At 35.4% G+C, this 55,500-nt stretch overlaps 4 protein-coding genes and 1 long non-coding RNA gene across 9 annotated transcripts in view; all 5 read left to right on the top strand.

Moving 5' to 3' along the window:
• The window catches only part of LOC129279018 (polyubiquitin-like), a 4,283-nt gene extending 2,420 nt beyond the window's left edge, over window positions 1-1,863 (top strand). Inside the window, exon 5 of the mRNA XM_064111271.1 lies at window positions 348-1,863. Within this exon, the coding sequence (XP_063967341.1) occupies window positions 348-590 (243 nt within the window). The 3' untranslated portion in view covers window positions 591-1,863. The remainder of the gene's footprint in view (window positions 1-347) is intronic.
• A 2,154-nt stretch (window positions 1,864-4,017) lies between these two features.
• On the top strand, window positions 4,018-6,844 carry LOC135156998 (uncharacterized). Its single transcript, XR_010296077.1, has 3 exons — window positions 4,018-4,176; window positions 4,737-4,805; window positions 5,219-6,844. It is a non-coding gene; the product is annotated as an uncharacterized LOC135156998 (long non-coding RNA).
• Window positions 6,845-7,923: 1,079 nt separating this feature from the next.
• Window positions 7,924-11,268, top strand: LOC129279195 (N66 matrix protein-like). Its single transcript, XM_054915299.2, has 3 exons — window positions 7,924-8,250; window positions 8,544-9,536; window positions 10,129-11,268. The coding sequence occupies exons 2-3, from the start codon at window positions 9,192-9,194 to the stop codon at window positions 10,360-10,362; spliced, it is 579 nt and encodes a 192-aa protein (XP_054771274.1). The 5' UTR covers window positions 7,924-8,250; window positions 8,544-9,191; the 3' UTR covers window positions 10,363-11,268.
• A 15,145-nt stretch (window positions 11,269-26,413) lies between these two features.
• On the top strand, window positions 26,414-34,944 carry LOC129279616 (uncharacterized). The gene is made up of 2 exons (XM_054915716.2): window positions 26,414-26,951; window positions 32,642-34,944. Exons 1-2 carry the CDS (start codon window positions 26,823-26,825, stop codon window positions 34,256-34,258), a joined length of 1,746 nt encoding a protein of 581 aa, XP_054771691.2. The 5' UTR covers window positions 26,414-26,822; the 3' UTR covers window positions 34,259-34,944.
• A 5,029-nt stretch (window positions 34,945-39,973) lies between these two features.
• LOC129279194 (uncharacterized) lies at window positions 39,974-53,859 on the top strand. 5 transcript variants are annotated; one of them, XM_064111256.1, is made up of 4 exons: window positions 39,974-41,326; window positions 47,281-47,410; window positions 49,724-49,828; window positions 50,877-53,859. In XM_064111256.1, exon 4 carries the CDS (start codon window positions 50,997-50,999, stop codon window positions 51,885-51,887), a length of 891 nt encoding a protein of 296 aa, XP_063967326.1. In that variant the 5' UTR covers window positions 39,974-41,326; window positions 47,281-47,410; window positions 49,724-49,828; window positions 50,877-50,996; the 3' UTR covers window positions 51,888-53,859. The 5 variants fall into 5 exon arrangements, with proteins under 5 accessions (XP_063967326.1, XP_063967327.1, XP_063967328.1 ...); XM_064111257.1 differs by lacking the exon at window positions 49,724-49,828 and having other exon boundaries at window positions 39,984-41,326; XM_064111258.1 differs by lacking the exon at window positions 47,281-47,410 and having other exon boundaries at window positions 40,905-41,326.
• The last annotated feature ends 1,641 nt before the right edge of the window (window positions 53,860-55,500 follow it).

Below are 55,500 nucleotides of genomic sequence, written 5' to 3' on the forward strand. Positions count from 1 at the left end.
CATGTATCGTAGGAATGAAGACATACAACACAGCGAAAATGATTTGTTATCTTCAATGACAAAATAATGATGCATATCCAGAGTAGAAGTAGGACCAATGGGGAAGAATTAACAAACTAACGTTTCAGCTAAACTTTCTCTTTTTAGCACATATTATTTGAGAGTACGTAATGCATTCCAACTTCAACTAACATATTTATTGCTATAAATTATATTTAATTTTTAACGCAAGCACGTATTTGGTGTCGTTACGAGAACAATGGCAAGATAAATATATGTACAGTATAATTTCTTTATTTTTTCTTTTATTTAAATTCACTTTTGTTTGTGTGTGTGCTTTTTTGCAGATACAGATTTTTGTTAAAACGTTGACGGGAGAAACTCTTATATTCGATGTGAAAACAAATGATTTGGTTGAGAGTTTAAAAGACAAGATCAAAGATAAGGAAAAGATAGATCCTGCCCAGCAACGTCTAATCTTTGCCGGCAAGCAGCTGGAAGATGACCGTAGGTTGTATGAATACGACATAAAGGATTATTCCACTCTAAATTTGGTCTTGAGGCTCCATGGTGGTGCCGTTAAGTTGTGAAAAGGGGAGGAAGATCAAGAAGAAGATAAATTAAGTTGAGGTTCAAATAAAAATGAAAGTTGGGGAAAATGACAAGATAAGTGTTTCCGCGGGCCGAACTTTGACCCTCAGTGTATACTGTGAAATACAAATACCTAACCGACTTCAAATAAGACATCGGTTGATCTGCATAACTCTCATTCTATTCCAGGAAGCTTTAATTACCAATGCTTTTTGTTTTAGGAAACAGACATAATATTTAAGACAAATTGCAGTCATTTGCATAAGCATGATAATGCTACTGCGTCTTGCTTTTCAAATATATCATCTATCAATTGTCCTCCTATGGCAGCTCATGCACTCCATTATCGTACCAAGCTACTAAATACTCCATATTGGGTAAGAAAAGGAACAATTCAATTGGGATAATTATAACATTCTCACTTTGCCCACAGTTCCATCTTTTCAGAACTTAATGGTATGAGAGCCATCAGGTAAATTTTATCTGTTTATGAATTTGTAAAGTAGAAATGATACTAATATTTACTAATATTTTTAATGAGAATCGGTCTGTAATTAAAAGAGGTTAGGAATAATCTACAATATCAACTAAGTGCCAGAGGTATCCACGTGAAAAGTTTGATCAAGAAATGCGTTAAATTAAATTTGTACCCTCTTGGTCATTATTGCTGTTCTAACCCCAAACTTGAATCCACTAAACAGTCCAAAAAAAATTCAAAGCAAATATTTCCATTGTTTCATAAAAACACTGTTATTTGTTACCATTGTTCTGTATCTCTAAGTATACTCTGTCAAATTCTCCTCCATATTAATGTTCTAATGTTATTGATACGACTTTAAATGTCTTTAAAATATTATCAAGCGAAAAGTTATTGTAATGTATTCATTTTCATCGGATGTTTTAGGCAAAATATTTGAATTAAATGAATTTCATCAAATAATAGAATGAGATTCTGCGAATGCTATCAAAATATTTTAAGATTCATTAGTTTAAATGGAATGTTTTATACGGATTAATTGAAAATGCTAATTAACTTGATAGCTGTATATTAAAAAAATATATTTTCGTTGTTTTAATGAGAGTTTACTATGTGAACACAATTTAGACAATGAAATAATCTTGTTATTTATTTGATTTCAATTGAAGGTGGTTAAACCTTAATTCATAGGCCAATACGTCAGCCTTTTTCGTATGTACATGTACATGAATTTGAATTAGTAAAACTTGCAGCCAGACATGAATTATATGTGGATTGATGACTCATTGCATTCTAAAAAAAAAAAAGATATCACAAAAGAAAGAAAAATTAAGGGTATGATAAATCAAAGAAAGTAATAATATACTACGAGTAAGGAAAATAATTATTGAGCAATAATGTCTAAATTAGCCATTTTACCAATGTTATCTCTACTAAGGGAACCTATTTCATTTCGAAACATCTAGAACAAACGGTAGTACCCATGTTTAGAGATACTATTGTGTATACAGCATAAATGTCGAGTCCCGCACCACAGCTTGCCTATACATTTGTACGTACAATCACCGTGTTCCCGCCATTGTAGATATCTCTAATGTATAATGGTTGATGTGTAGGTGTGTTCAACGAGTCCATTCATAAAGCACTGAGCATTAAATGTATGTCAGATATTGTTTGCATGGAAAGGTTATAATTAGAACTTGGAACCACTCAGTAATACTTCATTTGCATATCGCCTAAAGAGTGGAGAATATATCAACCTGTTATTACTGATTTGAAAGGCCCATTTTTGGCCATCAACTAACACCAGAAATAACTCTCAAATATTCATAATCTTGTAAAGTAGTTACAAGATACTGATTGTTTAATATCAAGAAATTGATTCTTTTTTTATTAATTTATTAATAACTAGTCCTTTTTTAGAAGAAATGGGTCGAAATGATTTTAATGGTCACATTAATGGCGACTTCAAAAACGACAATAATGCAGATGTTGATGATAGCAATCATAACATGAGGAAATTGGCCAAAAAATAATTTCGATGATGATGCTGACGATGGTCGTTGCCGAATGCAATTCATCAATGATGGTTTACTCTGAATGTTTTAAGAAAAATATCCTGAATATTCTAAGCGAACCTGCATACTGCAGTGCTCCAGTCAAACAAATCAAACCGACTGGACATTTGTGTTTTCGTAAAAAATATTAGTGAACAGTGATGCATGTCTAAAATAACAGTTGCAACTGGGCCACCCAATTAGTTTTTCGTAACTGATGCGTTTTGAGCTTGGTAATTTTGAAATAAATTTATTCGAAAAAATGTAGATGATACTTGATTAATACCCATTGTTATAATAATTTTTCATGTTGTGTTTGCAGAAAAGGGAGTAGTCTCACCATCGAAAACAGGTCAATGTCAGCATAGTTGTACTGTTAATATAACGATCATGATCTCGAGCTCCCATTTTAAGTTTTGTACAAATGTTTTGGGTGACGAATCTGATGTACGAAAAAGTGAAAGAATATAATACAAACAAAATTTGAGAACGAGTCAGTATTTGCGTTCTGTCATATATGAGCTGTTATTCGAGAAATGATAGTTTTTGAGCAATGATGATTGTGGTAACTTTGGTGGTGTTATTTCTTTGCTTTAATTATTAATGATGATGAGGAGGAGGAGGAAGAGGAGGAGGGGGTGATGATGATGATGTTGATGAGGATTATGAGGATAATGATGATGATGATGATGATGATGATGATGATGATGATGATGATGACCGGTAGGAAGTAATTCCTTAAAAAGCTGTGTGCGCTATGAACGCCTAGCTTAGCCGGGTAATATAGGAGCGCCTTGAGCACCTAACAAGGTGGATATGTGCGCAATATAAATACCCTATATTATTATTATGATGACGATGATGATGATGATGATGAGGATATTAATGATGATGATGATACTGTTGATGATGAAGAAGAAGATGGCGGTAGTGTTTGCCGCAGTGATGGTGATGACGGTGACGATGGGGATGATGAAGATATTGACGATTTGTTAGAATGTTCCCGAAAGCGAGGGTGACAAAATGTCGGTGCAATGAATTACCAATCATAATGCTTGTGACCATGGTAACTATTACATAATTCAAAAATGCTCTGAATGCAATTCTACAGTAATAGACACCACTATCATTATAGGTCATCGTTATTTTTATCAATTCCAGATTAAATACCATCTTATATTAAAGAATTCCCACGAAATTTTCATTGGTGCCGACCTCCATTTCAATAGATTACATTGAGGTGTGAGGTATATCTCCGCAAATATTCATTTTATATTTTTTAACTAATCATTGCAACTGTGAACACCATAAATAAATCGTTAATCATGGTCGGAATTGTACGTCGAACAATCGAAAAAGGGTTGGAGTGAATTTGTGTTGAATTTTTTTATTGACTCGACAACATTGGTATTCCCCGATCATAGACCATATTTTCAATGTATGAGCATGATGTCACTGTGAGGTTGATACCAGAGTGAAAAGGAGTGATACTGGAGTCTCTGAGAGAACATATCACGATACATTGTCGATCAACCAAAAACTAGATATAAGGTAAGTGGATTATGTGGAAATTTCGTATAATAACTTTATATTTGATGGGAAATACTGGGTATGAATTTACATCGAGTAACCATCTTTGCCATTGGGAGATATAAAAAAAATGGGGGCTGGGATTATGGCTGCACTCGGCATATATGAAATGAATGCAAACCACCCGGTTACATGACATTTGCTCTGGAGACAATTGCTCCGCTGTAATTTTCACACACTAATGGAATGACCAACTTCAACCCTGGATTTACCCTATCCTAAACCTAAAATTAAAACCCTAACCCTATATCGTAGACGAAATAAAGCCCGGAGCGATTGTCGCCGGAGCAAATGTCGTATCAAGCAAAAGTTACATTATCGTCTACATAAATACAAACTTTCACATGGTCGCTTTGAATTATTGGATGACGAAACCCATAACCATAGCCACGCAACTGCAAGAATGTCGTCATTTAAGGGTATAATCTTATGTTTCCTTCTCTTTCTCTTTCTCTCTATCTCTCTCTCTCTCCTCCTGTGTGTGTGTCTCTCTCTCTCTCTTTCTCTCTATCTCTCTTTAGATGACTCACCAACAGAGTGGACCCCCTCCCCCAGGTGGCATTGGAAACGAACCTTCAAGGCATGCTCAAGTACGTAAATGTTGCTATAATTCATTCCATATTTTGCGAAAATGAATAATCACATACAAAAAAGGATATTTGCACTGTTTGGACTAAGATCAACTGGCATTTAGAGGCACTAACACTTGTTGTCTCTTTATTTCATCTGTATGTTCATTACGATCAAGATCTTGTCGGCCGGGAAAGGTTGTGTATCATAATAAAATGTATTTTTTAAAGAAAATAATTGATATTTCTCATACTGTTAAGCACCAACTTTTACAATGATTTGTGATATGGAATCAGGATTTTTTTTATTGTTATTTATGCTGATATGTAGGGGAATGTACCTTACGTCACTGGGCAAACAAACTTTTTCCCTTTATATCAAAGATTTGAATAATATTTTTAAATTTCATTATTATGTGTCCGATTCTCCACAGGTTCAGATAATAGTAAAAAAGACTAATGGTATTAGTATGCCCATGGAGGTAGTCTTGAATTGGAGTGAAGACCTGTTGGTTGAAGAAATTGGTGCCCGTATCAACATGGCTAGAAGCCAATTTTACGTCACATTCGGCAGCAAACAGTTGGGCGGTCCCAGGGAAATATTCGACACTGGCATAAGGCACGGAAGCGAAGTAAGGGTTAATGGCCGACTTCGTGGGGGCGACAAAGCAAAATATTTTCCTTCAATCTAATGATTGTGACCTCCTGCATGTGATTGCTTAGTATGTGTTCCACGCAAAAGGAAACTGTTCGATGTGTATGATGTATTCAATTTCTAAAGATCCATAATTTCATGCTAAAAGTAGAATTTCACACTCTCAACACACATACAAATATTGTAGCAGTCCATTCATATACTGCATGTTGCCTATTATCACATTGCAGTAATTGATTTTTCTTGCACGCTGTCAAAAACTTAGTAATAAAAATAAATGCCCGCCAAGTTGAAGCCAGTGTAACAATTTCGAAATTCCTTTTGAAGCACATAGAGACAACTTAATATGCGCCTAATGCAGTACAAGTTCTATAGTACTATCATTTATGTCTTACACATATGTGTCCTAATTTTGTATTGAAATCACTACTCATTTTATTGAATATTACATTTTTAACTGAAAATAGTCTATTTAAATGAATTGATGAGTAAATCTGTGATTAAGTGAATTGATAAATCGTATTCATAAAAAAGTATCTACCTTATTTGTGGATTAAAATATATTTATACATCGATATACCGTACGTGTATATTATGTAGATCGGTCATATAATATTTGTTATTTAGCTTGTACATAATTTTTTTCATTATAATAGAGCAAGTTCATTTGGGTTACATATCTATGACTCAATAGCAAGGGAATGTTTGTTAAAGACTAGTAATACTGTCGACATAGTAGTATCGTAATAACCCTTTTAAATTACATTTTCCTGAACTTAAAAGAATGCCCTGAAAGCTGGAAATCTATATTAAGATCAATATGGGATTAATCCTAAAAGAAATTCACTTTTTTAACTCATCACTATACAACTTTTGATCTGTAATATTTATGTTACCTTGTTTAAATGTATACGCCCATAATAGGTTATAAAATTAAAAGCATTCAACATGAAAATTGATATAGGAAATCTTCATTTTAATATCTTTTTGTGATAGAAGATCAGTGCAAGTTATTCTGACACATCACCTTCTTTATCATTACAAATTTTATGTTCTCCTTTTCTCGCTTAAATAACCAGCATTACATTGACTATTTTTAATCAGAATTAAAATTCTAGTAATAAAGTAATTTTTCGATTATGCTCATGACGAAAACAATGTTTCACAAGTAAGACTCTAGTCGTATTCGAAACTTTTCTCGTAATAAAAAAGAAGTAATAGTCTAACCCTCATGGAATTGAATGCATTTGAATTAATCTTTATTGATATAATTATATGCAATAGACGTTATTTTCTATGTTTTGAAACAATTTTAACCCAAATGATATGAAGTCAAGCTGTTTTTCTTTTAATCATTTGACTTTGCTTGAATAAGTATAATTAAATTCACAAAATGATAAAGCTTCAGCTGATATTCTTTCTTTCATATTTTGATATAAAATTTAGTATTTTTTATTCTATCGTCTTTAATGCCATTGCTAAAATGAGAAAAGAAATTAATACAAAAAAGTGAGAGAGAGAGCGCGCGCGTTATTGGATGTGTGTGTGCGTGTGAGTGAGTGTACGTGGGGTGTGTATATGCGGTTACATGTGGGTGTGTATTTGCGTATGGACTGGTTAGTGCTTTGTTGCATGTGCTTTATGAAGAATGAATAGGAAGGGAAAGAGAGGAAGGACAGGGTGATGAAAAGATCCAAAAGGATTGAAAAAGGAGAGGGAATGAGAAGAGAAGAGAAGAGAAGAGAAGAGAAGAGAAGAGAAGAGAAGAGAAGAAACGGGAATAGGAAGATAAACTGGATATAGAAGACTAGAAATATAAATAAAGAGAGAGAGAGACAGACAGACAGAGATAGAAAAGAGAAAGAAGGGGATAGAGACAAAGATGGGTGTAATGAGAATTTCGTATTAACAGAAGTCGGAAGATTGAAAGGTAGGGGTCTAATACTAACACTACAATTGGACTTGATGGTGACGATGGTGAAATGACAAAAACTACGACCACGTCACAGATGCACATAATGACTACGGTGACGATGACGATGATGATGTTGACGTTGAATTATGAATATTGAATTTGTGATGAAAATAGTTATATGAAGTTGATTACGGTGGCAATGACGACAAAAAAGACGGATGATAACGAAAAGAAAAAGGTAAACGAGACAGAGAAAGTGAAGAGTGAAGAACTAAAGGTTGGGACATTTTAATGCTAATGAAAGGTACAGAGGCAACATTTCTGCAAAAGAATTATATTACTGCTGTAATTTTGGTATAAAGATTTGGGAAATATTATATAATGCGTAAAATCCGGTATTTATTCTAACTGGGTAACAAGTAATCTGTAACTTCAAAAAATTTTGAAGAGATAAAGGGTCATTTTAGAATAGTTTTGAATAATATTAACAGACATCATCAGAGAAAAAGTCCCCGAAAATTGAAATTGATAAAATTATCATCAAGATTTTTCGAAAAGGTAAATGAATTGTTGCGATCGGGTGTAAGTGTGTCTGCGTGTATGACTCTGAGGGCTTGTGTGGTGGATTGATCATGTTTTTTTTTTCTAGAATTCGAGGAAAGCTATACTGGGTATAGAAAATGGACAGTGGGAAGCCCCCATACAAGACTAGTGGTCGAAGTTTGCCAAGCATGAGTAACCTAATACTAAACAGTACTTCAGTGAGTTAGTTGTGCATTTCATCCTATATTCTGAAATGCTCCCCGTCCCACCCCTCTCGTGATAAGCAGGAAAATACCATGGATGAGTCGACACCAACCCCGGGTCCAAGATACAATGAACCCCTCCGTAAAAGGGTAAGTTTAACCTTCACAATAAAAATGTTCGATTTAATTCTATTGTGGTCAATCTCAAAATTGATTGCTTTGTCGAGAACTGGTTGAAAATATTCAGATTGTTGTCATTGATTCCCCATTTTATCAAATGTTGTTAATATGAAAATTTAACATCCTTCACTGATGACATGACTAACAAGAATGTGCCAGTTGCAAATAAGAGAACGTATGTCTAAGATAAGATACGTCGATTTATTTTGCATGTAGATATTTCTCTGATTTTAAATCCATTTGTACAATGTTTTCTATAACAGATTAAATCATTGCCTGGCGTGTGCGGAATCATCTACTTCTTTATTTTCCTTGCGTTGTTCATCGGTTTTCTGTACTATACTGGAGTGATATGTTTTTCTTTTTCAAAGACTATGCGAATTAATCAATGCTGAACTAGCATATACGAACACTTTTGATCGAATTAGATTTCAGGGTAGGTAATAGGATGTCTGGTCTGATTTTAACATTATCTAGAATATCCCCTCTCCCTAAAATACCATCCACGACGACGAACATGGGACCCCTGTGAAAACCAACTAGAAAAAATAATAATAATAAAAATTGAAAAATCCTTAACAGACATCATCAGAGAAAAAATCCCTAAAAATCTAAATTGATCCAAATTACCACCATGGATTGTTCGAGAAGTAAACGTTTCACTAACGTATCAGTCTCATCAGCGATGGGAATCCCCCGACTAAAAATTATCATCACCACTGCCCTATAAAGGCTCGACACCGACTCCGTCCTCATCAGATTTTCCTTCACACAAGCAAGCAAACTTTTGAATGGTTGAAACCTTCGATATTTCAGGAATTGAGCAGATTTACAGTCGGAATACCTGAAGCCAAAAGCAGCAAATTGGTTGTGACTTTTCCAATTCTGAATTCAACAACGTCAAACAAATTATGAGTACATACGGACCCACAGGCAACGAAGGCAGCAGAGATGATGGTGGATATGGAGAACAGACCTACGGCGTTCAAGAAAATGAGCCTTCTAGGCATGGGCCAGGGAACGAAGGCAGCAGAGGTAATGGCGGATATGGAGGAGAGACCCACGGCGTTCAAGAAAATGAGCCTTCTAGGCATGGGACAGGGAACGAAGGCAGCAGAGGTAATGGCGGATATGGAGAAGGAAACTACGGCGTTCGAGAAAATCAGCCTTCCAGGCATCGCCCAGGGAACGGAAGTAATAACGGGTATGGAGTAGGGACCCACGGCGTCCGAGGAAATCAGCCTTCCATGCATGGGGTAAGTTCAGATCAACTTATATGTTCTATTTTTCTTTTGGTCAAAATGTATAGGTGGATAACAATACCATAGAATTCATGTATATATGTATATTTGGAACAAAAATGTTAAGAATGGAATCAGCACTGGATGATGATAATGTTCATGAATAGAAATATAGGAAGAATATGGCAGTATATCAAAACAAGGAGTTTTTCGAAATTACAATTTAGTTTCCCTACTCTTAGATAAAGCTATCCACTTAACCGGATTATTACAAAACTTTCTCTGATATTCTCCGATATATCTTATTTGGTAAAGGCATAGCAAATCAAACCCAAATCAATCTGTGAGTAGCATTTTTTTAAAGAATAATTTCACAATACTGTCCTGTAAATGTGTTTTACAACTTATGATAATCTAGCTTTGACCTTTAATTTGGGTATTTAATTTGGGATACAGTTACAAAATATGATGTAATAAAAGAGAAATATAACAATGTCTTACCTTATATCATGATATTATTCCAAATTTTTTCAAAGATACAAGAAAGTTTAAATGCATAGAGAAACGCAACAACTCATCATTTTTCTCAATTTTATCATGTTTCCAGGGTGACATCAATCTTTTTGTACAGGCCACTAGAAATCCAATTCCAATGAAAGCCAACTCAAACTGGACTCTCAATGAACTACACCAGCAAGCCGCCTTAACTTGCAGAATGGACAGTAGCCAATGCTACTCAACTTGCGTTGGTATACAACTATCCGGATCGCAACGAGTTTACCACACAAGCATTCAAGAAGGTTCAACTATCAGCGTGAATGCACGTCTACGTGGAGGCTAAAGATGAGGTGATACATGAAACTGTTTGACGTAACTTCTAAAGATGATATTGACAGATTAAGATTTGAAAAGGCGTATGCCAGAAGACAAGAATTTGAAAAGAAGCAATGAGATTTATACGACTAATGTCTGCACGGATGCAGCAAGGAATCATCAGTGAAAGTTGTTGAGAATAGTTATAGCAACGGAAATGAATCAGCGAACATATGAGATGGATGACATCACAGGGGAGGTGACTGTATATGAAATATGTTAGACTGCAAAGCTGTAAATCTGATTCGAAATTTTAAAAGAAATGCAAGCACGTCCTGCCAAATGATATTGGGTTCAGCGCTGAGTACCACAAACCCCAAACTTTTTGAACGAGCTTAACATAAAGTGCAAATTTGTTTTAAGGCGTAATCACCCAGTCAAATCGTTCTAAGTTGATTTCAGTAACAAAGCCACTTTAGAATAATTCGCTGTGTAGTCATGTGTTTTTGTTTCACAAGCTATGGATTAGATAATTAATGTGTCAACTAAACATATACGTCAAATATTTGTTTACAAAATGAATATGATTGTTCCATCAGTAATGTGGAAGTAGTAATTATAGCTTTAGAGTTTAAATTAAAAAATGTATTTTTTCTATTCGTATTTTATCACTTTCACAGTTCGAATCTCAACAATTTTGCATTATTCAATTTTGTCTGGTTTAATCAAATTAAACTTCATGTCATAACAAATTGGCTGTTTCATTTAAATCATCAATTTCATTATTGTGTAGTTGTAGAATTTAAATTTTGTATTTTCCAGCAAAATTATTGGAAGAAATGTTATGTGAATGTTTGTATTCATCTCTGATTGACTAAAAAGTATAACCTTGAAGTCAGATAGATTAAATGCTAAATTAACAATGATATAAACTATATCCCATTGTTTTTATATTAAAATTGCTTTGAATATGTTGGTCATGCTATGATGATATTAATAGAAGAGCAAGGGAGAGGGAGGGTGTGTTTGTGTGAGAGGATAGTGTGTGTGAGGGTGTGTGTGTGTGTGGGTGTGTGTATGTTTGTATATGTGAAAAAGAGGGAGAGAGCTAAAGAGAGACGGGAGAGAGAAAGAAAGTATATGTAAGAGGGGGAGAGAGAGACACCGAGTATTTAGTGAGATAGAGGGTTTGAATATAATTTATTACAAATAATGCAACTAAGATGCATACATATATGAGAATTGAAAGGGAAGGCGAAGAGAAGTAATTCAAAAGCAGAAGACAAATCAAGATGTCATTCTCAAAGAATCGTATTCTAAAAATTTATGAAATAGTGCGAAAGAAAATTTATGTAAGGGTGCAAAAATCTGAGAGAAAGATTGTATATTTGACACAAAAAATGTACAAAGATATATGAAAATAAATATTGGATGGATAGCATGAAAAAGAGTTTTACTGACAACGATAGAGGAACAGAAAATAAGAAAGCAAAGAGAGAGAGAGAGGGGGAAGAGAGAGTGTGAGAAAAAGAGAGAGGGGGATTTAACGTTGATGACGAAACTATATAGGGCTATAACACGCTGAAAATTGTAAACACTATTGACCTCTGAACCATCGGTATTTGCGGAATAAGACGATAATTCTTATTGGCTGTTAGAATATCACATATCGTCTGATGAAACAAGACATTCGATTGAACTGAATACCCGAATGATTTGCATTATTTTTAAATGCAAATAGCTTGCCTCTTGAATATGGGGAGTGGTTAATTTCAATAGGTAATGAATATTCATTGTAAAGGGAGTAGCAACCGTGCTCTACACAAGAGCACAAAGAGATTTGTGAATATAGATTTGTAAAAAAGGAAAAAGTTATACATCTGTATCCATTTTGATCTGTACTTTGAATTCACGGGTATATTTTACATGTACATAATACTATTAGGGGCCAAATGTGAAGGTCTTTCCCGTTCTTATTTATTCATTTCATAGAACTATGTATACATGTCATAATGCAAGATACATGTATGAACTACTTGTGCTGGCGCACTCTCTTCGAATCCATTGTGTGCGTAACTGACACAACAGCACTACACAAGTCTAAACGCGAGAGGGCGGTAGACTATTACTTAATGTGACAAATGTTGAATCTATTTGTTATTTTTTGGCTGTTCCATCAGAAATGAGTACCGATAGTTTTAAAACATTATAGAAAAGGGATTTGAACTAAAATATGACATTTCCCTGGGATGTGTGTACGTACATGATCATTATTACGAAGATCATTGATTTTAGCACCCCTCGAAATAGGGGTATGTTTGACTCCATATAACAAGCGTTTTTGCCCGTGACGATGCACAAATTTAATATTTTCCATCTATTTCGGACTATAATCTTTAATATAAGTTGAAGTTTGGGCCAATTCAGTGATTCAAACTTGTCTTACAATGGGGGTGACGATTGCATGTCAAGAAGACCGTAGAAGAAGCAGATCGCGTGAATGTGACTAAACACAACCCAACACAAGGTGGCGCTATGACACATAAGCCGACTAGTGCGTCATTACTTGCTCTGTTATGGCACTTGCAGTGCAGGAGAGCGGTGAAGCAAGGTATATGATGAGAATTATCTATTACATTCTTGTAAATGTATAGAATTTGTTTATTTTTTGGGGGGAGGGGGTTCTAAATTCCGCGGTCGTTCTTTAACCACCTTTTTTTATTTCAGTCTCTCTTTTGTCTTCCTTATTCTTATTTTGCTCTTTAGTTTATCTCTTTCTTATATTCTTTGTTTTTTCTTCAATCATATTCTCTTATGTTATTCTTTGTTTTTCCTTATTTTATCTTCTCTTATGTTATTCTTTGTTTTTCCTTCTATCATATTCTCTTATGTTATTCTTTGTTTTTCCTTATTTTATCTTCTCTTATGTTATTCTTTGTTTTTCCTTCTTTCATATTCTCTAATTTTATTATTTATTTTTCCTTCTTTCATCTTATCTTATTTTATTATTTGTTTTTTCCTTCTATTATCTTCTCTTATGTTATTCTTTGTTTTTTCCTTCTTTCATCTTATCTTATTTTATTATTTGTTTTTTCCTTTTATCATCTTATCTTATAATATTCTTTGTTTTTTCTTCTTATCATCTTCTCTTATGTTAGTTTTTGTTTTTCATTCTTTCATATTCTCTTATGTTATTTTTTGTTTTTCCTTATTTTATCTTCTCTTATGGTATTCTTTGTTTTTCCTTATTTAATCTTCTCTTATGTTATTCTTTGTTTTTCCTTCGATCATCTTCTCTTATGTTATTCTTTTTTTTCCTTTATTTATTTTCTCTTATGTTATTCTTTGTTTTTCCTTCTTTCATCTTCTCTTATGTTATTATTTGTTTTTCCTTCTATCATCTTCTCTTATGTTATTTTTTGTTTTTCCTTCTATCATCTTCTTTTATGTTATTCTTTGTTTTTCCTTCTATCATCTTCTCTTATGTTATTCTTTGTTTTTCCTTCGATCATCTTCTCTTATGTTATTTTTTGTTTTTCCTTCTTTTATCTTCTTTTATGGTATTCTTTGTTTTTCCTTCGATCATCTTCTATTATGTTATTCTTTGTTTTTCCTTATTTTATCTTCTCTTATGTTATTCTTTGTTTTTCCTTCGATCATCTTCTCTTATGTTATTCTTTGTTTTTTTCCTTTTTTCATCTTCTCTTATGTTATTCTTTGTTTTTCTTTCGATCATCTTCTCTTATGTTATTCTTTGTTTTTCCTTTATTTATCTTCTCTTATGTTATTCTTTGTTTTTCCTTCTTTCATCTTCTCTTATGTTATTATTTGTTTTTCCTTCTATCATCTTCTCTTATGTTATTTTTTGTTTTTCCTTCTATCATCTTCTTTTATGTTATTCTTTGTTTTTCCTTCTATCATCTTCTCTTATGTTATTCTTTGTTTTTCCTTCGATCATCTTCTCTTATGTTATTTTTTTGTTTTTCCTTCTTTTATCTTCTCTTATGTTATTCTTTGTTTTTCCTTCGATCATCTTCTATTATGTTATTCTTTGTTTTTCTTTATTTTATATTCTCTTATGTTATTCTTTGTTTTTCCTTCGATCATCTTCTCTTATGTTATTCTTTGTTTTTTCCTTTTTTCATCTTCTCTTATGTTATTCTTTGTTTTTCCTTCGATCATCTTCTCTTATGTTATTCTTTGTTTTTCCTTTATTTATTTTCTCTTATGTTATTCTTTGTTTTTCCTTCTTTCATCTTCTCTTATGTTATTATTTGTTTTTCCTTCTATCATCTTCTCTTATGTTATTCTTTGTTTTTCCTTCTATCATCTTCTCTTATGTTATTCTTTGTTTTTCCTTTTATCATCTTCTCTTATGTTATTCTTTGTTTTTCATTCTTTCATATTCTCTTATGTTATTTTTTGTGTTTCCTTATTTTATCTTCTCTAATGGTATTCTTTGTTTTTCCTTATTTTATCTTCTCTTATGTTATTCTTTGTTTTTCCCTTCGATCATCTTCTCTTATGTTATTCTTTTTTTTCCTTTATTTATTTTCTCTTATGTTATTCTTTGTTTTTCCTTCTTTCATCTTCTCTTATGTTATTATTTGTTTTTCCGTCTATCATCTTCTCTTATGTTATTTTTTGTTTTTCCTTCTATCATCTTCTTTTATGTTATTCTTTGTTTTTCCTTCTATCATCTTCTCTTATGTTATTCTTTGTTTTTCCTTCGATCATCTTCTCTTATGTTATTTTTTGTTTTTCCTTCTTTTATCTTCTTTTATGGTATTCTTTGTTTTTCCTTCGATCATCTTCTATTATGTTATTCTTTGTTTTTCCTTATTTTATCTTCTCTTATGTTATTCTTTGTTTTTCCTTCGATCATCTTCTCTTATGTTATTCTTTGTTTTTTCCTTTTTTCATCTTCTCTTATGTTATTCTTTGTTTTTCCTTCGATCATCTTCTCTTATGTTATTCTTTGTTTTTCCTTTATTTATCTTCTCTTATGTTATTCTTTATTTTTCCTTCTTTCATCTTCTCTTATGTTATTCTTTGTTTTTCCTTTATTTATTTTCTCTTATGTTATTCTTTGTTTTTCCTTCTTTCATCTTCTCTTATGGTATTATTTGTTTTTCCTTCTATCATCTTCTCTTATGTTATTCTTTGTTTTTCCTTCTATCATCTTCTCTTATGTTATTCTTTGTTTTTCCTTTTATCATCTTCTCTTATGTTATTCTTTGTTTTTCCTTCGATCATCTTCTCTTATGTTATTCTTTGTTTTGCCTTCTTTTATCTTCTCTTATGTTATTCTTTGTTTTTCCTTCGATCATCTTTTCTTATGTTATTCTTTGTTCTTCCTTCGATCATCTTCTCTTATGTTGTTTTTTGTTTTTCCTTTATTTATCTTCTCTTATGTTATTCTTTGTTTTTCCTTCTATCATCTTCTCTTATGTTATTCTTTATTTTTCCTTCTATCATCTTCTCTTATGTTATTCTTTATTTTTTCTTCGTATCATCTTCTCTTATGTTATTCTTTGTTTTTCCTTCTTTCATCTTCTCTTATGTTATTATTTGTTTTTCCTTCTATCATCTTCTCTTATGTTATTTTTTGTTTTTCCTTCTATCATCTTCTTTTATGTTATTCTTTGTTTTTCCTTCTATCATCTTCTCTTATGTTATTCTTTGTTTTTCCTTCGATCATCTTCTCTTATGTTATTTTTTGTTTTTCCTTCTTTTATCTTCTCTTATGTTATTCTTTGTTTTTCCTTCGATCATCTTCTATTATGTTATTCTTTGTTTTTCCTTATTTTATCTTCTTTTATGTTATTCTTTGTTTTTCCTTCGATCATCTTCTCTTATGTTATTCTTTGTTTTTTCCTTTTTTCATCTTCTCTTATGTTATTCTTTGTTTTTCCTTCGATCATCTTCTCTTATGTTATTCTTTGTTTTTCCTTTATTTATTTTCTATTATGTTATTCTTTGTTTTTCCTTCTTTCATCTTCTCTTATGTTATTATTTGTTTTTCCTTCTATCATCTTCTCTTATGTTATTCTTTGTTTTTCCTTCTATCATCTTCTTTTATGTTATTCTTTGTTTTTCCTTTTATCATCTTCTCTTATGTTATTCTTTGTTTTTCATTCTTTCATATTCTCTTATGTTATTTTTTGTTTTTCCTTATTTTATCTTCTCTTATGTTATTCTTTGTTTTTCCTTCGATCATCTTCTCTTATGTTATTCTTTTTTTTCCTTTATTTATTTTCTCTTATGTTATTCTTTGTTTTTCCTTCTTTCATCTTCTCTTATGTTATTCTTTGTTTTTCCTTCTATCATCTTCTCTTATGTTATTCTTTGTTTTTCCTTCGATCATCTTCTCTTATGTTATTTTTTGTTTTTCCTTCTTTTATCTTCTTTTATGGTATTCTTTGTTTTTCCTTCGATCATCTTCTATTATGTTATTCTTTGTTTTTCCTTATTTTATCTTCTCTTATGTTATTCTTTGTTTTTCCTTCGATCATCTTCTCTTATGTTATTCTTTGTTTTTTCCTTTTTTCATCTTCTCTCATGTTATTCTTTGTTTTTCCTTCGATCATCTTCTCTTATGTTATTTTTTGTTTTTCCTTTATTTATCTTCTCTTATGTTATTCTTTGTTTTTCCTTCTTTCATCTTCTCTTATGTTATTATTTGTTTTTCCTTCTATCATCTTCTCTTATGTTATTTTTTGTTTTTCCTTCTATCATCTTCTTTTATGTTATTCTTTGTTTTTCCTTCTATCATCTTCTCTTATGTTATTCTTTGTTCTTCCTTCGATCATCTTCTCTTATGTTATTTTTTGTTTTTCCTTCTTTTATCTTCTCTTATGTTATTCTTTGTTTTTCCTTCGATCATCTTCTATTATGTTATTCTTTGTTTTTCCTTATTTTATTTTCTCTTATGTTATTCTTTGTTTTTCCTTCGATCATCTTCTCTTATGTTATTCTTTGTTTTTTCCTTTTTTCATCTTCTCTTATGTTATTCTTTGTTTTTCCTTCGATCATCTTCTCTTATGTTATTCTTTGTTTTTCCTTTATTTATTTTCTCTTATGTTATTCTTTGTTTTTCCTTCGATCATCTTCTCTTATGTTATTATTTGTTTTTCCTTCTATCATCTTCTCTTATGTTATTCTTTGTTTTTCCTTCTATCATCTTCTCTTATGTTATTCTTTGTTTTTCCTTTTATCATCTTCTCTTATGTTATTCTTTGTTTATCCTTCGATCATCTTCTCTTATGTTATTCTTTGTTTTGCCTTCTTTTATCTTCTCTTATGTTATTCTTTGTTTTTCCTTCGATCATCTTTTCTTATGTTATTCTTTGTTCTTCCTTCGATCATCTTCTCTTATGTTATTCTTTGTTTTTCCTTCTATCATCTTCTCTTATGTTATTCTTTATTTTTCCTTCTGTCATCTTCTCTTATGTTATTCTTTATTTTTTCTTCGTATCATCTTCTTTTATGTTATTCTTTGTTTTTCCTTCTTTCATCTTCTCTTATGTTATTATTTGTTTTTCCTTCGATCATCTTCTCTTATGTTATTCTTTGTTTTTCCTTCGATCATCTTCTCTTGTGTTATTCTTTGTTTTTCCTTTATTTATCTTCTCTTATGTTATTCTTTGTTTTTCCTTCTGTCATCCTCTTTTATGTTATTCCTTGTATTTTTCTTCAATCATATTCTCTTATGCTATTTTTTGTTTTTTCTTCGTATCATCTTCTCTTATGTTATACTTTGTTTTTCCTTCTATCATCTTATCCTATGTTATTATTTTTTTTTTTCAACTTCTCCTATGTTATTTTTTGCTTTTCCATCTATCATATTGTCTTATGTTATGCTCCGTTTTACCTTTTATCATATTTTATGAAGAAATAATTGATTATTAAATGAAGGCGGATTGAGGAGCGAAGGGGTAAGAGGTAATTGCTTGCGAGACGTGTGTACGCCAGGCGCTGGTTTTTTTGGGGGGGTTGCTTTGGAGACTACTTCCCCAAAATCGCTCAAGCCCTCCCCCCCCCCCCCCAAAAAAAAAAAAAAAAAATGTCGACCAGAAAGAAAAAAATAATACATGTATATGTTGGTCCTATACTATTATGCGTATTTATTTATTGATTAATGCAGTATTCAATTCATGTTGTCAAGTGCTCTAAAATCAAAGATTTTACTCCACAAATTCGAAAAATTTCTCGCCCGGTCGCTAAACGCTCCCTCACAAAATAGCATCTAAATGCAGAATACATTATTGCTCTCTTAAAGTGCGAGTATAAGAGGTCCATGATCTCCTGCAATATAGTAGACTGCCTCGCATTTTTGTTTCATATTAACCTGTCACGAAACCAAGCTGAAGTATATTCTCGCCTTGATGCAAAGAAATACCCGTGACTAAAAGCTTGCGAGAAGAAGTTGATTTTATTACAGGTTCAAGACTTCACGATGAATCTTCAACACACATGTGTATATATTTTAACAGAAGCGCAATGAAATACCAGCTCTGAGACATACGTCTCCCTCTCTTTCGTAGCTATACTATCTGATGAATAGAATTCACTTTCCTTCCTCTATCTATAAACTACCATTACATAAATATAACACACTATTACATAGAAATATATAGAGAATTTTCTTCCATCTGTTTTCCTTGTTCAAAATTACATAAGCTACTCTAGCTAATCAAGGCTAGGGACTGACTTACATAAGTTATATTATTCCTTATCTTGGGCCGGATGTCAAGGGATACATAGAAAATCTACTTGGAACCAATCATCTCACATGACCATCTTACATAAGCACTGGGAGGTGCATTTAAAGAAATACATAAATCAACTTCTTTGGACCAATCGCATCATAGTGAGAGAGAGAGAGAGGGGGAGAGAGGGGGAGGAGCGGAGAGGGAGAGAGAGAGGGGGGAGAAGCGAGAGCTGGAAATGGACCAATCGCATCATAGGAGTTCCTTACATAGTTCCTTACATAAATTGAGTTATTCCTTGTCTGGAGATGGATACAAAGAGTTACAAAGAATAACCAGTTCTTGCCAATGATACCATAGGGCTACATTGCATATGTGTCCGAAAATAAACTAAAGTTTTGTAAAGAGAAACTCTTTCTGACCAATCACAGTTTAGTACTTTCTTACATAAACGGTGTTTTTCCTGACAAGGGTAATGATTGTTTATCCCTCCCTTGACGTTTGTACCAAGGACAAAGACTCCTGCAGTAGGAGAAAAGACCCTGGCCTATTTTTAGACATGGCCTTAACCCTATCTTAACTGGGCTATTTCAGACCAGGATATACTGGGGGTCAAGTTGACCCCCCCCCCCCCTCCCCCAGATCTCGGTTGCTGACTGCACCATCGCCGCGAACATTTGCACGCTCATAGAGTCGGATATAAATTACAAGGCTGTAAAGTGAAATTTTCAAAAAATAAATTGTTTATATTTTTATAAATTAATTATGCGAATAAGCTATGAAATTTGCCCTAAATTGTTTTTTTTTTGTGTATATTTTTGCCTTTAAATCAGTTTATATAGCTAGTAGAGTGCTAGTTTTTGGACAGGTGAGAGTATCAATGTTTATATTTCTAACAAATAACTAAAAAAATGCAAATATTTTATATAATTTTTCTTATGTATTTCTTTGTTTTTTATTGTTTTTCCGATGAAAGTTGTCTGGAACCCTTTTGTGATCATAAATAGCATAAAATAATTGTACGCGGAATCACGATTTTGAGCAATATTGGGTCTGACATACACTCACGAAATGTTGCGTAAGTTTGGAACCGCGTACCCGGGCGTCGCCAATTTGCCGCTTGGTCAGTATATAAGGCTACACACAATAGGCAATTTTCATTGTATTACAATAAACCAACGTCGAAAATTTATCAAGCCCCCAGAACCCCCCCCTCCCCAATATAAGTTCCGAGCAAGCGAAGCGAGCGAGAAAAAAAAAGCTTCATTTGACAATCTAACTTTGAGATTGATTTTGACATGGTATTCAGAAAGTAACATCATATCTTACATCTTCCTTTCCTTTTCTTCTCAGTTGTAGAACTTTGGGGCCAGTGATATGCGGATCGGTCCGGGGCAACGGCGCACAGTGGGCCAGGAGAGAGCAAAAGTGCGCCAAAACTGGTTTTTGGTCATGAAACAAATTTTGTTTTTTTCATGTTCTAAGCAAAGATCAGAACCTGTAGAATGCCTCCGTTCAATATTTCTCCATTAAATTTAATATTAGTTGCCCATTTTTATTCAATATTACCGGAAAATTACTCTTTATGGCTACCGCATGTGTAAATGACACGTTTTAGATATTTCACTGTTTTAACAAAACGGATTGCTTAATTTATTTCTAATTCACGGTGCTCTTTGATGAATAATTGTTTTAAGTGATCAAAGATTTTCAAGATAAAATGATAATCCCTTCAGAGGCAATTTTGGACGAAACCATTTAACAATGGGGGGTTTTTAGCAATTTTTTTTTCATGAGCATTTCTTTTACAAATTGCTGCCGATTGCTGCGCTGTAAATACCATGGCGGTCTTTGTTATAGTTCATGCTTTACACTGATACCAAATTTAGCTGCCTATACGTGCATTTTCTGGAGATATAACCAATTTTCCAACCACATGTTCGCCGTATTTTATCACAAAAATCGTTCCAAAGTTACTGTCCCATTATGCGCGTGCATGCCGAACGTTGCGGGTGACATTAAACATCAAACTCCCCGTCGCGTTCTGGGAGAGAGAGAGAGGGGGGGGGGGGTGTCTGGCTCAAGTGTGTGGCTCTTGTCACTGGTGTCTGCCTTTAAAATATTTTCGTTAAACATACGTAAAGGCAAGCTTTCATTTCCAATTCCACTAACTATATAATAATACATGTAACGCAACTTCATTTTGATGCCAAACTGTTCCATCCCGTGTTCCATATTTGATATGCTGTCATACTGAGAAGATTAATTCTTAAGGTAAGATTCCCGGGTAAGATTATATATTTGGTTTGTTGTTCATAAACCAAGTAGGGGCTACTGTATATCGCTATAACACACATGACTAGGGATGTGATAGGTCTCTCGCAGTTTTCTGACAAAATATGAAAATGTGTATTGGACAGTGGTGGGATATACGTGGGCTCTATATGTCATGTATAAGTTGCATTTTCATTATTAGTATTTATCCCCCAAAAGGGTTTGTAACTTCACTTACACGTATGAATTCGTTTATCTCGTGGCTCATTCTAAATTTTCTATAATTGTTAGTATCGATCAAGAAGGAAGTGTATATTATCATTTAAAGGATTGTTTGGTTTATGATTCTCATTGACTTTATATGTATTCCACAGGCTAATGTTAACATGTGACATTGTGATTAGTTGAAGTTTTTAAGAGTACAACAATCACAGCCTCTTCCCCCTGATGTTCAAAGTATGCTAAAAGATACTCTCACCAAAGACATAATAGTTGTTGAGATAGTAGAGAGAGACTCTGATTCGGAATAACTTTGTATGCGCCGTTCTTGGTGAAATAGGTAGGCCCTGTAGGGCCTTGTACTGATTAACCTGCAGAGGACCCGGCCTCTAATCACTGGAATCATTATTTTAAAGATTTCACTGTCCACTTCTGGTATCAATCCAATTTATTTCATGTAGGTGTGGTTAATCATTGTACACAGGGAATAGAATACTCCTTTTCATTTTTTTTTACAATTTCACTTTGAATTTTACAATTCCGGATTCATGGTAGGGCGCCCTCTTTAAGCGATACTCAAGTCACCAATTGAATTATTTGTACCCCGAGCACAGACTTTTCTGGTTTGGTTGCCTGTTTTTGTGTTTGCTGTTTGCTAATATGCTTAATTATTGCTGAAATTTATCTAAAACTAGTTTCTGAAAATTTGAAACTTATTGTAGAATTAGAAACATGTAATTTCTGCTCAAATGTTAACAGCCAATCAGAAAACAGTATTTTAACGACGTCATCAATATTTGAAAATACTTTTATTGAATTCTACGGGTGAATAGTTTGGTTGCAAAAGGGGTTAGATCCACTTTGGACCATTTCGAGAAAAATCATGTTTTTATTTTATTTTCCCATATTGCAATATTTCTTATGAGAAACTAAATTGTCATGATGTACTACCCCATCATGTGAACATAAAATTGAGTGCAAAAGAAACCTACCCGTCTTTAATTTTTTTAATATATATTTCTAAAAATTATAATTGTGGATCTAACCCATTTTGCAAGCAAACTCAAATGAATCCAATCCCTTTTTAATAAAAAACTGATTTTCTTTGCCACTTTTATTCACGTTTTAATGTAAATTTCAAATGTTCTACACATGTATGCTATCATCAAAGCGACTAAAACTAGGTTTTGAGACAAAACAATAAAATTTACGAAAAAATGGATCTAACCCCTTTTGACAAATGAGCTCTTCAGAAGAGATGATTGGAAAGGGGTTAGATCCACTCCAGGAAATCATTTTCTTACCCCCCCCCCCATATTGCAATATTCTTATGCGAAACTAAATTTTCATGATACCCTACAATGTGAACATAAAATTTGGTATAAGGGATATCTACCTGTCTTCATATTTAAAAAAATATCTTTTCCAAAAAATCTTTGTGGATCTAACCCCTTCTGACAAAAAAGTGATTTTTTTTTTTTTTAATGTTTTCAATTTTCAATGGGAAATTCGACTTGCCTTTTTTCATTTTTTTTTTTTTTTCATTTCACACAACTTCTTAAAAAAAGTAATAGGTCGTCAGGAACTATTAAAATTTTTAAAAATGTTGAATTCATGCTTTTTTTATTCATTATTTTATTATTATAACATGGGCAGTTGCTCGTATGAGGTCAAAAATCGAAAACTTCAGATCCTAACAACTTTTTAATCTTTGATAGATTCTCTTCGTACCAAAATTTGTTTTCGTTTTCTGCGATTTTTTAAAGTATATATGTATGTATGTATATATATATATATATATATATATATATATATATATATACTGTATATACACACACACACACATATATATATATATAACTTGGAAGACAGAAAAAACGACGAATGAGACGTAGCTCTCAGGTTTCCTTTTTTATTGCAAGCTTTCGGCCATCATCGGCCTTCGTCAGGCCTACAAAGAAAATCAGATGGAACGAACAAAGTATTTACATATAATATAAATTAGGTATAATATTGGGTATTGCATGTGTTTATAGTACTACAGAATTACGCTTAGGAGTTTAACATATGTGGTTAGAGTATGATTACCATTTTAAAATATATATATTAAAACCACTTGGATGCAAATAAAATAAGTAGTATTTTCTATATCTGTTACATTATCATGAAGTGCTGGCACATTGAAGCCTATCCCCTCAGGGGGCAGCTGAAGACACCCTACCCCTATTTCATATTTTGCCCATTTCTAGGAAAATTCGCCATTTTGGAGCTCCATTGAGACAAACATGACAAACGACGTTTCTGCTTTGCAGAAAAGTCACTTTTATTGCTTTGTAACTCCTGGGAGACGGAAAGGTAGGATTTTCTCTATCAGCTTCATTTGAAGACGCGCTCTCACACCTCCGCCTTCGCCCGTCAGGGGCTCCTGAAATTACCCACCCCTTTTCCGTATTTTACTTTTTTATTCGAAAATCTGGAAACTTTGAGCCCCCACTGAGGCTTAAAGTTGTTTCTGCTAAAAAGCAATTATTTTCATTGTCTTCAAACCACATGGAGACGAAGGAGTTGCCTTTCCTCTATCAGTTACATATAAAGAAGTGCTGGTACAGCAAAGCCTACCCCAGTCAGGGGCTCCTGAAATTACCCACCTCTCTTCCGTGTTTTACCTTTTTATTAGAAAATCTGCAAATTTGAAGCCCATATTGAGGCAAAAAGATGTTTCTCCTATATAGCGAACCGCTTTCATTGTCTTAAAACCACTTGGATACGAAAAAGTAGTATATTTTCTCTATCTGCTACATATAGCAAAGTGCTGGCACATCGAAGCCTACCACCTCAGGGGGCTGATGAATTCCCCCCCCCCCCTTTCCGTATTTTGCCAATTTATGGAAAAATCTGCCAATTTGAAGCAACTGAAGAGGGTAGGCGTCGATGTGCCAGCACCTTTTTATATGTAGCTGATATATATAATAAAGCCTTCTTTTTCATTTCCAGGTGGTTAAAAATAATAAAAGTGACTTTACTATTATATCAGAAACGCACTTTGCCTCAATGGTGACTCCAAATGACGAATTTTCTAATAATTAGACAAAATGGATAAACAGGATGGGGTGACTTAATATTCGGCAGCCCCTGAAGAGGGTAGGCGTCGATGTGCCAGCCCTTCTTTATTTAAAGAGCCTACTCTTTCATCCCCAAGCCCAGGGAAGTTAAAATAATAAAAGGGTTTTACTTCATAGCAGAAATACCTTTTTTGCATCAATGGAGCTAAACACTGAGAATTTTCCAATAAAGAGGGAAAATTGGCAAAAAGGTGGGGTGACTTCAACAGCCCCTGAATGCGCCAGCACGTTTTGTGCATGTAGCTGATAGAAGAAAAAGCTCATTCTTTCATCTTTAAGTTGCTTTAAAAAAATCAAATTGGCTTCCTCATATAGCAGGAATGCTATTTTGCCTGAACGAGGGGGTCAAAAAACTGTGAATTATTCAATAAACTGATTAAGTGGGAAAATAGGCAAAAGGGTGGGGGATTCGGCAGCCTCTGACGGGGGTGGGCTTCTGCGTGCGAGCACGTCTTCAAATGAAGTTGATGGAGAAAATCCTACTTTTTTGTCTCCCATGAGTTACAAAACAATAAAAGTTACTTTCTGCAAAGCAGAAACGCCGTTTGTCTCAATGAGGCTCCAAAATTGCGAATTTTCCTAGAAATGGGCAATATACGAAATAGGGGTTGTGTGCCCTGAGGGGGTAAGGCTTCGATATGCCAGCACTTCGTTATAATGTAGCAGATATAGAAAATAACTACATATTTTCTTGACCACTGGTATCATGCCAACATGTTGGGACCATCAAACCTTTGTACCCGATCAGCTGAATAAACCGCATACATTCGTAATTCCGAAGCTTCGTTATTCCAAAGGTTCGGTTATTCCGAAGATTCATTATTCCGAAGGTTCGTTTTTCCAAAGGTTCGTAATTCCGAAGGTTATTAAGTCCGAAAACGAAGTGAGGTTCGTAATTCCGAAGGTTCGTTAATCCGAAAAAGAAATGAGGTTCGTAATTCTGAAGGTTCGTTAGTCCAAAAACTAAATGATTAACTAACCTTATTTCGTTTTCGGAATAACGAACCTTCGGAACAACGAACCTTATTTCGTTTTCGGATTAACGAACCTTCGGAACATCGAACCTTATTTCGTTTTCGGATTAACGAACCTTCGGAATAACGCCACAAATGTTCGTATTAACGAACACTTTTACGTTTTCGGATTAACGAACATCGAGGTGTAGGCAATTTGCGTGTTTCGGAATTACGAACCTTCGGAATTACGAACCTTTGGAATTACGAAGTGTAACCGAATAAACTCCCCCAGCCCCCGGACTATTAGCTTTCGAAATTGAAGTGGGTAAAATATGACATTAATATGATTAATCATTATTACTGATATAAAATGACTGATGAAAAGAAAAACAATCCAATTTATAACGAAACAAAGTACGATAAATAACGCAATATAAATTATTTGAGAAAAAAAAATCAATCTGAATTTAGATGAGAAATATAGGAACATTGATTAGCAATATATCAGAGTAAAAACAAATAAAAAGGAAATAGCTAGGTCATATTAACATAAAAGAAAACAAAACAACATAATGTTTGATAATTCCGGATAAAAAGAAGTGAAGTGTTGATTAAAATATATATTCACTGATCTATGTTTCAACGGTCGGGGGCCAATAATCATGATTATGTTATTTTAATTCTGAGTGATTAACCTTCATCTGACCTTCACGTGTCTGACCGAATTACTGCACAACAATAGTGAACGCCCTTCACCACACCCGAGGGATCCCCAGATCCATTCACCCACTCTCACTAACACGGAAAGTGCTTGGCTACCTCCAAACCACCCCCCTTGTGCTTAAAAAGGACAATAGCAGATAAGCCTTTGCACAAAGAAAAGCGTTCGCTTTACTTGATAGTAGTGGTACTCATTTCATATGCTGTAGCACTGTTACATAATAATGAGAAGTTACACACATAATTTGTGAATGCATCGCTGTTGAGTACAATTGGGTGTGTCAAGGATCGTGCACCTCTAATTACTCGCATTATCACTACTTTTAACAAACTCAGGTCGGTCATCTAATATTGAAAACCCGTTATTCTTCAAATTGCTACTGCTTTAACTATTTAGAGTTGACATGTGATTCCTTGAAATCAGCTAGACCGACACTCTGGATCAAACGTCTGTGATCAGGTTGATGGGAAGGCATTTAACTGCAGATGTCGGGAGAAATAGACACTTCGATTCCAGTTGACCAGGATCTACTTTATAACTTGGAAATATCATCTCATCAGCATGTAAAGGGAATAGACACCCCTTCAAGTGATCTTAAAACCTTTTCCAAAAACGTAGGTATATATAACGGAAGTTACTAATATATGTGTATAGGCATAGTATATTGGAATGAGCTGGAGTTTTGACGTGAAGAAATTGTATTAAACAATTACAACAGAGGAGATGTATATAAAAAGTCGTAAGATATGCCTATATTAATTTTCTAAAATTAAAACGACGTGACATTTTTTTCAAATATATATTTTTCAATTAGGAATTTTCGTTACTACGACTAGAACTATCATTTTTAAAGAAATACTACTACAACTGCTACTATATTATTACTACTACTACTACTACTACTACTGCTACTACTACTACTACTACTACTACTACTACTACTACTACTCTTACTACTACTACTACTACTACTACTACTACTACTACTACTACTACTACTACTACTACTACTACTACTACTACTACTTCTACTTCTTCTTCTACTACTACTACTCTTATTACTAGCAACTTCTACTACTACTACTACTACTACTACTACTACTACTACTACTACAACTACTACTACTACTACTACTAATAATAATAATAATAATAATAATAATAATAATAATAATAATAATACAACTGTTGTTACTACTACTACAACTGCTACTACTATACTAGCTACCGTCCTCTACCGCTACTGCCACTGCTACTACTACTACTACGACTACTTAGACGACTATACGACTACTACGACTACTATATGACTACTGCAACTACTACTGCTACTAATTCTACTACTGCTGCTATACTATACTACTACTACTTCGACTACTACTACTACTACACTACTACTACTTCTACTACTACTACTACTACTACTACTACTACTACTACTACTTTTACTCTTATTACTAGCAACTTCTACTACTACTTCTACTACTACTACTACTACTACTATTGCTACTACTACTACTGCTACTCCTAATACTACTAATACTACTACAACTGTTTACTACTACTACAACTGCTACTACTATACTAACTAGTACCTCTGCTATTACCTCTTCTGCTACTCTTATTACTATTACTACTATTACTCATACTAATACTACAGCTATTTCTAGCGACTACAAATACTAGCTATGACGAAGAAAGCTGGTTCCTAGTCAAAATGTCAATTTGCTTTTGAGAAATATTTAGTTTGCTTGATAATTCTTAAATTTTTACTAGAAATACGTTTGTTCTGATCAATAAAAAACCCTAGTAAGTGTTAGATCAACTCATTTGGTTTGTATTTATTATGCCGTCCTTTAATTAAGAGGAGATGCAAGAACTCATGATGGGTTGGTCACAATAACATCCATATCAAGTTATTTGGTGATTGCCTGACATAAAGTAACATCGACCAAGCGAAAACAATTTAGCCAGACTATACAATAAGCTACTTCTGTTACTGTTTACGGTAACTCCCGTAGGAACTCGGCAGGACAGCATTATTGCTGGTAAACGCCAAGCTGGTATATAACCAATTATTATTACGTCTATGTTAATCAGTCATATTGGTTGACCTTATAGACAAGAAATATTACTCTCGGGCCTTTTATCAAATAGCAGAGTGGGGATTCGAACTCACAACCTTCCGATTATGAGTCCAATGCTCTAACCACTGGACCACACGATCTTGTCGACTCGACTTCGAGAGGAATATATTCACTCTGTCTAAAAGTACAAGCAGTTAGTCTACATCTAAGATATAGTCCAATATCACATGGGTTAAACCCATTCGGTCTATTATCACTTTGGGCTGATGGCCGTTTCGGTCAACATTGTATCTAATTTATAGGCCTACATAATATATAGATTAGTATAATACCAACTTGAGATTGTCTTATTTCCCATTCGTCTATTTATCTTTTTTACTTTGGCAAGATTTAAATTTTATTCGTTTGTTTGTTTGACGTCACCTGTGCCTGTGAGGCGAAAAGCGAACTGAATCATTATGACCCGCAGGTCTTTCCTCCTGATGTAAGTGATTGGGGGGAGTGCAATTGGGTATAGTCTAACTGAACATAAGACAAAATATTGAAAGGGTTAAATGGTAATTATAGCAAGCAGGACTTGATGAACTAGGATTAGACCAGGTGGGGTGAGACCAAAAGGACAGTAGATGGAGGGCATGTAGACCCCAATCAAAAATTTACACTTTTCAATCTTTAAATCCCAACACTTGGCCCATATTCTAAAGTCGGGTTTAACGTTAACTCTAGCCAGTCGTGACATAGATATCTAGAAGTAAAGGTTCAATCGATCAGCTCATTTGACTCTTTAATAATTGTCTGCGAATGAAAAAAAAAATATTTTCTTCACTTTGAAAGACTTCGTGAAAAGCATAGTAAACATGACAAACATACAATGTTCAACAAAATCATAAGGTTTTTTGCTTCCCATGATTTTAGCACAGAGTTGGACCCTGGTCTAAGTTAAACCCGACTTCAGAAAACGGGCCAGTGCGTCACATTACTACCCGTTCTTCTAAGTTTCAATCAGAAACCTCGTCCTTTGATTCTGATTCTGAACAGTATTTACATACAGTAAAGTACATTTAGCCTTATTCTTCTTAGAGATTGGTATTTAAATCTCATGTTTGCTCTCGTTTTTTGGTCCTTGCCAAACGACAAAGGGGGGCTTTTTGTCAGAAAGAAGAGCTTGTATTCCCCCTGCCGATAACCATTACAAACATGATGAATAATAATTAGGTTTTTGTAAACATATCAAGTAGGTCGTGATGTAAGTTGTATGACAAGGCATGCACGAACTGATTGGTCGACATTTCGGATTTCCTAAACAAAGTTGAAGTTTTAAATGTTTATTTAAATCATGTATTTACTCGTCTTCACCAACTCCCTACGTTAGAGTGACCCGACTTTTTCAGTACTGGGGTAACAGATGTTACGCATTGAGTAGAATTACTACATTTTGTTGTTAAAATGCATGATGGTAAACTCACTGTTCTTGATGATCATGAGAGTAATCAAAGAACTGTTACACTGTGGCCGGTCTGGTGACTAACACAAATGCATGTGCCTACTGAGAATAATGATAAAAGATGATGTCACAAATTTAGGCAAAAGTGTGACTTCGTCAGCTACAAAATACGACATGGTTATTTATTCCATTCATTTCAATTCAATTAAATATTTGTTTTAATTACAATGAAACATATATGTATCGTACAATTATTGGGTGAAAAAATCAGTAAAACTTAGAGTACACCTGGGTGGCAGAAAAAAGTCAAAATCTCTTTTGCAAATTATCAAAGTCTTATTGAATACTAAGCCTAAACAATAATTATATAAAGAAAAGAAGAAAAAAAATGCAATCGGACCACTTCTTGAATAAGTTGATGAACATTTCCCAAGAGTGCAAAACAAACCGAAAAGTCGAATGCAACTAACCGAGTCAAGAACATCGGCTGAGCACTCTGTCATTTTGTAAGCACTTTTGAACAAAAGCAAATACTGTAATATTTGCCATTTATAACCTGAATAAACTTGTTAAAGTTTTAATAGAAACGAATTCAAGCAGAAGGTAAATGATTCGTCACACTTAGGGGGTTCTGCAAGAAAATATTTGCAATCAATTGCAAATATTCTGTTGCAATTTCAACATTGATTGATCAATTTTAGCTGTAGCAAATCAGATTACACTCCTTGTTTCAGGGGGCAGATTAGCAATCAGTTGCAAATTTGTAATTAATTGCATTACCTATGATTGATTTAGGGACTGAAAATAGACTTGAAATTGATCGCAAGTTTCTTGCAACGCCCCATTAGTTTACTCACCTACTTGAGCTCCATCTGCGGATCGATCTTGGTGGTTTGAGTGAAATTCAAATTCATTTTTTTATTCAAACATGATACAAAGTATATCATGTATACACATCAAATACAAATTTAAGGATTGACATTTTACAAAAAAGCAGTACTTATGAAATAGAGCATATGGAATTGAGGGGGGTGGGTCAACTAGAAAGTCTTGTTACCACCCCCGCCCTTTTCCACTCCCCGCATTTCTTTCCCTTTCCTTTTTGCTTGTCTTTTTAAATAGAAATTCTCCCTTGAGTGGTGAATGGTGATAAACCTTATTTTTTTATTGCCATTCTTTTTTTATGACCCCCTCCCCTTGTGAATCCTGGATCCGCCTCAGATAGGTTCCGATGTCCCCAAGCCGAAGCGTAAAGGACTCTTGCTTGCCTCCAGGACATAGAGGGTTGTCTATACATGTAGTACAGACTTATGACATATGCTATAGACGATTAAATGCTTGCTAGTGAAATTCGCAGTGCAGTCTTTGATCAGTGAAAGGGATCGTCTGATTTTTCTGATGACACGAGAAAACATTCTTTTGCACAATCGTTGAATTCAACCTGTATTTTTGTTTTGCAAAATTCCACAAGTGAGGTTGCAATCTTCATCAGACATTCGTCATGGATGGTCTTTTTCTCAATGCAGTATGACGATGCTTTAATAAAGCAACCTATTTTGCGGACAACATCCTTCTGGATATTCAAATATAATTTTGTATTACTCTGGTCATCTATGTCTAAAGATGGTCTTCGGAGCTTGGATGTAGAATTGTCCGAAGTTCAAGGCATATCCACGAGAGTTTCGCATATCTGTGTAAAAGCAATGAAGGAATTACTGACGCGGGTTACTAGTTAAAAGGAATAGAGCAAATGACTCATTAAATTTGTTAGAGAATTTCATTACTGCTTAAATCAAGATGGAGATCTACAATGTAAGTATCAATACTCAGCGTTTACAGAACGAAACAAAATTATATTAATATACTTAGGGTCGATCGTAATAAAAAATCAGTGTAGACAATGACTATTTTTTTCTTACTTATCAGATAGATCGATCAATGCGACCTTATTTACTGAGTTGAAAGCCGTAAATCGTATTTAAAATATAATGAACTGTGATATTCGAATGAAGATAGTTCCATCTCCACCACCATCACCAACCATAGTATACTACTGCTACCATTACATCTGTGCTACTTTTACTGTGAGGCGACTCGAATTTCGATGTTTGTACAGTACCTAGTGGAGAGGGTTTCCTGGTCCCCCAAGAAGGACCAAAATCTTATGTTTGAAACTTATTTAATATTTCCAAAAGAACAACACAATATCAACTTGAAGACAAAGATAATGAAAAAAAAAACCATAACATTTTAATAAACGGAACATCTTTTCAAGGTTTACACTTCATCTTCAGCCTAAAATCATAATTATAGTCATTAGTATTTTATGCAATCTGGATATCATGAAAATTTGAGGAACGTAGTTAAAAGAATACAAAGGTAGGTGAGACAAGGCGAATTAAATCGACCCCTATTTAGTCAAGGCGACTTTAATCACCCCCTATTCAATCACCCCCCCCCCCCCGTCACCCTACTGACCTATCACCGACATAATTGAATTTTCGTTTCTTTTGAATTAAATTCACCATGTTCCAATTCACCTTCACCAATGACTCTGTTTATGATTTTAGGCTGAAGATAAACCTGGAAACATGTTCAGTTTATTAGAGTGTTATATTCTTTTTGATCATGTTTTGTTTAATTGATATAGTTGATAATGTACCCCTCTTGTATGATTCCCAATGGTGAAACATGCATACTTACTGTGCCATCACCTTAATGAATTATTATCATCAATATTCTTGCCATTTTTTTCTTTTTTTTCTGTACTTAGGGTGGAAGCACGATGTCTTTACGACGGACCCTTCGCCACCTGTGTAACGTGCGGATAGGAATCAAATCAGGACTGGTTATCATATTGGCATGCCTCGCTTTTCATACTGTATTCATCCTGCTAGTACGGAACGGTTACATAATGCCCCTAGGGAAAGAGAAAAGGGACTCTGATAAAAGGCGAGATGTCGCCGAGTTATCGGGGAAGCACTCGGAAGTTCCCTCGCTGATAAAGTCTCCGCAGATTGGAGCAGATAAGTTGAATGCAGAAGATGATTTGAAGCCCCTTAACTTAAATGAAATCGTTCGAAATTTAGCACATCTAGGAAGCAATAGTACTAAAGATGATTACAGTGAGGAAGAGGAGAGCACAAGCGGTACTAACAAAACAACTGATCAGAATCAGCTTCTGGATAATGAAAAGCAAGAAAGGGAGACCGTTGCAAAAAGGGAGAGATCCGCTGAACAGGTTACTGAAGAGCTCACGAAAAAGACCTGCATTAGGTACTTGTCGATCTACGCGCCTCGCATGGCACCTTTTCATTACTGGCGCGAGTATGTGAATCTAGAACAGGCGTTCAAAGAAGCGAAGGATGTAAACAGTTCCTACTACGATAGTCGGATTGTGCAGCGCCGAGAGTTTCCATCGATGTTTGTTGAGTGTCCTGGTTACAGGTGCGATGTCGCCCTGAGGCCGACGGCGGACGAGCGATTTTTAGCACGGAGCGACGCTGTCCTGATCAACCTTGTTCCCCAGGAGTTGCGCTATAAGATGCCTAAACTCTCCGAGCGACTCATGAAGATTCTTCCAAAGAGGGTCAAGGTATTTTTCTACGCCATGGAATGCCCGCTGATGATGACTCACTGGGACAATACCATCAAAGACATCCAGTACCACTACACGATGACCTATCACTCTGACAGCGATGTTTATTTCCCGTACGGTAGGTACGTTCCGGGTGTGCCAACGGACACGGAGATGATCAACTACGCAGAGAATAAGACTAGTCTTGTAGTCTGGACAGCTAGCAATTGCAATAACACCTTCTGGCCGCGGCTGGAATGGGTGCGGAATCTAGAGAAGCTCTTGGATTTTGATACCTTCGGCAGGTGCGGCAAACTAACATGCCTTCCACCTTTATCTCCCATCTGCACGCAGCAACAGAAGATCTATAAGTTCTATCTAGCTCTTGAGAACGCACCTTGCGATGAGTACGTCAGTGAGAAGGTGTGGGTGAATAGTCTCATGAGTGGGTTGGTACCCATCGTCTACGGCGGCAAACGGGAGTCGTACGAGCGTCTCCTTCCGCCAAACTCTTTCGTCCATCTCAGTGACTTCGCTTCGCAGGAAGAACTCGTTGACTACCTGAAGATGATCGACAAGAATGACAACCTCTACAACGAGTTCTTCGCCTGGCGGAGGGAGGGCCGGGTAGAGAGGGTCTACCCGGATCTCTATCCGGAATCATTCTGTCGGGTCCTTCCTAAACTGTCAAAGTACAGCGCCCCTCCGGTTCGGAAAATCGGAGACTCCAACTACTTTCAGGCGTGCCGAGGAGGGCCGCATAGAAACTTTACCCAACACGGAGACCTTCACAGTTGGAGTCCTTGGAGGTAGTGAATAACAAAAGGTCTCATGTCACATCTATTTTCAAAAATATTTATTGATATTAAACTTTTTATCTTGGTTCTTGCATCCGACATCAGCGTTCGTCACCTGCGACTGCACATTGACACTCCATAATGCGTTGACAATCTCATTGGTGTTCCCAATAAATATAAACAAGGATAATTCTTATTCACTCAGAAGAGCCACTTCAAGCCTTTTGCCTTTAAATTGTTCTTCCAGTAGGCCCAACAAATGTAATAATGTTATGATTCCCCTTCTCCATACTGAAAACATGTACATGGTGCTCCTGACAAAAAGACAGAAGGTCCCTTTTTATGACTCGGTCGGGGATCGAATCTATGACCTCCCGTTCATGAGGTGGGCGGGGTACCACTGAGCCACCATGGCACTTATAAAATGTGCGGCTCATACTAAGATAAGTTTTCTTCCATCACTTAATCAGCCTTCCTTGATTATTTCCCGATCAGTGATAAAAGAAAGGTTATATCATATTTATTCATGCTCCATATTGTGTAGTCGAACTATGTGAAATGTTGTTTTATTTCTATTTGAAAACACTGTCGATCAAGCAGAATGCCTATTTAATGAAAACATGGAATTCCCTTAGAAATGAAAATGATAGAATTTGTGAAATAATTATTTTTCTCATATTATGTATGGGGTCTCCTTAACCCCCCCCCCCCAAAAAAAAAAAAATATATATATATAAGACATCAGAAATGCGAAACAAATTCACGAGTAATGCAGTTTTTGAAGTGCCAACAATTAAGTTCTTTTATTGAATAAAAGAACTTAATTGTTGGCACTTCAAAAACTGCATTACTCGTGAATTTGTTTCGCATTTCTGATGTCTTATCATTATTATTGCCGATACGTGGAAAACCAAGATGCTTATATATATATACATATACATATATATATATATATATACATATATATATATATATATATATATATATATATATATATATATATATATATATATATATATATATATATATATATATATATATATATATATATCGCGGACATAATGATGTCTACCACTTTTGATTCTTTTGTTCATGTTAAGAATTACATTACGTATTAATTTTAACATTTCAGTCTGCCAAAATGCGCCCAGTATATTGTGATTCTATTTTATTTGTATATTTAGTCTGAGAATGATGTATAATTGTTCATGTAATCATATTCATGTTGTGTAAATCTTGATAGACGTGGCGTTTATTCATTACTAACCATTGCTTCCGGTGCAAATCGACAATCAATGATCTTCTATTACATCCACTGAAATGTTTGTATAATATGCTGAATTGACACTAGATAATCATTTTCAATTTACATGACAATGAAAAATTATTTATTTCGAAAGATGTTAACAATCATTTTAGGTAATTTATCATCTCATCATGTTTTTTCCCATCTTACCTGTAGGGGTCGCAGAACCGCGAGAAAGGCTATTTTAGCCACCCCCCTTCCATTTTCAATGATATTTTTAGCGTAATTATTACGTTAATTTTCCTGACTTTTACGTATTTTTTAACGTAACTTTTATCCAAGCATGTTTTAAAGCGTTAAGATACCCATCAATGTTTTACTCTATGCATGTTCAATCCCGCGTACCCCCCCCCCCTCCATCTACTCTCATAATACTCTCATACGTACATAAACGTCCCTGACGTTTATGTACGTAGCTAAAGATAAAAAATTATGTTTCATATAGTTGATCATTATATTTCATTGTGAATTTCACTTAGTGCCTTTTTTAACCAATGCAATAATCAATGTTTCTTTAGTACTGATATCCAGTCTACGTTATTTGATTCGTTTATATCGTTTTTTCAGTTCCCCTAAGGTTATGCGATGAACATACAGTTTCATTTTATCTGAAACGCAATTACCAAAGTCAAGGATATTTCAATAGAACTTTTCCGATTTCGATAATAGTTTTAGCAATATTACTAATGACAGTTTGATCACATTGTTTTAATACCAAAGTATAATATTATCTTGTTAATTACATGTGATATACATTTTTCTTTTAAGTGTGTTGTGATTATACCATGCTACAGATCATTAATACTGTGTAGCTTTAAAGGGGGGGGGGGTAGACCGGGTCTCAGCTTCTCAGTGATTTTTTTATTTTTATTTCAAAACTAAATAGAAAGGGTGAAAAGTTTGAAAGAGGGAGACAAGTATTAAAATTCGATTATGATATATATATTTATGTAACTGTATATACAATTCCCCGGCTGTTTTGTTTATGACGTCAACTTCAAATTTTCTTTGTAATTGTTAATATAATATATCATGGTTATTGTTTTAAATTGACGGAAAATAAATACTACACAATACAATTCATCATGTAAATGTCACCTCGAACCCCCCCCCCTCCCCCTCCCATAAAAAACACAAAAAATACTAGGACTCGCTCCAGTTTATACCACGGCCCAAGGAAGCGGGGGTGCTGAAACCCAAGCACCCCAAGATTTTCCTAGGGGGTGCTGCGTGTATTATTCTCCATAGGAAGCACCCTACCCCTAGGAATTCTGGTAGGTGTGGCAAATGTGAAAAACATAAGGAAAATACCACAGAATTGCCCCTCTCTGGATGAAATAATTGATTTGCATGTTATAAGAAAAAGGCTTGAAAGAGGCTGAGCGAATGTGATCGACATTCATTAAGTATATGGCGAATATTCTGGTATCTGAGTTATTTCACGTTTTTAAACGTTCGCCTTTTCCCAATTTCGTCACAACGTAGCAGATTGTCCAATAAAACTTCTAACAGTTCAAGAACAGATGATTGTTTTCCTTTATCATGCAATGTTTTTTGTTCTGAGAGAATGTACCAATGTTGTAGGATTAGTTTGAAAGAAAAAAAACTAGCTATTGTGTACTTCTTTCTCCTTATGAGAAATAGAGTAAGAAAAAAGTAACAGCAAGAGTGAACGAGGAGGGGATTTGGGAGTTTTAAGACAACAAAGCTGGGAGAAGATAGATCATCATAATTCAAACAACTATCCCTGAAATATAAAGGCAGATGATGCATAAGGAGGGATGTTTTCAGGCTAACATAAACTTGGCGAACTTTGGGTTTTTAGAGAGAGAGAGAGTCCATCTATCGTTAGCTTTAATGGGTGCAAAAAACGAACGGAACATACTAAGAAATTATGACGGGAATTCACCCAAGGACATAGCGGATTAATGGAGTTATGATAAAAGCAGTTAATTATTTGAAGTCACGTCCAGACCCATGACTATTATGGTTCATCCAGTTATCGACTTGTAAAATTAGTCTGTTGGGGTTTTTTTTTTACTGGAGTTGGTGAAAATTGTTCACCAATATCGCCTGATAAAGCCAACACAGCGGTTGGTGTACATCGCGATCACTGACAATTGAAAGTTTCAACCCAACAATTTTCACCAATTTCAGTAAAATGATTCATAACTGATTAATGTCACGTCCAAACCATGAGAACTCCTGCATGTCCAGATCATCAAATATTTCTTTAAAAGCAGAATAAAACCCTGAACATTTTTTTTTAAGAAACAGGAATATCACAGAATGAGATCAATTAAAGTTGAGGACAATTATTGAACAAACAGTAAGAAACTTTTGAATGCCGATCAAGCTGGAGATCCTTCAGTTGGCAACAGTGGCGTACCTAGGATTTTCCACAGTGGGGGCAAAACCGTCCGCCAAAAAATTTGACAAGCAAAAAAAAAAAAAAAAAAAAAAAAAAAGGTCTTCGATCACAAATAAAGGTTTTCGTACCAGAAAAAAATTGACAAGGTCTTCAAGCTCGTCAGGGGGGAGGGCAATAGAGGTCTTCAAGCTCGTCAGGGGGGGGCAAAAAAAAGTTTTTCATGCTCGTCAGGGGGGGCAGGGATACTTTTTTTGCATGGGTTGTGGCTCGTCGGGGGGGCAGACTGCCCCCCCCCCGTAGGTACGCTAGTGGTTGGCAATAGGAAAGGATAAGCGATGGCACACATGAACAACTCTCCCCCTTTACACTGAAAATATACCTTCAAATTTCTATTTTTGTTCACTCTAATAATAAACCCCTCAAAAAAGTTTGGAAATCTGACTTTGGCCATTAATTTCTCCCAACTCCCAATTTTACACAATGCATATATGATATCATTCTACAGATCATTTAGTTTTCTTTAAAATGACACCATATGATCATGCCATCACGAAAAGAGCAGGATTAAAAAGTGTTGGATGAGGTCTGAATTCGCAAGCTGCAAAACGAGCAGAAATAGTCATGAAGGGTCAATAAAGAACATCATTCTTTTGTCTGTGTCAATAGGGATGAAATTCCATTAAAATCAAACCCTGCTTCTTCATTTTATATGTTTTGTTGTGGTTTATGTAGTGATGGTTCTGTGAGATAACGGATTTGAGTCGTGGTTTGAAATACCCATGCATGTTTGTTTGTTTTTATGTTTGCTTGTGGAGATGTGTTTGATTCCATGTTAATGTTTAGGTGCATGAAAACAAGAAAAACCGCTGACAAACTCACCCATCACATCGGAAAAAAGAGAAGTGACTTTCAATATTGTGTAATTTTGCAACTTTTGAATTTTGACCTTGCCCCACATTTTAAGGCACTGCACCTCCATGTGAACGATAATCATAATGATGTAGGGTATCATTTTAAAGAGAATTAAATGATGAACTCATAGGAGGGATTATCGATCAAAATCGGATTTTAAAACTTTTTTTAGGAGTTTAGTACAAACCACAGGCGGATCCAGGGGGGGGGGCTCGTGCCCCCTTTTTAGAGCCATAATCAATATTTTCAATTTGAATATGCCATTTTTTACCGATGTGTGCCCCCGCCCCTTTGAAAGCGAGGCCCTTTTTATTTATTTATTTATTTATTTTTGGCTTCTCAATTTTTTTTCTTTCTTCCTTTACACTGAAAATATACCCTCAAATTTCTTTTTTTTTGTTCATTCTAATGATAATACAAACAAAAGGCAAATCCAGGGCGGGGGGGGGGGGCTCGTGCCCTCCCTTTTTGGAGCCATAATCAAAATTCTTAATGTAAATATTCTATTTTTACCGAAGTGTGCCACCCCCTCCCCCCCTTTGAAAGCGAGGACCTTTTTTGGCTACTCATTTTTTTTGCGGAAGAAATTACCTTAAATTTTAGGTGGAAACCTAATTTTTACCTTTTAAATTTTCATCGGGAAAATGTCCCCCCCCCCTTGGAAAATCCTGGATCCGCCCCTGGTATAACCTCTTTATCCATATAGTTCATGAAACATCTTTACATGTTGACACTTGAAAGAAATACGGATAGACTTGATAACTAAGTGGACAATTTAAGTAAAATATGACCAGAAAAAAGTGGGGCGCTTTAAGTGTGGCGTCACATATATTGCATGGTCGCATTTGAATGAAATAATGAGCAAACTGCGTGACTTATTGCTAAATTAAAGCTAAATTAAATACTGATAACTTTCTTATCATTCATTCAGTTTTTTCTTAAAATTTTGGTGATTTGTTGCTTTGTTTTTCTTCTGTTATATACCTGTCATTTAGGGTTTCATTCTCTTTTAAAAGACATTTCAGATTTAGAGTGTTACCTCAGAACTTGATTTAACATGAAGAGCCTAACGACTGTCCTGCTCGCCCCCCCCCCCCCGCCCCCATGCATCGCCACGCTACACTCATATTTCTATTACTGACGATAAAAGCTGTACGCATAATGAAACGAGAGCATATGCATGACGGAGCAAAAGACAAGTTAGAATATAGCGTTATTTGCGCAAGCCTATGATCCTTTGTCGATGGGGATGCTTCTTCATGGTATCTGTGCCAACACCAAATCCATACAAGAATGGCGTAATGCACTTCAACAACTTAGCCTTCCCCCACTTGATGAACTTGTAAGGAATCCCCCTAACTACCATCTGTGGAAGCGAATGGTTCAGTCGGCAGTGATTCAGGTGACTGAGGCCAGGCAGCACAACGCCCTCACCAAGAAGACATCCTTGTCCTTATGGACTAGAACACCTAAACCAAAGGCGAAGGATCTGTACCCTGGGCACATTTCCAATCCAAGTCTGCGGTCAGCCATCACCATCCGTGCCCAGATCTCCTGTCAAGTCTATCTGACCCAAGTCCGGCTCGCCAAGATTGGCAAAGCACCTGATGATTGCTGTCGTCTGTGCATGTCAGCCTGCGAGGATGTGGAACATCTGGTTGCTACCTGTCCAGCCCTAGCACCTGTCCGACAGGACCTTATCCAGCGGGTTAAAGCTAATCCCAACACCAAGCAGTTCGGACCATGCTTTGAATCCACCCCTGCTCTTTTTGTAGAGTCGGTCCTTTTTTTACCTCCTGGGCGTATTAGCTGCAACACAAAAGCCCAATTACATACGCTTATTCTATACTTCTTACGCAACCTCCACACAACTCGTCAAAACTTACTCAGTACTTCATGATTGCAACTTAGAGCCTTAAATGAATTGCGGCCCTTCCAACGGCGCCGTTGATCTCCGACCTTAGCGGAGGAAGAACACAAGAGAGATGACGGTCGATCCATGAAACGTTTTAAATGACAAAGAAGCACCCCCTCAATCTTCCATTGCTTTGAAAAGTTTACAATAGGGATCTTTGCATTTGACAACAGCCACACAAACCTGAAGGCAAAAGGGTGAATGGAGAAGGACAGAAGGGGTGTGTTTACACAAAAGAATGTTTTCAACACATAAGGCTCAGTGTAACTAAAAGTTAAAAATAGAAGTGTGATATTACTATTGCTGACAATAGGAAATGTCGTATTAATGTAATGTGACTTTATCATTACCAATCGAGGCCCCGATAGAGGACGTGATGCGAGCCGGGTATCCTAAAGAGGGACATGCAATTTATTTTTGTTCAACTTGTGTATAAATATTTCTAACGTGATGCGGTAGCCTGAGCAAAGTATCGGGCGTGTTGTGGATGTAAGAGACCACTTGAAAACGCTCAAAAACCTCTTGGAGACACAACCTACTTCATATGTGTTTACTTGAACTGAAGGAACACAAGAATAAGGTAAACTTCTTGTTTGATGTTTGTTTTGTGTGAACTTGTTCGATTGTAGACCTTATGGTTTGCGGTCTCCACTGATTTTACATGGGTCCCGTATTAAAGCTTAGCAATCATCGCATTGAATACATTTTTGGGTTTTGTAATGGTACTTCTGAATTTTTTTAAGGTACTAGTACATTGCAAATGTTACAATAAAATCAAACAAAATACTGTCCATAAATAATCAGTGATAGCTTACAATTATTCATAGTAACAGAAAATTGTACAGAAATCGTAGTATTACTCACATTACTATAGGCGGCTAATCAATTAAGACTAATTCATTCATCAAAATACCTTCCCAAAAGGTATGTGTTAATATAAATATGTAGACAAAAGCATGTCCCATAGCTCAATGATTAATGAAACTGAATTGAATGAATATAATACATAAAGAAAGGATCGATTGCACAATTAATGTACAATTCAATGTGAAAATCGAGCGTACGACTAATCGCTAAACGTTTTATTACGGGACCCTGCATGATACGGGACCACACTGTTTTATTAATGTTTTTTTAAAGAATCATACAGTTAAAGGGGAATCCAGCCTTGGCTATAAAATGTTGTGTTGGGAAGGAGAAAAATAAATTAAACAGAATGGTGAAAGTTTGAAAGAAATCGGACAAGCAATAAGAAAGTTATAGCTGCTTTAAAATTGAGATCACTAATACTATATAGATTTCAAATTGGCAACTGAGTAAGTAAATTATGACAAGGGGCAAGGACAACTTTCCCATAGGCCATGTACTTTATTATCAGGGATTAGTGGTTTTCTCCTAATTACCCATTCCCCTGGGGCAGTAATCTAAATATAAGCCAGGTAGTATATTGTTTTATGTCCTCATGAAAGAAAACTATAATTTGAAATAAAACTTTTGGGGAAAATGACATTTTAGCCATAATATGTATTGGAGTACATGGAAGAGTAGTCCTTGCCTTACATCACTATGACTTCCCATATTCGGCCAATTTGAAGTCTCCATGGGTATAGTGATTACCAATATTTATAACTTTTAAAAATTCATAACTTTCTTTTTGTTTGTCCAATATTGTTCAAACTTTCACCTATAAACTTGTCTGATTTTTCTTTTCCTTATAAAAACAAGTTTTTATTTGGGTTGGATTCCCCTTTAAGAACAAATAACTGGGCGTTGTGGCGTGCGCCTGTAATCCAAGCTGTGGGGAAGTTACAAATTGATGCAGAGGTTCGAGGTTCGAGCCCTGGTCACGTCTTTCGGATGGTGACGTTAAAGGTCGGTCCAGACGTAAATAATCATATCTGATTGACACACGTCTGACAAAACTCAAATATACACGCACACGTTGCTGCAACAGCGGGCAAGTCCTTTCACAATTGGTGGTTCGACTGCATACAACCGTTGCGATTCTGTAACATAATTTAAATTGTGACCAAATGATCGCAAACGATCACACGAGCAATAATTGTGAAAACCCCTTTAAGAAAGATTTGTCGCAACCACCAGTGGCGCACAGATGAAAAATTACCATTAACCGATAAAAAATCATGACCTAGAAAAAAAAGAAAAAAAGGAAAGAAAGAAAGAGAGAAAGGTGAAATATGTCATTGGGTGATTATTGTGTCTAAATCTAACAAAAAAAGAAAAAGATTTTTCTAATAAAAATGTCGAAATTTTGTTCCCGTTACGCCATATCTCACCCCCCCCCCCTCAAATTTTGTTGGCTCATTTTGCCACTGCAAGCCACCCAAATCAAACAGGTATGGTATATCATTAGATACGTGTTTCGCTGTTAATTTGTATTTCGTTGTTTTTATTTGTCATTAACTTAAGTTCTAGCTTTTTATTTAAAAAAATTAAAGGTAGAAATTCGGAATTATTTGAAAAGAAAACGTGATTAGAAGAGAGTAGATTGAAATAGGTGTCAAGTGTACTTTCGACCCATCAATTGTTGCATGTCATGTCATTTAATTTGTGTATGTCACTTTTGTATAAAACAGAATCTTATAAAATTCAACAAATAAAGTAATTATGAGGATTAAAGAGCAAAAAATAATCACTTTAGTTCTTTGACATGAGAAATATAGCAAATTCAAAATAATCTCTTTTTATATATGTATATATTTGAGATCAAGATAGTATGGAGAGGGCCGTAGCAATATCAATACAAGTCTTTGTCAAATTTTCAGGCATATGCACTTCATCAGGATCTAAACCAATATGCAAGTATAATAATGTGTAAATTAATTATATAGTAAACATTAGAGATATACTACTAAACATCATTAATGCAATACAATGCAATGTATCATAACGAATATTTTTCTTAAAGAAAATATAATTGATAATACACAAATAGCCTAGTTATAAGGTAATGTTGTCTCGATATGTAACGTAGTATAGAATATGTATGCACCCCAGGTGGGTCTTTCATATAGCTGTTAGAAAGTTAAGACTGGTGATCCTTTATTGTGGTAATGGTATATTTATTGGCGATGGTTAAGCGCGTAAAAGGGATCACTAGTCGTTCTTTAAGTCGCTCTTAACGTACGAACAGCTTTATGAAACGGCCCCATTAAGATACGTATCCAAAATGATACGTTAATTCCCATATATGTCTCACACATGCACACTCTATTGCTTCCATGACGTTTGCTCCGGAGATAATTGCTGTGATGGAAAATCTGCATGTTGAGCCAAACATAAAACCTAGCTAACCCCTAAACTAAATAAATCCTTATCCTTTCATCATTCTGAACCCCAAAACTCTTATTACAATCCTAACTCTAACCCAATGCCAAGAGCATGTGTCGTGTTACCCTTCTGGTTGGTGGAAAACCAAAATATTAAATGCGTTGAAAGGTAGAAAAACTCAGGATTCTCCACATTTACGACGGAGACACTCTCTACGACCCACCAATTCCTTTGAAAATGCAAGTCAAATCACAATTGAGAGCTGAGAAGCTTTTGTCGAAAGTTGGTGGACCTGGACAGAATCGGAATCTCTTTACTCCGGACAACGACATATTTGCAATTGTTCGTCCGGTGCAAATCTTCGGATGATCTGCTGTCCCAGTCCACCAACTTTCGACAAAAGCCTTTCAGCTCTCTATTGTGATTTTCATTGCATTTCCTAAGGAATCGTTTTTTTTTCCCTAAGGAATCGTTGTGGTGTAGAGAGTGTCTCCTTAATAAATGAAAAAAACTCTCTATTAAGAAGAAGGGTAGGTTTAGATTTGTGAGTTAAAGGGGGGGGGTGAACATTTATATTTGTTGAAAATGCTTTGATAGTAGAGAATTAAGATGGAAAAGTAAGTGCTTGCTTAATGAGTCATTGTCACTCGATGTGATTCCGGGGGGGGGGCTAAACATTTGTTTTAATGGAAACTCAGGTTGCATTCGATCTGTAGAGTTGCGTTTTATATTGCAACGTTTTCTGCAATGAACTCTTATAGTTCAGACGCACATAGATAAGTGATATATGCCTACGATTCTTTTGACATGATATTTCATTTTAAGAATGCAGATACACATGACAAGTAATCTTTTAAAACACTTTTTTTATCTTACCAAAACGATGTTGCATTCTGGTTCAAGTTATCCTTTATATACACAACAAAAAAAGTAAGTCCCCCCTAAATCAAATTGCTGTAACTTTTGAACCGAATTAGGTTGAGATATCATATTTCATGGGTATTTTTCTGCACTCATTAAGCAACTCCTGGGGAAAATGAGATCAATCGGTTGAGTCATGCATGAGTAATTAAAGATTGAATTAAAAATGACCATTTTTAAAAGTCACAAGAGTCGTTTTTCAGTTTGTTCAAATACAAAGTTGGGCAAAAGTTGTTTTAGGTGAATTTTATGGCGTTATGCTGTTTTACTATCCATCATTCAACCACTTCAGACCAGATTTTGATATCGCATGTTCATGGTTGAGTGAGCACAATGTATTGCAGGGGCTGCGGAAGCGGGGGGGGTGGGCTTCAGCCCCAACTTTTTTCCAAAAACATGTACAAAAATGTAAAAATGACCATACGATTTTGATTTTTTTTTGCATGATCAGCCCCCCCCTCACTTTTGGCTCTGTCTCTCCCCCCCCCCCCACTTTGAAAACCGTTCCGCGGCCCCTGAACTGTGACGTATCATCATAGGGGTTTATGGTAGTATCATCTACAACTTGTTAGATCATGTTAAGATTTGAAAATGTTGGTGGCTCCCCCGATTATAGGCCCCTCCCCCATTATAAAATTCTGGACCCACCACTGATTTGTCCATACATTCAACTGATCCTGAGAAATTGTTAGGAAAAGAATACATTTATGCAGTATAAACAGTATTCATTCCTAAGTTTTCGAATATGCTCGCTCAACCATGAAAATGTTTAAAATTCGGAAAGTGTGTGGTGATAGAAATGATGTATGATAAAAACAACAGCAATTAAAGTCACATTGGAAACCGAATTTGCCCCCAATAATCACTATATTACCCTTTAAAATGCGTCTGTGACATTGAAAATACAAATTTTCCCACTTTGATTCGTGCTCACTCATCCATAATAAACAAATCGATTTCATTTTTGCACAGAATTTTGCCCATAGGTTGATAAACATCACTGCCAAACGACATTGCTAAAGATAGCCTTGAAAAAAAGTTCCACCACATTGAATAAGGGGTTGCTTATTTGTCAACATATGCACCCATAATGTACATAATTCTATGAGAGAGGAAGTCAAAATTTTAACAAATATGAAATGAGGGTTTGTTTCATGGACGGTTTTTGTTACTTCTGCCAACAGTTATTTCATGAAACTTCGCACATGGCTTCAGAGTAACACTATCCAAACGGTGCGAACACCAAAATAACCATTCGATGCGGCACGGAGTGGGGCCAGGGCCTTGAACTTTCTTCTCATTTGCATAATTTTCGAGTATTGTGTGCTCACTGATGCATTAAACATCGGGATTTTCACAAAAATCCAATCAAATGAACTATGCAAGGAGGTTTGTGACAGATATCCAAAGTTACAAATTGCATTTTTTCCAATAATGTAAAAAAGAGCTATTCACATTCCACATGTTCATTCAAGCGTGAATGTTTAATTAAACGCCTTTGAATCATTGAAGCATGTTAATTGGTCATGAACACAACGAAAAAGTTGAGAAAATATCATTTTCAGTAACCAAAATGAAACAATACTTGCCTACGATATTGGAAAATCCTATTTTTTGTTTTCAATAAATGTTCATTGAACCATGAAACGATGAATACTGATGAAGAAACTCTTCCCAAAAATAACTGTCATCATATTCTATCATTTTTATTGATAGAAACGTGTAAAATATCCAATTATAGCAAATTTGGACTTGTGTTTATTCAACCGTGAAATTTAGCCAAAAAACTTTTAGAAAGTACCTTTTACAAGCCTTCTGACTATTTTTCATGATAAGAATATGGAATAAGTTCCAATAAAATGGAATCAAAGTCATGATATTTGGCTTGTGACTTTTGAAAAATGACATTTTTGCCTTCTGACGGTGCTCACTGAAGCATGACGTAAAATACGTCCATAACATTTACTCAGAGGGTAGCTTATAAAATTACCTACACGCTCATGTAAAAATATATTAAAAACTCGCATTGGTTCGGAAATTATTGATGTTTGTTTAAGGGGGGACTTACTTTTTTTGTTGTGTATAGATTAAAATCCTTCTTTCTTTCTCTCTCCCTCTCTACCCCTCCCCTCTCTTTCTCTCTCTCTCTCCCATCTATCACTCAACTTGATCCTTCCCCCTCCCCCACCCTCAATTACACTCCTCTCTTCCCCCTCTCTCACTCGTCTGTGTCTTTATATCCCATCCCTCTCCTTCTTTTTTTTCTCTCTCTCTCTCCACTCGCTTCTTTCTCGCCTCTCTCTACCATGTCTATGTTTGTAGGTTAACCTCACTCCCAGAGAGAACGCCAGTGACACCTGTTGCAGACTCCCGCTTGCGGGTCGATAAGGCCGAATACACAGACATCGATCCGCTGATTAAAAGAGAGGATAACTGCATTGGAAGACGTGAAGTAAGCTTATGGAATTATTGAGGCTATATTGTTCATGCGATTTCACGGTAAAATACACCGAGCTCTAAAAATCCTTTATGTATCCGACGTGATATGATTCCCTCTGGTGAGAAGAATTCCTCATACGACCAACATTATAATAAAATAAAACATATAGACTATACTATCAAGGATCACTTACAATATATCATATTTAACTGGTCGGGCTTTTAAAATTCTCAGTATTATCGTGATTATAATGTCATGCATGGATGCATTTTGCACAATAACAAAGTATATAAAATGTTGGTATTGTTGACAATGTGGCTGGTGGCGGTGTTATGATGATCGATGAGGATGAAGATGACGACGATGATGACGGTTGTGGTGGTGGTGATGACGGTAATGATGACGGTGATGATGATAATAATGATGATAGTGATGGTGATGATGATGATGACGACGATGATGATGATGATGGTGGTAATATGATGATGATGATGATGATGTTGATGATGATGGTGGTGGTGGTGGTGATGATCGAGATGATGACGATGATGATGACGACGACGACGACGCATTGTTATAAATGAAGATGGTGATCGATTGCGGCTGTGGTGGTGGTGGTTATAATAATTAAATGTTGACGACAAACGACATGCACGAATAAAAGTGTAACTTTTATAGAGTTGAACTGTTAGTATTCATTTCAAAACGAATAAGATTTTGATAATGAAGTGCGATCAGCTTTAATCATGTGCCCTAAGACGCTTCTGTAGATACAAAACCTCAAGAATACTCGATAAAATAAAATGACCCTCCATTTTTAGTATAAAATGGCACTTTCTCTTTAACTCCAGTTTCAAAATATTTGTTGAACACATTCGTCGCAATACACAATACCCCCCCCCCCTTGCGCATTATATTCCCAATATCGCTCACACTGAATCGTACCGCAAGACGAATTTTCTTTTTATTCATTTAAGCAATTTTCAAAATGTTTGTTGTACTCCAAACATCACCTCCTTTACACTTATGCTCCCAATATAAAAACATACACTCAATTTCTCTCTTTGAATTAATTTCAAAATATTTGTGGTACACGCCCATCGCAATGCATCATCTTTTACACACATACCCCCAATATTACACACACCGATCGACACGTACCAACACAATCCAATACCAATGCCCTTCGCAAATAAAAGAGTCTTTCACGCTAGATCGGTCGATATAGGGACCGCATTGATCGATTGTTTTAGCAATGATTTTAACTGGGTAATGATATCATTTGATGGTATTATGTTTAGGTGGTGCATAGTGCTAGAGGGGCTTCACTGTAAACTGTAAGTAATTTTTTATTTTGTTTATCACATAACTCATGTTCTTTACATCATAATGTTAAACTTGAATTAATTCATGCAAATTGGACTCGGTAAACTCGATCTGGAAGGTTTTTCGTTTTTCTTTTAGCTGAAATTGTATGCACTGCTTTGTGTAATCAAGTGTTGGGGATATATTGAATGAATGAATGGAGGAATAAATGGATTGATGGGTGGATGGATGAATGAATGAATGATTGGATGAATAACGAATGGAAGGATGGATAAATGAATAAATGAATGAATGATTGAAGGAATAAATGGATTGATGTGTGGATGGATGAATGGATGGATGGATGAATGGATGAATAACGAATGGATGGATAGATAAATGAATGGATGAATGGATGGATGAATGAATGAATGATTGGATTAAGAATATTTGGATTAAAGGATGGATGGGTGGATGGATGAATGAATGATTGGGAGAGTGAATGAATGGAAGAGCGAACGAATAAAGAAAGGAATGGAAGATGAATTAATTGAAAATTAAATTGAATATCTAAATTTCCGCAAAACATTGGTGAAAATGAATATACTCATATATATAAGTTATTTAACATCGATAATCTAGAAATAGGCCGAAATACTCAATTTTTCAATATCCATCTTTTTTTCTCACTAAGACCAAATTGGAATATGCAATCTGAGTTTTGCTACATACGGTTCAATTATGGCGGTAATCAAAATGATGCATTCAAATGAAGATCGACAATTTCGAGATGGAATTAAAAAACAGGTCGATCTCTGAGCAAAATCCGTTCACAACTTGCCATTCAGGTCACGTCTTTTATCTACACGTCGGTAATTCACCATTTATTACAATTTTGTTTCGAATATAATCTTTTTAGTCTTTCCTAACTTGGTGAGTGTTTCAGATATTTTACTAGTCCCTATGATTGAATTCTGCACACTAATCTGCCATTGTTTTCATACATTGTTTTAACTAAAGGGCGCTAAATCTACACTTCCCTGACATGCGCAGTGTACCCAGTAACGTCAAGTTCTTGACATAACGCTGATTAGAAGAAAGAATACAACACCGAGACTGAATAAGGTAGGCCTAGAATATGTTAATACGAGTGGCCGTGCCCCCTTTTGAGAGCCATAATAAAACTGCATGATGTAAAATTGTGCGTTTTACCCTCAAGTGTGCCCCCTTTTGAAAGTTAAGACCAAAATTTTCGCGGACGAAGTGACGTTTAACATGAAGACCGGTAATAAATCTGTATAACTATTGTAAACTTTACAAGATACAAACTATTTCAAAGTAGTTTGAATTACCTTGAAAACTGAAATAATGTTTTTTTGTATAAATGATAATGTGAATTTTCTGAACCTTGCCATCATTATGGAAGTTTTTATTCGTGAAGAGAAAACTTGTCGCCAATAATCTCTTGACATATGACCATGTGCATGGAGATAGTCTTTGATAAATAGGGGTTTATTTTGTACTTCATCCCCCCCCCCCTCAAAAAATAATAATATGTTAAGAATGTGGTTTGAAATATTAATGCTAATTCCATCTTACTTGAACAATGACATGAACGAAGTTTGTCGTTGTAATTTGTTTCTCGGCATACATTGTGATATGATCATGAATGTTACCAATATATAAAAGTTGATTGGCACACTGGCGGATCCGGGTGGCACATCCGGCCCGTTCCGGCATAATCAAAATTAGTGTGCCCCACCCACCCCCCCCCCCCTTGAAAGCGAGAATCCTTTTCGTTTAAATGTTTTTTTTTTCTTTTGCTTGTCAAATTTTCCTCGGGAAAATGTGTCCCCTTTGTCATTATCGAAAATGGAAAGTTTTTAATAGTTTAAGTGACGTTTCTTAGCACATGGGCTTTGGCTCTAGATTTGGTCAGTTGGCTCATAGAATCACTAAACTGTCCCCCGTTTTATTTGAAGTCTAGGCGGGAGAATCTTCCGGTGTGCTTAGATTCCTGTCACGTGATTCGGGTCATATATAGAGACACAGATGGCCACTCAGCGCCAATAATTCAGACTCAGATGTTGATGTATTTTGGATGTTGTAGGCCTTTCGAAGAACCCTGAGGCGTTTGCATCCATATTTTTATTTTATTTTATTTTATTTTCAGATTACTTTAGAGTGGACGATGACGAACTGCTGCTAGACACAGTGAAGCGTTGTTCATATGTTAAAATGAGAGTCGCGGGTTAAACCATCAGAACAAGCAATATTCTTGAAGATCACCACGATGTTTTCGCAACACAAGAAGCAAACTCTGGCGATACACCCTGATGACCCCGTCTTCCGTGTCGCCTACCTGGGCAAAATTGAAGTCTCCAACGCCATAAAGCCGTCTGCTGTCGTCGAAGCCGTTCATGCACTGTGGAAACGCGCTCACAAGATCGGTCCGGAGAAGCTCCCGAGGGTTTCCATCACCCTTGGTCCTCATGGAATTTTCATGGAGGATACGCGTCCAAACACGAACCATCAATATCAGTTCAGCTTAGGCAATATATCGTATTGTATGGCGAACAAAGGCTATGGGTGCGTTTTCGCTTGGGTTGTGGCGGAGTCAGGGAGACGTCGAAGCAGCGCAGGTAACTTGCAGGTCAACGGAAGCAGCGGAACGGACCGGGAAACGGATTCGAGAGGGGAATCAGAAGAGAAAAATCCGCGATGCCACGTTGTTGTTTGCGACAGAGAGGACGTTGCTCGTGCCATGGCGTTGCTGATGACCGCGTACTTCAACTCCGCCTATCGCGATCACAAGTTTAAAGAAAAGCTGGAAACGCGGAAGCAGGAGACGCGAGAGATGATCAGCGAATTAGAAAGCCGACTTCCATCGATATCATCAGATGATGACGTCTCCCCCGCCCCATCGCGGTCCGATTCCCGCCAGTCATCTACGAGATCCGATAAGTCGGACAGCAGCGACAAGGTCAGTCCTATTCACGCGATGGTGGCCAAGGCATTTGGGATGTCGCCAAAGGCACTTTCTGAGACGGACTCAATAGCAATGCGGAACACCCAAGAAAAGCTCAGAACACTCAAGGTTGACCCAGATAAAATAAACGGGAGAGGAGAGCTTGAGACCATGTTTAATTGGGTTGGTAAAAGTGATGCATATGCTCACAATTAAGAACATATTTGGGGTATTTTAACAAAATTCAATTACCTCTCCCTTCTACTTCTTCTCTTTCTTGAAGCTTTCCGTTACCTGATAAATCTCAATAAATCCAGCACCCGAATGTTGTATCGCATCACTCGCCGCGCTAATCTTGGATATTTGCAAGACAGATGCTGAGTTCTGGTGTGTTACCCTAAATCAAAAAATTGAGACCGAGTCGAATGGATTTAACTATTTACATAATAACGCTTTTAGTATCATAGTGGCTATGCCTACCCTTCAATATTTTCGATTCCTTTCGTTGGATCGGCATTAGAAAAGCCTGCAATTATAGAATGCTGATTTTAGTTACATTATGTACTAAAACAATGCAATTTGTAAGAGCCGTGTCGTCAATATGAATATACATGACAAATGAACAATGCCACTATGAATAAATTTGGATGTGCTACATGTCGATAAAAACGAACATGGTCCACAAATGGAATCTTGTGGGACTTCCATTGTAATTGTTTAGGAAATTATAAAATGATCCTATTCGAACAAATCGTCTGCCGTCGGATCGAAAGGAAGATTCAAACCACTGAACAATGTTATCAGAACAGCCGTTAGTTTTCAATTATATGTATAAGGTCATGTCCATTTGTGTTAAATGATTTTATCAAATCTTTGATGACAAGTGATTTCATTTCCTTGTCAACATTCAGTGATTATGGTTCAGTAGTCCCTATCGGTTGTAACATGAAGAGGACGAAAAGGTGATTGGTTTTAAGATACAATATTTCATTTAATCATTTCGAGAAATCACATATTTGTAAATGAGCAGCTTATTCTATATTATTATGGGTTATTCCTATATGTCTTCATAATTATTTGGAGTGGGCATGCATATTACCCTTACCCTTACTTTTTACAGATTTGTAGCCCCCGTCTTTTTTTCTTACAATTGATCTGTCGTTAAGCCAAGTTGAAGAGTCCACAATTATAAAATATTTTTGTTGTTTTACCTTTTTGAAAAGACTATCTCCAGTTGGTTTTTCATGATTCATGTTAATAATAATAATAATTAACATTATTTGTATAGCGCTTATCACAAAGAATGTCTCTAAGCGCTTAAGGAAAATACATAGGAAGACAAGAAATTTCAGCTAAAATCAAATTTACATGTTAACAGTTGAAAGTAGACAGTTGAAGCCGCATATGCTAAGGACGATCTTTTTAACGAAAAGATGAGTTTTTAACATAGATTTGAATTTGTCAGTTGAGTCTGCTTGTTTTATGCTCTGAGGAAGGTTGTTCCAAAGTTGAGGGGATGCTGAACAAAAAGATCGGGAACCATAAGACTGGGTGTTGATGGCAGGAACTTTTAAGAGTGATTTTTTGCATGAGCGCAAGTTGCGGGTTTTCATTTTCTTTCAAAATAAATGCGGATGTAACTAACTGTACGTTAAATTTGTTTTCTGAATTAAAAATCTCATTGTCATCTAAAAAAATTCAGAGTGTTTGGGAATACCACGTGTAATATCTTAAGTACATAGTAATTATTAAGTAAAGGTGTACTCCTTGCTGATTTTTTTTTTATGAAACCCTGAAAATTACAACAAAGTCGAACAAGGAATAACAAAGTTATAACGTTTTAAAGTTCGGCATTATTTCGGTTAGACAGTTGTAGGGTTGCAAAGGGCTGGAAACTTTCCGGAAATTTTGGAAAATTTCCATGGAAAGTTTTGGGAATTTCAGCTGCCGGGAATTTTCATTTTATCACAAAAAGTGATAAATTTTGTTTTTAAATACAAAATTATAAATTGATGTCCTCAAATATTAAACTTCCATTTGTATTTAAACTACTCTTCATTCTTTAATTTGCCCAGGCAAAATATTTATCAAACTGTTATAGTACATGTATATGTATCCAGTAACATGATAAGGCATTATGTACAAAATGAAGCTTTTCTTTTCAACATGGGGGAGAAAAAACTTTGAATTTCACTATTTTTCATTGTTTTTTAAATGTCAAGGGTTTTTTATGTGAGAACCTGCCATTACATAATAACATGTTAAAAGAACATTGCCCTCTACATGTAGTCTGCACGCACAGAATCTTCTTGAAACTTTGATCCACAAGTGGGTCTTCACACAAGACTAGCACGAATACAACTTTCTGTACACAAGTCATTGGCAGAAACCTTAGGCTGCATGTTCAGACCACTTTCCTCGAGTGAAGGGTTTGCACTGGTCTGCTGTGCAAAGCCTTCACTCGAGTTAACGGTCTGAATGTGCAGCCTACTGATGCATTGTGCACTGAAGGCCCTCTCGCTCAGGAAACAACAAGATTTTATGTGATAGTCTTTGCGTGGAGACCCACTTGTTAAGTTTCAATCAGAGTCTGTGCCTGCAGACTAGGTTTGCACAGGAGACTAATCCCACCAGCAGCTATGCCACTGGCAGGTCTAATTTTTTTTTTTCTGAGATGCCCCCCTCCACCCCTGAAAAAATGGGAGGGGGTGGCAAGAAATCACAATATAATGGCTGACTTTGAAAACAATCAAGTTGAATAATTAAAGAATAATAAAATAAAACGTGCTCTAAGTTTGTTGACCTCAAATGACCTATGACCTTGATTGAGATTGAGAAACTTGTTATTAATTTCATATCTTTTGTGATATATTCAATGGCAATCTCATATCAGTTTAATTCAATTAATCGAGTATTTGAAAATAATGAACAAAGTGCCTTTTCTAAGAGGGTTAATTGAACTGAAATAAACTATAAGCTTGAACCAGCAATGTGTATTTATACTCATCAAATCAACGCCGCAATCACCACCAAGTTCTCACTTCTGCTATGCAGAAATAAATGAGAAATATAGTAACGATGATAAAATAATAATGATAATAAAATAATGATAATAATGCTAATATTAATAACAATAATTTATGATTCTCAATCCCATCATCAGAATATCCAATAGGCATCATTCCATGATCCATTGTGTTAAGCGTTTGCAATATATATGTACTGCCATCGCACGTACCATTCAGCCACTAATACAGTAATCAACTTTAACATGAAATTCATTGAAATTCTGCCTTGTCTTAATACTGTCTTAGCATAACATTTGGCTGGAAAGTTACTGGCAGAGCACAATCAACCATCATCTGCCAACAATTCTTGAAAATTCCCAAAATTCCCAATAAATTCCCATGGAAAGTTTCCACCGCGAAAATTCCCGGGAATTTTGAATTTTGCAACCCTAGACAGTTACAAGCATGTCTTCATGAATACATATATGTATATATATATATAGCAAAATACAAGGTGAATAAAACAACCGTAGATAGAAAAGTTGATCAAATTTTCGCCCATAGGGCTTCATCAGGAAATGATGAATTTATTAGTCAACAGCACCAAGAAACGCAGTGCGCAAAACGCAAAGCGTAAAAAAACACAACGCGCTAAGAGGTAAGACGCGAAGCGCAACAGTACAAAAGAAAAGAGAGAGAAAAAGAGAGAAAAAAAGAAAAAAGAAAGAAAAGGGAAGGGAAAAAAAGAAGAAGAAGAAAGCCGGGGAGAAAAAAGGAAGAGAGAAAATGGAAAAGGAAAACGATTAGAAAAAAAGGAGAGA

This window comes from Lytechinus pictus, chromosome 16 (genome assembly GCF_037042905.1).
Source record: "Lytechinus pictus isolate F3 Inbred chromosome 16, Lp3.0, whole genome shotgun sequence".
NCBI classification, from domain to species: Eukaryota; Metazoa; Echinodermata; class Echinoidea; order Temnopleuroida; family Toxopneustidae; genus Lytechinus; species Lytechinus pictus.

Excerpts from the sequence above, each read along its gene's own strand:
- LOC129279195 (XM_054915299.2), top strand. The coding sequence starts at position 9,192 with ATGAGTACATACGGACCCACAGGCAACGAAGGCAGCAGAGATGATGGT. Across the intron at positions 9,537-10,128 it reads ATCAGCCTTCCATGCATGGG|GGTGACATCAATCTTTTTGT; the intron begins GTAAGTTCAGAT and ends TCATGTTTCCAG.
- LOC129279194 (XM_064111256.1), top strand. The coding sequence starts at position 50,997 with ATGTTTTCGCAACACAAGAAGCAAACTCTGGCGATACACCCTGATGAC.
- LOC129279616 (XM_054915716.2), top strand. The coding sequence starts at position 26,823 with ATGTCGGGAGAAATAGACACTTCGATTCCAGTTGACCAGGATCTACTT. Across the intron at positions 26,952-32,641 it reads TTAAAACCTTTTCCAAAAAC|GGTGGAAGCACGATGTCTTT; the intron begins GTAGGTATATAT and ends TTCTGTACTTAG.